The sequence below is a fragment of the Pelobates fuscus genome, chromosome 10 (genome assembly GCF_036172605.1).
Source record: "Pelobates fuscus isolate aPelFus1 chromosome 10, aPelFus1.pri, whole genome shotgun sequence".
Taxonomy (NCBI): Eukaryota; Metazoa; Chordata; class Amphibia; order Anura; family Pelobatidae; genus Pelobates; species Pelobates fuscus.
The window spans coordinates 138,953,046-139,025,134 of NC_086326.1; the positions used below are offsets into that span (position 1 = coordinate 138,953,046).

General features: G+C 40.2%; 6 protein-coding genes across 6 annotated transcripts in view; 5 read left to right on the forward strand and 1 right to left on the reverse strand.

Moving 5' to 3' along the window:
• Positions 1 to 2,904: 2,904 nt before the first annotated feature.
• Positions 2,905 to 8,030, reverse strand: LOC134575425 (late cornified envelope-like proline-rich protein 1). Its single transcript, XM_063434725.1, has 4 exons — positions 7,871 to 8,030; positions 6,403 to 6,459; positions 5,884 to 5,934; positions 2,905 to 3,171 (listed from the first exon to the last, which is right to left on the reverse strand). The coding sequence occupies exons 1-4, from the start codon at positions 7,953 to 7,955 to the stop codon at positions 3,116 to 3,118; spliced, it is 249 nt and encodes an 82-aa protein (XP_063290795.1). The 5' UTR covers positions 7,956 to 8,030; the 3' UTR covers positions 2,905 to 3,115.
• Positions 8,031 to 14,186: 6,156 nt separating this feature from the next.
• LOC134575427 (putative small proline-rich protein 5) lies at positions 14,187 to 18,323 on the forward strand. The gene is made up of 4 exons (XM_063434726.1): positions 14,187 to 14,364; positions 16,520 to 16,570; positions 16,795 to 16,845; positions 18,066 to 18,323. The coding sequence occupies exons 1-4, from the start codon at positions 14,280 to 14,282 to the stop codon at positions 18,119 to 18,121; spliced, it is 243 nt and encodes an 80-aa protein (XP_063290796.1). The 5' UTR covers positions 14,187 to 14,279; the 3' UTR covers positions 18,122 to 18,323.
• A 5,017-nt stretch (positions 18,324 to 23,340) lies between these two features.
• On the forward strand, positions 23,341 to 26,582 carry LOC134575428 (putative small proline-rich protein 5). The gene is made up of 4 exons (XM_063434727.1): positions 23,341 to 23,629; positions 24,693 to 24,743; positions 25,086 to 25,136; positions 26,348 to 26,582. Exons 1-4 carry the CDS (start codon positions 23,545 to 23,547, stop codon positions 26,401 to 26,403), a joined length of 243 nt encoding a protein of 80 aa, XP_063290797.1. The 5' UTR covers positions 23,341 to 23,544; the 3' UTR covers positions 26,404 to 26,582.
• Positions 26,583 to 44,237: 17,655 nt separating this feature from the next.
• LOC134575429 (putative small proline-rich protein 5) lies at positions 44,238 to 47,348 on the forward strand. The gene is made up of 4 exons (XM_063434728.1): positions 44,238 to 44,394; positions 45,464 to 45,514; positions 45,855 to 45,905; positions 47,119 to 47,348. The coding sequence occupies exons 1-4, from the start codon at positions 44,310 to 44,312 to the stop codon at positions 47,172 to 47,174; spliced, it is 243 nt and encodes an 80-aa protein (XP_063290798.1). The 5' UTR covers positions 44,238 to 44,309; the 3' UTR covers positions 47,175 to 47,348.
• Positions 47,349 to 56,139: 8,791 nt separating this feature from the next.
• Positions 56,140 to 61,574, forward strand: LOC134575430 (putative small proline-rich protein 5). The gene is made up of 4 exons (XM_063434729.1): positions 56,140 to 56,369; positions 59,653 to 59,703; positions 60,046 to 60,096; positions 61,317 to 61,574. The coding sequence occupies exons 1-4, from the start codon at positions 56,285 to 56,287 to the stop codon at positions 61,370 to 61,372; spliced, it is 243 nt and encodes an 80-aa protein (XP_063290799.1). The 5' UTR covers positions 56,140 to 56,284; the 3' UTR covers positions 61,373 to 61,574.
• Positions 61,575 to 69,167: 7,593 nt separating this feature from the next.
• LOC134575431 (putative small proline-rich protein 5) overlaps positions 69,168 to 72,089 on the forward strand; it is a 3,021-nt gene continuing 99 nt past the window's right edge. Inside the window, exons 1-4 of the mRNA XM_063434730.1 lie at positions 69,168 to 69,323; positions 70,394 to 70,444; positions 70,787 to 70,837; positions 72,050 to 72,089. The exon at positions 72,050 to 72,089 is cut by the window's right edge and continues 99 nt beyond it. Of these exons, the coding sequence (XP_063290800.1) occupies positions 69,239 to 69,323; positions 70,394 to 70,444; positions 70,787 to 70,837; positions 72,050 to 72,089 (227 nt within the window). The 5' untranslated portion in view covers positions 69,168 to 69,238. The remainder of the gene's footprint in view (positions 69,324 to 70,393; positions 70,445 to 70,786; positions 70,838 to 72,049) is intronic.

Sequence of the window (72,089 nt, forward strand, 5' to 3'; positions counted from 1 at the left end):
GAGCTGCCTGAGTCCAAGGATGAAATGCTGCCCCCCCCCCCTCCCCCCACCAACTCTCCCACCGAATCACCATCCCCTCTACAACCGAGTATAGTAAGCAGGGCATGTAGTATGTGTATGTGCTGTTGATGCAGTGTATCTCTTGACTGCTGACCCAACCAATCCCAACCAGCAACCCGTTGCCCCCAATAATACACGTGACACCTCGTTCTTGTGGATAAGGGCAACAGCCACAGCTTCATTTAAATTAACAATTTAACTCAGTCCAAATCTGCCAGCTGTTGGGTGTTTGCCCAACAGGCAGTTCTCACACACATTTGGTACCATGAGCCTCGACAGCCAGCTCCTCGCCATCAGCTCCATGCCGGCTGTCGTCTCCCCAATGTTCCTTTCTTTCTCTGCGCTGTCCAGGGAAACCGCCAAGCTGTGACAACACAAAAACAACAACACGAGACACAAGCCACAACACCAGTAACAGGGAGGGAGGGTGGGAAACAGTCAGGAGCCCTCAACTGATCCTATCGACTAGTAAGTCCCCTCCCTGTCCCCTTCTTTAAGAACCCCGAACATTAGCAACATTGTATCTTCCCTGATCCTGCCCACAATCTTGGGCAGCAGTCATGTTTCCCCTTCCTTATTGTTCCAGGGGGAATCTTTTTGTGTGCTGGGAATGCAGTGTGTCTGTGTCTATTTATGTGTATGGACTGGAGATTCAGTTTGTCTGTATGTGTGCAGGGGATTTTTTTTTATATACACCCCTATGTACTTATTAACCCTGAATAGGGAACACATTAAGGGTTAATAAATATATAGGGGTGTATATAAAACAAATACCCCTCTCTGTTTCATTAGATATATCTTTGCAAGAAGCTCAAGGAAGCAAGGTGAAGGGTCAGTGTTAGGACCTGCTTAGGGGGGTCTCCCGTGACGTTGGCAGGCACTCCCTCCAGTGGCCATTGGAGGTAACTAAATGAACTCAATTTGTCTAAATATACATAGGGATTTAGGAGAGAGCGCAGTTAACTTTTTCTTTGGCTTTTACTGCATGTATTGGGGCTGATGTGTACTGTGGTCGTTGCTGCCGCCCAGGAGTGATGGGAGTGAGCGCAGGACTTATCTTTTTGTATTTGTATTCACTTTTTGTATCACACAGCTAAGGATAAGAAATATAATAGATTGTGGCCATTTTGTCACAGAGGTGCCCATTCAGTTCTGTGTAAAAAAAAATGTTTAATAAGGATTTAGGAGAGGGCACAGGTAACTTTTTCTTTGGTTTATTCTAATATATATGCTATCAATCATCTTTACATGTGTCTATTTTTTAGCATTTTGAAATGTTTGTTTTCTAACAATTGCAGATAATGAAGTGGCTGTTTTACAATTTGGTGGGCTCCTATTTGCATTATGGATGTGTTTAGGGGCAAGATGTATGAGAAAGACTTCTGAAGTCAAAGGGAGTGCTGTACTTCTTTTGCATTATTTATAAAGGGCATTCAAAAGATCAACTTAATTTTGTAAGATAATTATTGAACGCTTATGAAGGAGCATTCAGGAAGCTTAAGTTGGATAACTGTATTTGATGCGGGCAGGAAAGGCGGTTTAAAGTGATATAAGAGAAAATACAATTCTATATTTGCTGTAGGGATTTATGGCGAAGTTATGTGACAGATAGACATTGTATACATCTACAAATCACTTAACGAAGAACAATGTCCTTTCTTTTACTGACGCAAAGTGCTTGCACTTGGTGATTCACATGATAGTGTATAAAGACAGATCCCTCCATCAATCACAATAATTTCATTAGTCCTGGGTATATATTATGCATTATAACTTTTTGAGTAGAAATATAATAGGTTGTGGCCATTTTGTCAGAGAGGTGCTCATTCAGTTCTGTGTACATTTTTTGAGGCGACATTTTTTTCGAATTTGTCCAAATCCTTCATCGTTTTATTGCATCGCTTTTGGTGAGCTTTGAGTTATGAGCAAAGTCCATCTTTTTCCAAGTTAGTTTGTCAATGTCAGATTAGTTCACTCATGTTGCCCAAAAATCATCTTAATAAGCTCCCATTATAATAAACACCTGCTGATTCAATGTTGCAGCTGCATTTGTGATTTCATTTCTTCAAATTTAATCTTATTTTTCATGTGGATATCTGTTAGGTTGTCCACTTTGGCACGTAACGGTCACTGTCTTCCACACCCATTGCTTTATTTGGAATAAGACAAGTGGGGGTTATCACTTTTAGTGCACACTACGTCTAAATTTTAAGACGCCATCTTGTCTTAGATGAATGTGACAACAAGATAACGCCTTGCCTACGTCAACCTTACTTTTAGTCCAAATAAAGATTATAGATGTCGAGGTTATGACAACAGACTGATAAGAGTTTTTTCCTTTAATTTTCACATATGAACTGCTTTTTTAAGCTGTATAATTAATACATAAATGACCAATAGTAATTATAAATGCTATACTATAATTAATGACCAATGCTGGACAGAGACTTACTGACCAACTCGGAAGGTGACGTATACTAAAAGATTACCTGTACAATCAGGAAGCATATATTCATTTAATTCTATATACTCTGTTTTATTAATGTATTACTACATTTTTATATGTCTATATTCATTTAAATATATTAATTTATATTTAATAAAATATTTTTTTTTAAAAGACAAAGGGTTATTGCTTCCAATTCCCTATTTTTTTGTATTCTCAATTATTTTTATAATTTAAATAGAGAAGCTCTTACCAATTATATAATATTTTTTGCTCAAGATATCTTTGCTAAATTCTGTGCTTTAAGGCATTATAGTGGTAAATAGGGGTACTAGCGGTTACACTATAGCCCCCACCTCCTTCTTATCCCATAATTAAAACAATGAACCATAAATGTGTTTTCAATTGACGTCATTTTATTTATTCATTAGATGCGTGTCTCATTATGCATTGTCACAAATGCCATTTAATGGATAATTTACGATAAACAGATATAATTTTTTTATAATGACATGAGTTTACAAATTTCCATAACTAATTAATTGGCTAATCCAATATTTTATTGAGAAGTTCCATTGGATCTGAAAGAGGGTTTAGAACGCTTGGTCATCACTTCTTCACGCATTGCTGTTCTTGTGGGCACTGGGGGGTTGGCTTGCATGGTTCTTTAAGAAAGAAATATGGAGAAGAAAAACATGAATATTTTACTTTGTACATTTACATAAAAATCCAATTTTTTAACAACTAAAGCTAAAACCTACTTCCATTCGTTTGTACCGAGGCAAAGTTCTCCCCTTAACACTATCCTTCTCCATTTATGTCACTTCCCCTTGCTGGGGGGAAGTATATAAGGGAGGGTCTGAGCCGCACGGAGGAGCAGTGATAGCCACCTGTCACCAGCATGCTGACATCAGACATCCAATATGCACAGAATTGACATTAGCCATCCGGAACTATCTGGCTAATGATATCACAATGATGCTTGCTCCGTCAGCAAAGGGATTCAACTTTTCATTTGCACATACAGACTCCAGGCACCATGACCACTTCAAATGACTGAGTAATCTCAAGTAATCTCTTGAGTAATCTCAAGTAATACACTGAAAGAATCGTTTAATTGGTGAGCACCCGTATAACAATGCCCATTAACCCCTTAAGGACACATGACATGTCTGACACGTCATAATTCCCTTTTATTCCAGAAGTTTGGTCCTTAAGGGGTTAAAGAGACACTATAGGCACCCAGATCACTACATCTCATTGAAGTGGTCTAGGTGCAGCGTCCCTGTCCCCTTAGTCTGCAACGTAAAATAGTTTTGGAATAACTTCAATGTTTACACTGCAGGGCTAAGGCAGCCCCTACAGCCACTAGAGGGACTTCCTGCATTCTTACAGAGTAACACTACATAGAGGGACACTACAGCATTATACTATATCGTTACAAATACAGGTTTGTATTCCTAATGCTATAGTCTGTCTTTATAAGAGCAGATGTAACAAGGTATGTATTGACCTCCATATCCTAAATGACCTTAACAAACACTTTATAGTTAAAGATATAGACAAATACAGTATATAGATAAGTACTGTGTGTATATACTAAAAAATAAAAAAAAACAGAGCACATTTATCCTGTTGTTGTACATTTCTATGAATTTTTGGCAAACATCTCTATAGAACTAAACCACATAGTATAAGTAAATTTACAGAAACATCAAACCTTTTATTCCCCTTATTTGATTTGGGAATCACTGATATTGGTTACAGCAACAGGATTATTAACTAAAGTGAGAATTGTAGGGCATTCAAAGCTAATTCAAACTGAATAATATTTTAGACCAAAATAGCTAAACTGGAAGTATAGCTGCCTTGGAGAATGTTTCCGTTTCAGCTATTTTGACCTGAAAGGGACACTCCACTGCCCAAATACAAAATAAATAAAAATCACCATTTAGTAGATATACCACAAATGAAATATGCATTTTTTGAAGTTTAATATAAAAACAGCTTGCAAAACCTGCAGACCTCTAGTCTGCAGCCTTTGCAAGCCCTTCTCTTCTATCCCCGCCCAGACTTTCCGTGACTGTCCAATCACAGACTTCCCAATGCAAGTCAATGCAAGGCAGGTGCTTTGGGCAATTGCTGCCTCTTGAGTTCAGTACAAATAAGCTAACCTAACAAGGAAGTAACAGGATATGTTGTCTGCTTGAATGGCCAGGGGGTGTAACCAATATAATGACTTAAATGTAGGCAGACAATGTAATAGAGCAGCAGGAAATGCTAGCAGAATGCTTGGTTGTATAGGGAGAGGTATTAGCAGTAGAAAGAGGGAAGTGCTCATGACATTGTACAGAACACTGGCGAGACCTCACTTGGAGTATTGTACGCAGTACTGGAGACCGTATCTCCAGAAGGATATTGATACCTTAGAGAGAGTTCAGAGAAAGGCTACTAAACTGGTTCATGGATTGCAGGATAAAACTTACCAGGAAAGGTTAAAGGATCTTAACATGTATAGCTTGGAGGAAAGACGAGACAGGGGGGATATGATAGAAACATTTAAATACATAAAGGGAATGAACACAGTAAAGGAGGAGACTATATTTAAAAGAAGAAAAACTACCACAACAAGAAGACATAGTCTTAAATTAGAGGGGCAAAGGTTTAAAAATAATATCAGGAAGTATTACTTTACTGAGAGGGTAGTGGGTGCATGGAATAGCCTTCCAGCTGAAGTGGTAGAGGTTAACACAGTGAGGGAGTTTAAGCATGCCTGGGATAGGCATAAGGCTATCCTAGATATAAGATAAGGCCAGAGACTAATGAACGTATTTAGAAAACTGGGCAGACTAGATGGGCTGAATGGTTCTTATCTGCATCTCACATTCTATGTTTCTATGTTTCTATAATTGATAAAAGTATAAATTTCTATTGAAATCTGAACTATTTTCAAAATGAAAAAAGAGGACACACTCTTCACACATAAAGTTTTTCAGCTAGCCAAAGTGCTTCAGGGGTCTAGAGTTCCCCTTTAATAGTTTGTGTCCCTCTCTTTGCAAATAACTTCACTTGTATTTCTATCACTAAAGTGAGAATTATCAGAATTCTAAGGCAAAGTCGAAGTGAATTTCAAATTTAAGGCTAAAGTTGCCAAAGTAAAACATACCTGAATTTTTTTCAGTTTGAATATTTTGCCCTAAAAGTCTGAAGTTCCCGACAATTCTCAGGTTAGTGAAAAACCCGGTCAGTATGTGCTATATTTCTTGAATGCACTTTATGTCGAGTCTATATCACAATTTGTTTTATATTTTATTGCAAATAAATACATTTTCTATTAAACATATATTGTAAAATAAATGATTGCATGTTTTTCCTACCTTGTGGTTTGGGGCATTTCTGCACTGGTTCTGGGCAAACTGGCTTACAAACTGAAACAAAACAGGCATGCAAATTAGATATATTAAATTAAAAATACACTAAAACGTGAGATAAAGATTTCCTTTAATTGTCTGTCATACAATTACTGTACTGAGATAAAATCTTTGATAAAATCACATTGCTCTCCACATCACTCTGTAACAGCTATAAGCCCTCCCCTTTGCTCTATGACATCACAGGTTACATGTACACAGCCCTCAGCCCATACAAAGATATGACCTCCTCCACTATTGTCCAATTATTGTCGTTGAGAAAACTTACATAAAAAATGCAATGTTTTACATCGTACGGTTAAAAGGACAGGATCACTGCATCCACACCACTTCATTGAGATGAAATGGCCTGGGTGACTTTAGTGCCCCTATAAGGGGCTTCAGAAAGTAGATGGTTATTGCAATAATACATATGATAAGGTTATATTGAGTTACAATATAATTATAATAATTACAATACTTTACCTTGAGGAGGTGGGCATTGGGTTTGGGGCACTGGTTTGGGGCACACAGGTTTGCAAGCTGGAAAAAAACAAACCATAATCTGTGTTCATCACTTGTTCTTCAATGTATTAGAACAGGGGTGCCCAAAAGGTAGAGCCCCACATGTTTTAAAACTACATCTTCCATGCTGCTTTGTCACTCTAGAGGCATTATAAAACCATGCAAAGCATCATGGTAGTTGTAGTTCTACAATATCTGGGGATCTACCTTTTGGGCACCCATGTATTAATTAGAGCATTATGACATTAAAATATATATGTATAGGAAGTCATTCTTTCTTATAATTGCAAATATTTGGAACAAATTTAAAAACTTAAGGAATAAATTTATTTTGTACATTTCATGGATTTATTCAATGTAAAATATACTAATAATAATGATTGTACAATTAAGTAATTCTTTAGCAACATATAATGCCGTGAAAATACCTACAAATAGTTGGTCATTGCAATATGTAATACACAATGCATGTTTAGAAATACTTGTGGTGGTTTGTGATCAATGATAACCATGGAAAACAAATTCTAATATGAAGAATCAATATCCAAATATTTAAATTATATTAAGAAAGCAAAATTGGTTTTTTTACACTTTGTAGGCATCGGGAATCCCTCTCATGATGTCACTTTTGACATTAGCTAGTTGACACCCTCAGGTAGTGTCACGGGGACTCCTATTTCATGGGGACTCATCCAAAAACAGATGTTCCACTATGTTCAGTGGTAAAAAAGAAGTGCACCATTTATATGGATGATTGGCAGGATGCTAAGATGGCCATGCTCAGTTCCAAGATTTAAATAAATGCAAGTGTTCTACATTTAAAGGATTGTTAACTAAAGTGAGAATTCAAAGGGAATTCTAAGAGAATTTCAAATTCAAGGCCAGATTAGCCGAATTGGGAGCATAGGTGATTTAGAGAATTAGCAAACAAACAGCTATATTTACCTCAAATTAAAAATTAACTTTGAATTCTCACCTAGGGTGAATAACTGTGTTAATTTACTTTTCACACATTACTAAATATATGGGGTAAGTAAACATAATATGATATAATGTATAAATGATAAATTGTAGTCGGGGACAATAAGCCGAGTCATGTACCACCACGTATAGTGGTGGTATAAGTCGGTTGTGGTGTGCCGAAACCGACGTTGGGGTGGGCCTGTAAAAGAGGGCCCACTAATTGAATGCTTAATAAAGGGAGTGGTGGGTGGGCTGAACAGGAGGAAAGGGGTGGCCTGTGAATTTATAGGCTGGGTAACCCCTCCCACAATGAGAGGCTCCACCTTTCTATATATTACAGAAAGTAAAAAATCCAGACAAATGAGGCTCATCCAATAATTGAAATGCACTATTAAAATATTAATGTGTAATAAGCCAACATCAAAAGAAATGTATCTAACAAATGCAAGAATTGGGTGATACTTACGCTCTTGGCATTGCTGGGGGGGAGGGCACGGCTCTGGGCATGGTTCTGGGCATTTTTGATGTTGTCCTCCCTTGACTCCAGACATGATTCTTAAACAGAGATCAGTAGATTGCAAGTCAGGAAAATGTGAAGGTAAAATAGTCAACTGTGCAGATCTCTCTGAGCGGGTCCTTTTATACACTGGAATGACGTGCACATACCTGTTGTGAAATAAAGCAATTATAGCTAGTAAACTAATTAGTCAGAGATCCTTAAAGAATTGTGAAATTCAGATTCTAGAAATTACTTACAAACATCTTAACATATTTGACATACCTTCCTTGATGTTTTTAAGCCCCCTCATATATGGCAATTCATCTCATTATTATCGAATTATAGGGCTTAAACCTATAAATCAAGATTGGAATGTTTAACAAAAAAAGTATTTCACTTTGTGAATGTTATTTTCTATAACAACAAACACAATAGTGTCACTGAATAAAACCAAATATGGATTATTACAGTTTTCGGGTTCCCTTTTATTTTTTATTTAAAGAGCGTTCACAAATTCTACTATGTTTTATGATATATTTTAGGTTTGTTTTATCTTCACATTAAAAGATATATTCAAAGAAAGATTGTTTTATGAAGAATATATTGCTATAACTGACTGCTGAAAGCTATGCATTTGTTTTAAACCATCTTTATTTTAAGAACCAAAGAAACACGTTTCTTCTCATCTATATGTACAATATGTATAGTTGGAATTTGATTTAGAATGGAAATCTGCAAAATTGTGAGTAGTTGCTGTAGCTAACTCCATTCCCTGGTGTTCGGTTGTCTGTACCCCTTTGTTTGTTCCCCGAATGGAAGGTGTATGGTCCCCCATTTTGTACCCTTTCGAATGCCAACCTCCCCTGGCTATTAACCACAAATTAGTGATTAATTTGAGTGCTTTTCCTGGGTGACCGCCATTCGTATAACCGAACATATGTGGTCCAGTGCATGGCAGCCATTTTGTCCCCCGAACGCAGACAGTGGTACCTGGTCTTAGAACGCCTGGTACTATTTTTGGCCTCGCGTCTCTGCGAATCCGGGTAAGGATGGTATCGCTGCCTGTTCCACTTCCCGACCAACTAGATGTATGCCGTTCAGGAGATAGGATCTACTGAATAGGGGGAGCATTCACTCCCTAACATCCCGTGGGAGCATTCATCGGTGTTCGGGTGAGAATGTTCGAAAGATGACTTGTTGTTGCCTTTTTTTCTAAGGAACTATTTTGGGGCATCACCTCAGGGCCGACAGGTCAAAACATCATTCAAATGGCGTTCCTGAATCACAGGAGGGATCTGAGCGCTATTTCAACAAAGTGGGCGCTCAGACCCAAGCTATTCAGTGATATGACTTTCATAGGGTTCCTATGTTATTAAAATGCATTTTTATGATAAATTGTAATATTGTGTATGTTTTCCTGTATCTGAAATATAATTAAGTTATAGTCTTTTCACTCAATTATCTTTCAGAAACAGAGGCACCTGGGATGAAAACTCATGACCCATGGGTTGGGTCAGTGCATAAAAGCTGTGTGTGGTCAAAATAAAATCAGTTGTACTCCCAGAACTGTGTGTCGTCCAGTTACTGGGGAGAAGGTGGGCTATTCACTTGGCTATTTCTTGTTCCTAACTATGCTACAGTTACCATTCTTAACAATATGAATGTGCAAGCAAAGATTGAGGGGCTTTGCAAAATGTCCATCAGAATTGTGAACTTTGAGAAATGTTAACATTTCAGAGCTGTTCTGCATGACAAACTATCATTCTAATGTCTTCTATATTTTGATGAGTCATCAGTCAAGCTCTGAGATACACCTAAAGCTATGGCAATAGTCAAGTTTTTTTTTTTGTGTGCATTTCTTAAACGTCACATGAGTGTGAAGGTGTCTAGGTCTATTGTGTTGCTGTCCATGTGAGATATTGCATCAAATTGTTTCCTTCTCTATAAAACTTGCTTGTCAGGTACCCTGACTAATACTAAGTGAGTAAACTTTAATGTATTCAACACTTCAATAATTGTCATTTCGACATATGATAACTCATTTCTTCTTTCCAATATATTGAAAATTTTCTTCAGTTCAAAGAGTTTGTTTAACACGAAAAAGGTTGGACAGATTATACAAATATCTGTATAAATTGTATTGTAACACAAAAGAGATGATCCGTTTTACAAGAAACAATCAATTGTTCACGGTAGATATGGCATAAGTTAACTGACCCAACAAATACAATAACATTTGCTAAAACAAGTGCAATATTATCATGACTTATCTACAAGATGAGTATTAACTCCACATCTGCCTATGCATAACACTCAGAACGACAGGCGGATGCGTATTAGGGACTTTAACTTGTGGCTTGGTGAATGGTGTCGGGAGCAAGGATTAGGCTTTATTTCTAATGGTAGCTCCGTTTGGAATGGAAATAAACTGTACAAAAAAGATGGTTTGCATCTTTCTCAAAAGGGAACAAATGTTCTCAGTGAGCAGTTCAGAGGTTTTGCTAGGATGTTTTAAACTAGGAGGGGGGGGGGGGGCAAAAGGGTGATAAAACATAAATCCAATTGTCCCCCAAAACAAGGACAGAAGGTGCCTGTAGCAAGTGTGTTAAAAAATGATAAGCTTAGAGTCATGTCTACAAATGCTCGCAGTTTAGGGAATAAGATCCATGAACTTGTGGCAATAATGGCAACTGATGTAGAATTAGTGGCAGTGTAGATTTAGTCGCTGTTACTGAGACATGGTATAATGAGAAAAATGACTGGGACATAGCAATACCAGGGTACTCTTTATATAGAAAAGACAGGGAAGGCAGGAAAGGGGGGGGGGGAGGGGGTGGCCCTGTATGTGAAGGATAGCATAAAATCTAGCCTAATAAAAGTTAGTGAGGCGAACATTGAGTCCGTTTGGGTTACGTTAGAATTTGGTAATCACACAGTAACTCGTGTAGGTGTGATTTATAGGCCCCCAGGACAAATTGAAGAGGTATCTAATCTACTAGTTGAGGAAATAGCTAAAATGACAATGAAGGGGGAAGTTATCATCATGGGTGACTTTAATCTTCCTCATGTGAATTGGAAAACAAAAATAGCTGCTTGTGCCAGGAGCACACATATTCTAAACTCCCTACTGGGATTGTCTCTAAAACAAGTCATTGAGGAGCCAACTCGAAGAGGCCATACTAGATTTAGTGTTAACAAATGGAGATTTGGTATCCGATATTACTGTAGGTGAAAGTTTAGGATCCAGTGGTCATCAGTCAGTGTGGTTTAATATAAGAACAGTGACTGAGTCACACCACACAAAAACAAAAGTTTTAGACTTTAGAAAAACAGACTTTTCTAAAATTAGAATATGTGTAAAGGAGTCATTATCAGACTGGAGCAATTTAAATGGAGTCCAAGAGAAATGGGATTATTTAAAAGTTGCACTACTGAAGGCAACAGAAAATTGCATTAGGCTTGTCAGTAAAAGCAAAAAATTCAAGAAACCACTGTGGTACTCCGCATATGTGGCCAAAATAGTAAAAAACAAAAAGTTAGCATTTAGTAATTATAAAAAAAACCAGAGTGAGGAAGACAGAATGATCTATAAGATTAGGCAGAAAGAGGCTAAGCAAGTTATAAGAGCTTCCAAATCACACACAGAAGAGAAAATAGCACAGTCAGTAAAAAAGGGGGACAAAACTTTTTTTAGATACATAAATGAGAAAAGAAAAGTAAAACAAGAATTAGTTAGATTAAAAACAAAAGAAGGAAGGTATGTAGAAGAGGATAAAGGTCTAGCTGACTGCTTCAATGAATATTTTTGTTCGGTATTTACAGATGAAAATGAAGGAAAGGGACCTCAGTTAAGAAAAAGGATAAATTAGTAATTTATTACACGTGAGTTTACAGAGGAAGAGGTTCTATTTCAACTCTCAAAAGTAAAGACAAATAAGTCAATGGGACCTGATGGAATACACCCAAAGCTATTAAAAGAGCTTAGTGGTGTACTAGCAAAACCATTAACACATTTATTTAACCAATCATTGATAACAGGAGTAGTCCCAGAAGATTGGAAGTTGGGGAATGTTGTGCCCATTCACAAGAAAGGTAATAGGGAGGAGTCGCGAGTAAGCCTTACTTCAGTAGTGGGGAAAGTGATGGAAACCATGTTAAAGGATAGGATTGTTGAACATCTAAAAACACATGGATTTCAAGATCAGAGACAACATGGATTTACTTCAGGGAGATCATGCCAAACTAATCGTATTGATTTTTTTGATTGGGTAACTAAAATTATAGATCAGGGTGGTGCAGTAGACATTGCTTACCTAGATTTCAGCAAGGCTTTTCACACTGTTGCACATAGAAGGCTTATCAATACACTGCAATATTTAAGTTTGGATTCCAATATTGTTGAATGGGTAAGGCAGTGGCTGAGTGACAGGCAACAGAGGGTTGTAGTCAATGGAGTATATTCGAAGCTTGGGCTTGTCACCAGTGGGGTAACTCAGGGATCTGTACTTGGACCCATTCTCTTTAATATTTGTATTAGTGATATTGCAGAAGGTCTTGATGGTAAGGTATGTCTTTTTGCTGATGATACTAAGATATGTAACAGGGATGATGTTCCAGGAGGGATAAGCCAAATGGCTAATGATTTAGGTAAACTAGAAAAATGGTCAGAGTTGTGGCAACTGACATTTAATGTGGATAAGTGCAAGATGATGCATCTGAGGAAAGGGATTTAGGGGTGATTATTTCTGATGACTTAAAGGTAGGCAGACAATGTAATAGAGCAGCAGGAAATGCTAGCAGAATGCTTGGTTGTATAGGGAGAGGTATTAGCAGTAAATAGAGGGAAGTGCTCATGCCATTGTACAGAACACTGGTGAGACCTCACTTGGAGTATTGTACGCAGTACTGGAGACCGTATCTTCAGAAGGATATTGATACTTTAGAGAGAGTTCAGAGAAGGGCTACTAAACTGGTTCATGGATTGCAGGATAAAACTTACCAGGAAAGGTTAAAGGATCTTAACATGTATAGCTTGGAGGAAAGACGAGAAAGGGAGGATATGATAGAAACATTTAAATACATAAAGGGAATCAACACAGTAAAGGAGGAGACTATATTTAAAAGAAGAAAAACTACCACAACAAGAGGACATAGTCTTAAATTAGAGGGACAAAGGTTTAAAAATAATATCAGGAAGTATTACTTTACTGAGAGGGTAGTGGATGCATGGAATAGCCTTCCAGCTGAAGTGGTAGAGGTTAACACAGTGAGGGAGTTTAAGCATGCGTGGGATAGGCATAAGGCTATCCTAACTATAAGATAAGGCCAGGGACTAATGAAAGTATGTAGAAAATTGGGCAGACTAGATGGGCCGAATGGTTCTTATCTGCCGTCACATTCTATGTTTCTATGTTTCTATCTTTTAGATAAGTCATGATAATATAGATATTTTAAGCAATCACTGACCTTCCTATTCATTGTAAGAATGTCCTGAGGTCACTCCTCTACCACATTTGCATTGTATGTGGTGAGTGCTGGACAACCATGGCCCCCTTCTTGTTTATGCTTTTACATACCCCTATATGGTTGTTTTTTTTTTTTTATTTGCTTAATAAAACCATCAAGACTTGGAAGGTTCAAGAGATAATACGTTCTTCATTTTCCCCTGGATTCTACATTACTTTTTCATTATAAAGATGCTTAACATTTCATGAAATTCACAAAGTTATTCACTAATGTGAGAATTGTGAGGAAATCTAAGTGAATATGAAGTAAACTTAAAATGTGTAGAGCAAAACATCTGAACTGAAATATGGCGAATTTTTCATAATTCAGTTATTTTGAATTAAAATTTTAAATTCACTTTGAATTCATGTCAACAATTCATATTTAATGAATAACTATGTCAGTGATCTGGCAGTTTATAATCTTAACTAATTTAGGAATAGTTTTTTTTTTTAACTAAAAACAATAGGAATATAAAAGGACAGCAAATGAACAAAACAGAAAATACCTTTGGAGTGTTTAAATACTACAATGATTAAACAGGCGTTTTCTCTCTAAGTTTATTATCTATTCTTACCATAATTATGTGCTACAATAAGAAAATACAGGAAGAATATTTCAGAAACTATTAGCATCGACTCATCGTTTTAAGGTAGTCAAAGGTATATGCAAATACACAAGCTGAATTTCTCAACGATACCGGGGTCTCTGAGTAATGGAAGTGACTCTATCTATAATTGCTGTGTTTCACAACAGATATTGACATCTCAATGCTCTGTATAAAAGGACCAAGTTAGAAAGACCAACATCATTGACTATTTTAACCTCACATTTTCCTGACATATAACTTGCTGATCTCTACCTGAGAATCATGTCTGGAGTTAAGGGAGGACAACAGAAGAAATGCCAAGAACCATGCCCAGAGCCATGCCCTCCACCCCAGCAATGCCACAAGCGTAAGTTGCTCCTCTTATTGTACGTTCAGATAAATTGAATGTATATTTGGAGAAAAGACAATTATAGCGCCTTGTCATTTTTCTTTCCTCTGGTTTTCTTTGCCTTTTCTCCCCTGTATTCCAATGCTTATACTCCCTCCCTTGACACTTGTTATAATTGATATGAAATAACTTTTCTTGCTTGTGGTGAATCTCAATATCTGGGTGCAGCCATTTTGTTCTCCTTTGCCATGATGCCTGCTGCCCTACTGTGAGATTGAGTTTACTGATGAATTGTGGGTGAATTTGATTGGCTAATTGAAACAGAAGCTTGCTTTAAGCCCTGCCAATTGTCAACTTTTGTCAACTCGATTGCTATAAATAAGGAAACGTAGTCCCTATTTTTAATTATGCATTTTATGAATACCCGAGCACTCAAGAAAAACTTAAAGAGCGATTCAGACCCAGGGGGCCATAGAGCAACAGCTTAGCTGTATGTTATTTTTTTTTTTGTAATAAAGATGTTTTAAAGGGGAGTTTTCCTTGGCATGATCCCATTTTCTATCTTAATATTATATTCATATTTTTATCCTGATTTTGAAAAGCCGGTTTCCAATTCAAGATAAATAACTGCCCCATGATTCTTTAATAATCGGATTTTAATGATTAGCTATGGAGTGGAGTGATGTCAGCAGCTCAGATCTTAATGAAAATATATCTAACACGGAAGTTACTTTGTGAAAAGAGGGAATGCGGCTAATAGGTTTATGGAAATAGAATGCATCCATATGTGCTTTAAAATATGCATACTTCCCAACATTTCAAAAGGACAAACACTTTCATTTTTGGGGTGTGAGTGGGGTGTGACTAGTGGTGGCCTGTTCTAAGACATTTTAGGTGATTTTCTAATAATAATTTATAGAATTAAAATCTAATTTAGAACAAAAAGAATGTACCTTATTTACACAGACTGATTTCAAAACACATTACTTGTAGTTTAAAGACACATTACTGGGAGTATTATTGCTGTGGGGCTCTGTTATACATTCAGACACATTACTGGGAGTATTATTGCTGTGGAGCTCTGTTATACACACAGACACATTACTGGGAGTATTATTACTGTGGAGATCTGCTATACACTCAGACACATTACTGGGAGTATTGCTGTGGGGCTCTGTTATACTCCCAGACACATTACTGGGAGTATTATTGCTGTGGAGCTCTGTTATACATTCAGACACGTTACTGGGAGTATTATTGCTGTGGGGCACTGTTATATACTCAGACACATTACTGGGAGTATTATTGCTGTGGGGCACTGGTATACACTCAGACACATTACTGGGAGTATTATTGCTGTGGGGCACTGTTATACACACAGACACATTACTGGGAGTATTATTGCTGTGGAGCTCTGTTATACACTCAGGCACATTACTGTGAGTATTATTACTGTGGAGATCTGCTATACACTCAGACACATTACTGGGAGTATTATTGCTGTGGGGCACTGTTATACACTCAGACATATTACTGGGAGTATTATTGCTGTGGAGCTCTGTTATACACACAGACACATTACTGGGAGTATTATTACTGTGGAGATCTGCTATACACTCAGACACATTACTGGGAGTATTATTGCTGTGGGGCACTGTTATACACTCAGACATATTACTGGGAGTATTATTGCTGTGGAGATCTGCTATACACTCAGACATATTACTAGGAGTATTATTGCTGTGGAGCTCTGTTCTACACTCAGACACATTACTGGGAGTATTATTGCTGTGGAGCTCTGTTATACACTCAGACACATTACTGGGAGTATTATTGCTGTGGAGCTCTGTTATACACTCAGACACATTACTGGGAGTATTATTGCTGTGGAGATCTGCTATACACTCAGACATATTACTAGGAGTATTATTGCTGTGGAGCTCTGTTATACACACAGACACATTACTGGGAGTACTATTGCTGTGGAGATCTGCTATACACTCAGACACACCAACAATATCGAGCTCCTGGGAAAGTGAAACATTAGGATAGAAAAGATGGATTTGGGCCCAAAATAGGGACTGTCCCTAATAAAAAGGGACACTTGGGAGGTATGGAATATGACGTTGTTCCAATATACGGTAGAATAACACAAATTACTGTTTTATTTCAGCTTCCAAGCCACTGTGTCCTGAACCTGTGCAAAAATGTCCACCTCCTCAAGGTAAAGACTAATCCATAATTACAGAGCTAGCCAGTACATGAAAATGTCATGATGTGGTGAATGTATTTTTTGAGTGACCATATTGGTGCCATTGCTCAGTGACAATAAGTACATTTAACAAGAACAAATCAAATTGTGACAGTGCAAAGTAGACAGGATTTCATTAAGTTTAAGAATTACTTTGTCTTCTCTTTTTATTGAAGATTGTTTCTCTTTTGTTTCAGCTTGTAAGCCAGTGTGCCCTGAGCCAGTGCAAAAATGCCCACCTATTCAAGGTAAAGCAAAATCCAGCCATTAAAACATAGACGCTTTGCATGTGCCGTTTATAGTAACACTTTGTGTGCCAGTGTTGTACCCAACACATTGCTGGAGGTACATGGACTCATGGAAGTTTAAATTAATTTCTGTGCCTTGCCTCCACTGAATGATTCTCTCCACCTGCAGATTACTGATTCCAGATGTGCAACTCCTAGACCGTGGTTAGGCAACCTTCAGAGTCCAGATGTTGTGGACTACATCTCCCTTGATGCTTTGCCAGCATTACGGCTGTAAGAGCATTATGGGTGATGTAGTGCACAACATCTGGAGTGCTGAAGGTTGTCTACCATTGTCCTAGAACAGCGATAAGCAACCTTCGGCACTCCACATGTTGTGGACTCCATCACCCATAATGCTCTTACACCCATATTGCTGGCAAAGCATCATAGGAGGTGTAGTCCAAAACATCTGGAGTGCCAAAGGTTGCCTATGCCTGTCCTAGAACAAGGGTCTGTAGTGATTACGTCTGTCATTACAAAATGATACAGCTATTCAGCTGTACCTATGACTGGAATTTCTTTTAATCATTTAATCAAACAAATATTTAACGTAAATGAATGCTCTAACACTTCACCAGTCACCGTGCAACATCAATATCATTCTTCTCATAGAGGACCATTGAATCCTGGACTTGCAAATAGTTTTTGATGCTTAGAGTGTCTGTTTAATTCTACAAAACTTGTCCGTGGGGTGAATTACTCAACGTCCGTGTATCTTGCTGTTCCAAGTCCTTCCTTTGCCCCTCCATTGGTCAAACACCCCAGGTTGTCTATAACATTTGTGCATTTTGAAAGGTGTTTATTCGCTAAACAAGTGTAGATTGGACTAGCCATATTAGTCCAGTAGACAAAAATCGGAGAAAGAGAGGAAAACTCTCGAAAGCTTGTCTTTAAAATATTATGTTAGTCCAATAAAAAAGGTACCATTGCACACTGCAATACTCGAGTATTTTGGCATCTTCGCTAAACAACCAATAGTTGTGAATTAAATCAGAACCTGCAAAATTCAACCAATATAGCCAAGACTACAGTTAAGTTGCATAATATTTCTGAATAAGCTATTTTTGCCTTACTTTTGCAATTTGGTTTCAATTCACTACAATTAATGTTTAGTGAATAAGCCCCTAAATGTTTTAGCCATGTAGTAACAGCAATGTCTTTCATTTTTTTCCTTAAAGAACCTTGCAAGCCAATCCAACAGTGCCCCCAGGACAAGCAATGTGTGAAGAAATGATTGAAGCGTTTCAAATCATCGTTATCATTCAAAATAACTATTTCTCCAAAAAATACACATGTATACATTAATTGTTTCATTATCAATTATATACAAAACTGTGCAACTGCATCTATAGCAATATGCATTGTTACCAAAATGTTCTACTGTGTATAATATTGTATGCCCCCAAATAAAGACATGACTTCAAAAAATCATCAAATTTGTCGCTTTCAACATTTTCTGATTCATAAAACTCACATTCAGATTGAAATTCTAAACTGTTAGCAGAAAGGCTATACTACCTATGTTTATTTAATAACAATTGTTTAATAGATGGTAATCAAAATAAGAGAACAAATAATATTTTATGTACGGTCTCTGCCTGGTAAAATTCATAATTTAAGACAGGAATCTCCATGTGAATTGTCAGCTGGGATTGTAACGATCATGGAGCATGTAAGTGTGGGTAATCCTGGATTGGAACTTGGAGGGTTGACACATGGAGTAATATTGTTAGATGCACTGGACAATAACATAAGGGAAGCCATCTTAGCTTTTACTCCTGAGCCTACATGTATTAGTGATATATTGCTAAGACTGATAATTTGTGGAGTAAACATGACAGGCGCACAGTCAGATTTGCCGGAACATGCGCTAACCTTACCCAATCCCCCATTAAAACACGGACACAGGTTATACGGTTGGAAATAATTAGTCCACAGCTTTATTAAATTATTAATAAAATAATTAAGGAAAAACAAATGGGGTCATTGCCAACATATCTTATTAAAGTTAACATATACATAACATACCCCTAGTTAACATATACATAACATACCCCTAGCAATGACCCCACAATAATAACAATAGATAACAATCTAAATAACATGTTAATACAGAAACTGGCCGCCCAATATGACCACATTTCCACCAGGTTTAATTGTAGGGGTGTACCGAGACACCGCTACCCACCATATTGATTGAAGGGGTGTACCAAGACATCGCTATCCACCATATCCATTGTAGGGGTGTACCAAGACACCGCTACCCACCAGTTCCAGTGTAGGGTATACCAAGACACCACCACACCCCCAGATTCGGAGCCACCGACGGGCTTGAACCTACCAACCACGTGCAACACTGCCCAATCCACACTAAACCTCAGGATGCCTACTTTCTCCTCCATCTACCCTCCGATTTAACCAGGCCATTCCCCGCCACAGCTCAGGACTTGACACCTAAAGCACCATACCGGAATAAGGCCTGTTGAATGCCTTCCTGAAGGCCCAATTTAAACAGATCACACCTTACATCCGAAAACGTACCCCATCCCCCCTGGAATACCCAGGGAGCTTGCCTCCCAGTTTGTTGTGTCTCACTGTTACACCGCCCCCACATATGATAAATACCGCCATCAATTTTTTATTAATTTGTCCTTGACACCAAGCCACCGCGGCCGGGTACCTAGTATGTCTCCAATGTAACCGAGGAGCCATCTCGGACCGCACCACCACCACACCTGTGGCCAGCTCCCATTGCCGGTCCACCTCCCTCTGCCTCCACCTGATCAATTCCTTTTCCGGGACCATGCTGATATCCTTCCCGCCCTTGCGGATTGCCAGAATGTCCTGGACAGTACCCCTTGTTACCTTCCGGAAAACTTTCTCCACTAATGCCTTGCCACCAAAACCCCCGAAAACCAAAACCACTCCAGCTCCACCAATTCCAAAGGAAAGCCCAGTTGCACTTGACCCGAACCGCGGCTCCATTCTGCGCCCCTTAGATGTAAGAGTGGCCCACCAACCATGTCACCAAACCTGAAACGAAAGTAATTAGCAACAATGCATAGCCCCAAACACAAACCCATACATCCATAGCCATTAAATCAAATAGACCGGCCGTAAACAGGACTTAAACCATACTGACTCCCACCTGCCTAAACGTTTCCCCAGGTCCTCACTTAAAACCAGGTGGGACACCTCTGTCGCCACCATTATGCGGGTAGCAAGGGCCCCAAAGTGCCCGGGACCCAAACCCAACATTGTCAAACCCCTCCGAACAAACCCCTGCGGGAATTGAATCGTGACAGCGACGATCCGTCCCATTTTACCAGTAAGCCACCCGAGATGTCCGGGCGAAGTTCAAAGTAGCATGATGCGCTTGATGCCGAGCGTACCCCTAACCCTGGCAAGGAATATAGCACTACATTCACTAAAACGTTCTGCACCACACACACACACACTACATTCACTAAACACACACAGCTCTACACACACTACATTCACTAAACACACTGCACTACACACACACACACTACATTCCTTAAACACACTCTGCACTACACACACTACATTCACTGAACACACTCTGCACTACACACACTCACACTACATTCACTAAACACACATTGAACTACACACACACACACTACCTTCACTAAACACACTAAACACACTCTGCACTACACACACACACTACATTCACTAAACACACTCTGCTCATCACACACACACACACACTACATTCACTAAACTCGCACTGCACTACACACACTCACTACATTCACTAAACACACACTGCATTACACACACACACTACATTCTTTAAACACACTCTGCACTACACACACTACATTCACTAAACACACTGCACTACACACACTAAATTCACTATACACACGTTGCACTCACTACAAACACACTACATTTACTAAACACACTTTGCACTCACTACAAACACTGCATTCACTATACACACTCTGCATTCACCACAATCACACTACATTCACCATACACATTTTGCATTCATCACAATCACACTACATTCACCATACACATTTTGCATTCACTACAATCACACTACACAAATTGTACACATTCTGCACTCACTACAATCACTATACATACTTTGCACTCGCTGCAAACACACTACATTCACTATACACATATTGCATTCACCACAATCACACTACATGCACTATACACACTTTGCACTCACTGTACATCCACTACATCCACTACAAAAATACACACTGCATTCACTGTACACACACTGCATCCACTACAAAAACACACACTCTCCATTCACTGTACACACACTACATCCACTACAAAAACTCACACTCTCCATTCACTGTACACACACTACATCCACTACACAAACACACACTCTGCATTCACTATACACACCTACATTCACTACACACACACACTCTGCATCTAATGCATGCATACAAACATTACATACTTTACACAAAACGTGCAATCTGCATCCACTATACACACTGCATCTATGACACACATCTCACATCCACTATACACACTGCATCCCTGACACTCATTCTACATCCACTATACACACACACACACTTCATCCTTGTGGGCGGACTCAGGGCTGGCCCAGGGGGCCCAGATCTTGAGCTGTGTCAGGGGCCCTAAAATTTCTGATGGCGGCCCTGCATGGCGTGCCTGCACCCGATATTAAACAACCTGCACAGTAATTCGAAACGTCGCCATCGGCGTACCTCCTGAAATAACTCAAAAGATGCCAACTTCGAATAAGAGGACTTACCTTTCGTGCCTCCCGCCACCGCTCCGCGGTACAAGATTAGACCTGTTAATTAAGGTTCGTAAAGCACTAGCTATTTGGTCCATACGGTGATCCATTTCTTGGAAACGGTTGTCACATTGGCCTACCTGAGAATTTACACCTGCCGTATCCATATGGCCCTGTTGTAATGTCAGGAACGTTCGGGGATCTTACATGCAGAATGCAAATACTAATAATGTATACCAGACCTTAGGATGGCCGGACTAACACTACACACACAAAGAATAGTCAAATAGCGAGCCGAGGTCAGGGGTACCATAAATTAGGATCAACGAAAATGCAATAGCCGAGGTCAAAGGAACACAGAAGGAGGGATAGTCAAACGAAGCCAAAGTCAGAATACAAGAATACCAATATGGAATGCGCACTCTTGGGTCAAACAAGAACCACAACAGGGCAATGAGTCCCTCCTTGGTTTCTCTTTAAATACCGTGTTCAATTAGGTAGGTAACCATGCCCCTAAAGTGTTCTCGTTCGAACACCTTGGCGGGCCGTGGCATTCTTAGCGTCATGACGTCGGGGCTCATTAGCCGCGTCATAAAAGGAGGCGGGGTTATCGCGGCTGGCGTGAGCATTGCTGGGGACAAGCTGAGAGTTGGTAGGAGTGTCCCCAATACCCTACAATGTGACACCAGTTTGTGACATGCCCCCTGACTGATACACAAGGTAACCTGACAGCACAGTACAGTATAAACCATAAAGATCACACCTTAATATTGCACTCACTTGGTTTTAGTAAAAAATAAAGCCCATCAATAATATAACCAGAGCTGTCAGGACTCTTTTCCAATTTATTTCTTCTAATAAAATATCCAATAAAATAAAAAAATAAAATGAATAAAAACAAATATAAAAATAAATATCTAATAATCCACAATGTCTTTGGCTTGTGCACAAATACGCATTTCGCCTCCAAAATGCATTTCACCCTGAAACAAGGGCTTTTTCAGTTGATATTGTGTTGGTTTGTTTATTGCCGTTCTTTTAAAAGCCCCACAGTACCTCTCTTACGGTCCGCCCTCCCATCATTGGAGAGGGCAGACCCATCATCAATCCCATCATTGGATTGGGCACATCTGCATTGTGTGTTCCAGTGCATTCTTCCTGTTTGTTTCCTCCCCCAGTGGAGCGCACCGTACCCTCGAACAATCGCTGCTGGAATGCGGCAACAAATGTGTGAATTGTGAAGAACTGAAAGTTAATATGAAACAAATGTTAAATTGTAGAACACAACATCTGAACTGAAATATGAAGAATTTTTCCAATTAAGATATTTTGGATTCAAATTTTAGATTCACTTTCAACTCACATCAACAATTCATATTTTAATGAATAACTATGTCAGGGATTTTACAGTTTATGATTTTAACTAACTCAGGAATAGTTATAGTTTTTTTTTTTACTAAAAACAATAAAAATATAAAAGGATCTATAACAATGACAGAAAATTAACGAAACCGAAAATACCTTTGGAGTGTGTAAATATTGCAATGATTAAACAGGCGTTTTCTCTCTGTAATTTTATTATCTATTCTTACCATAATTATGTGCTACACAAAAAAATTCCAGGAAGAATATTTCAGAAACTATTAGCATCGACTCATCATTTTAAGGTAGACAAAGGTATATGCAAATACACAAGCTGAATTTCTCAACGATACTGGGGTCTCTGAGTAATGGAGGTGACTCTATCTATAATTGCTGTGTTTCACAACAGATATTGACATCTCAATGCTCTGTATAAAAGGACCAAGTTAGGAAGACCAACATCATTGACTATTTTAACCTCACATTTTCCTGACATATAACTTGCTGATCTCTACCTGAGAATCATGTCTGGAGTTAAGGGAGGACAACAGAAGAAAGGCCAAGAACCATGCCCAGAGCCATGCCCTCCACCCCAGCAATGCCACAAGCGTAAGTTGCTCCTCTTACTGTACGTTCAGATAAATTGAATGTATATTTGGAGAAAAGACAATTATAGCGCCTTGTCATTTTTCTTTCCTCTGGTTTTCTTTGCCTTATCCCCCCTGTATTCCAATGCTTATAATCCCTCCCTTGCCACTTGTCATAATTTATATATATAAACCTTTCTTGCTTGTGGTGGATCTGGGTGCAGCCATTTTGTTCTCCTTTGCCATGATGCCTGCTGCCCTACTGTGAGATTGAGTTTACTGATGGATTGTGGGTAAATTTGATTGGCTAATTGAAACAGAAGCTTGCTTTAAGCCTTGCCAATTGTCAACTTTTGTCAAGTTGACTTTTCTAGATAAGGAAACATAGTCCCTAGTTTTAATTATGTATTTTATAAAAATCCGAGCACTCAAGAAAAAATAAAGAGAGATTCAGACCCAGGGGGCATATAGCAGCAGCTTAGTTATATGTTATTTTTTTTTAGTGATAAAGATGCTTTAAAGTTTTCCTTGGCATGATCCCATATTCTATCTTAATATTATATTTATATTTTCATCTTCATTTTGAAAAGCCAGTTTCCAATTCAAGATAATTTACTGCCTGGGAGCAAGCCCCATGATTCTTTAATAATCTTATTTTCTCCAAGTTGTGACACATTGGTGGAATTTCACAGGAGCAATTGCACCATTAATCAAACATTTCTAAATTGGAGACAAATAATAAGAGGACAGTGATTGGCTATGGGGTGGAGTGATGTCATCAGCTCAGATCTTAATGAAAATATATCTAACAAGGAAGTTACTTTGTGAAAAGAGGAAATGTGGCTAAATGAATAGGTTTATGGAGATAGAATGCATCCATATGTGCTTTAAAATATGGAGATCTGCTATACACTCAGACACATCAACAATATCGAGCTCCTAGGAAAGTGAAACATTAGGATAGAAAAGATGGATTTGGGCCCAAAATAGCGACTGTCCCTACTAAAAAGGGACACTTGGGAGGTATGTAATATGACGTTGTTCCAATATACGGTAGAATAACACAAATTACTGTTTTATTTCAGCTTCCAAGCCACTGTGTCCTGAACCTGTGCAAAAATGTCCACCTCCTCAAGGTAAAGACTAATCCATAATTACAGAGCTAGCCAGTACATGAAAATGTCATGATGTGGTGAATGTATTTTTTGAGTGACCCCCTTGGTGCCATTGCTCAGTGACAATACTGGTCAGAGAATTCAGGCTGCCTCAACTTGGAGACACTGTTAGAGTCATCTTCTCTAATCAGACAGAAATACCTTTATGTTTATTCTTCTGATATTTTATTTGGTTCACACAATATAAGTACATTTAGCAAGAACAAATCAAATTGTGACAGTGCAAAGTAGACGGGATTTCATTAAGTTTAAGAATTACTTTGTCTTCTCTTTTTATTGAAGATTGTTTCTCTTTTGTTTCAGCTTGTAAGCCAGTGTGCCCTGAGCCAGTGCAAAAATGCCCACCTATTCAAGGTAAAGCAAAATCCAGCCATTAAAACATATACGCTTTAAATGTGCCATGTGTAGTAACACTTTGTGTGCCAGAGTTGTACCCAACGCATTGCAGGAGATATAAGGACTCATGGGAGTTTAAATTAATTTGTGTGCCTTGCCTCCACTTAATGCTTCTCACCACATGCAGAGTACTGATTCCAGATGTGCAACTTCTAGACCATGTTTAGGCAATCTTCCGCACTCTAGATGTTGCGTACTACATCTCCCTTGATGCTTTTCCAGAATTACGGCTGTAAGAGCATTATGGGTGATGTAGTGCACAACATCTGGAGTGCTGAAGGTTGTCTACCATTGACCTAGAACAGTAATAGGAAACCTCTGTCACTCCACACATTGTGGACTACATCCCCATTAATGCTCTTACACTCATATTGCTGGCAAGGCATCATGTCCAAAACATCTGGAGAGCTGAACGTTGTCTATGCCTGTCCTAGAACAAGGGTCTGTAGTGATTACGTCTGTCATTACAAAATGATACAGCTATTCAGCTGTACCTATGACTGGAATTTCTTTTAATCATTCAATCAAACAAATATTTAACATAAATTAACGCTCTAAGACTTCACCAGTCACTGTGCAACATCAATCTCATTCTTCTCATAGAGGACCATTGAATCCAGGACTTGCAAATAGTTTTTGATGCTTAGAGTGTCTGTTTAATTCTACACAACTTGTCTGTGGAGGTGAATTACTCAACGTCCGTGTATCTTGCTGTTCCTAGTCCTTCCTCTGCCCCTCCATTGGTCAAACACCCCAGGTTGTCTATAACATTTGTGCATTTTGAAAGGTGTTTATTCGCTAAACAAGTGTAGATTGGACTAGCCGTATTAGTCCAGTAGACAAAAATCGGAGAAAGAGAGGAAAACTCTCGAAAGCTTGTCTTTAAAATATTATGTTAGTCCAATAAAAAAGGTACCATTGCATACTGCAATACTCGGGTATTTTGGCATCTTCGCTAAACAACCAATAGTTGTGAATTAAATCAGAACCTGCAAAATTCAACCAATATAGCCAAGACTACAGATGAGTTGCAGAATATTTCCGAATAAGCTATTTTTGCCTTACTTTTGCAATTTGGTTTCAATTCACGACAATTAATGTTTAGTGAATAAGCCCCTAAATGTTTTAGCCATGTAGTAACAGCAATGTCTTTCATTTTTTCCTTAAAGAACCTTGCAAGCCAATCCAACAGTGCCCCCAGGACAAGCAATGCGTGAAGAAATGATTGAAGCGTTTCAAACCATCTTTATCATTCAAAAGAACTATTTCTCCAAAAAATACACATGTATAAATTAATTGTTTAATTATCAATTATATACAAAACTGTGTAACTGCATCTATAGCAATATGCATTGTTACCAAAATGTTCTACTGTGTATAATATTGTATGCCCCCAAATAAAGACATGACTTGAAAAAATCATCACATTTGTCGCTTTCAACATTTTCGGATTCATAAAACTCACATTCAGATTGAAATTCTAAACTGTTAGCAGAAAGGCTATAATACCTTTGTTTATTTAATAACAATTGTTTATTAGATGATAATCAAAATAATTGTACCAAGAATATTTGATGTAAGGTCTCTGCCTAGTAAAATCTCCATGTGAATTGTCAGCGAGGATTGTAACAATCATGGAGCATGTAAGTGTGGGTAATCCTGGATTGGAACTTGGAGGGTTGACACATGGAGTAATGTTGTTAGATGCACTGGACAATAACATAAGGGAAGCCATCTTAGCTGTAACTCCTGAGCCTACATGTATTAGTGATATATTGCTAAGGGCTGATCATTTGTGGAGGAAACAGAAAAGAGAAGCAAGCTGTACAATTGATGTGGCTAAAATATTCAGGATACCAGGGAAAAGCAAAAAAACTTTTTTTTAAAATTTATTTTTAGAACTTTTGTACTTAAAAAAACTTTTTTGAGTTTGTTTTGCACTCTTTGGCTAACACTTTCTCATTTTCTAGTTTAGCCAATCATAATCACATTGTATGTGTTTATGTGCATACATCTTAGCATTCACACGTCAACACTACATACAAACAGACCTCTGCAATCAAATGTTAACGTTATATATAAACACACACCTGAATTCAAAAACCAACTCTACATACAAACCCCTACATTCACACACACACATACTGCATACAAAACTTGTTTACATTCAAACACACAAAAACTGCTCAGTGCTAAATACAACCCTGCAAGTATGGGCAAATTATAGATCTCCAACTGTCAGATCATTGTCGGAGGAGTACGACAGTTGAGAGTCTAACTTTTGGCCACCCTTGCAATGCAGGGAACCAAATGAATTCTTGAATCAGGGACCTCTCTCTGTTAGTTCTGGTGTTAGTATGGTAAGAGCAAATAGATATATTATAATATATAAGTACGGCTTTCCAATGGAATTACAGAGAGCTATATAATTTGTTAAATAACCCGAATGAGGAACAAATAAAAGAGTATCTAAAGAACATATGTAACGGAATGCAGTATATTAGTCCACGATATCCGTTGGTATCCTCAGGAAATCCACAGTCAGAACAGAAAGCACGGCAATATTCCCCATCCTCCCAATAACCGGACGAAACACAGTTTGGGAGTCAACTAACTCAGTTTATTCGCAAGCTGGCATATTTAAGCAGTTCCCCATGCAAGGGGTTTCCACACAGATAATCCAGGGGATTTCTCCCAACATGCATTGTGACTTTCCCAACAGGCACCGCTGCACGAGAAGGATACTCCCACTAAAATGGACGATAAAGTGGATTATCCCCTCGTGCAGCAAAACCGACAATTGACTTTAAAATATATACTTTACACAATATTCGGTACTTTGCGCTGGCGGAACGTTCGGCAGATAGCTGGGGTCGGAGCGCATACTTTGTGAGAATACCGCTCCGATCCCAGCTGAATTGACCGAACGCCGCACAGAATACATTCAAACATTGAGTTCGGTTTAAAAGTACCGAACCATTGTGGGGAACATAATGTACCGAACGCGGAACTCCCGAACGCTCTGGAAGTCCAGCGGTGTTCGGATCATTGAGTAGCCGTTTTCAGTTCCAGGCTCTCGACGACCGAACACCGCTGCAGAGACAAAGGATCCAAGATGGCCGACCGCCGCATGGTCGGTAGCCGAACGGCGGCCACCTAGGAGAGCCCTTAATTACCGATTGCAACATTGTTGCAATCGGTTAATTGGTGCCACACGACTTGTGAATGTGTGGTCTACCTGGGGAGCCCGCATTCGTACGGCGAACGGCCGGGATAGCCGTGTTTTCGTCGAACGAATGCTTTGTATGTTGGCAGCGTACGGCTGCCAGCATGCGAACGGCCATAACACAGCACTTATACAGGTAAGGACTTACAGTATACATTCAGCCTATGGACAACCTGCAATACATATAGTTCAGAAGTGGCTAGGTTTGCCACAATGCTCCCCCAGAACCAAGCCGGCATACACAGTCTGATCCCAACGGATCGGCTTGGGGATGTCCGGGGGAGTACTCACAGATCACTTCTCTAGTTCAGTCTGTCTGGATAACCCGTCAGCGTTACCGTTTTGTTTTCCTGGCCGGTAGTGGATGGTAAAGTCAAAGGGCTGCAGTGCCAAACTCCAGCGCAGCAGCCTGGCGTTGTCTCCAGATACACGGTTTAGCCACACCAACGGGTTGTGATCTGTGAGTAAGGAAAAAGGTTGTCCATACAAATACGGCTGTAACTTTTTAAGGGCCCACACCACGGCCAGGCATTCTTTCTCAATGGCGGCGTAGCTCACTTCACGGGGCAACAACTTGCGGCTTAAGTAGGCTACGGGATGTTACCGCCATCGGCTCCCACTTGACTCAGCACTGCCCCCAATCCAAACATTGAAGCGTCTGTGTGAACAAGAAATCTTTTAGTTGGATCAGGAGCAGTTAACACAGGAGCATTAGTTAGGGCGGTCTTGAGCTGTTGGAATGCCTGCTCACACTCTGGGGCCCAGACAACCAGTCGAGGAAGGTTCTTTTTGGTCAGGTCCGTCAGGGGTTTGGCCAGGGTGCTGTAGTCGGGTACAAATTTCCTATAATACCCTGCAGTCCCTAGAAACGCTAGCACCTGGGTTTTGGTCCTTGGGGTAGGCCACTTAGCTACGGCCTCAATTTTGGCTGGCTCGGGTCTCTGCTGCCCACACCCTACTCGGTGTCCTAGATACTGCACCTCGGCCATACCTACGTGGCACTTACTTGGTTTTAACGTTAACCCGGCTTCCCCAATACGGTCTAAGATCGCCCCTATATGTTGTAGGTGATCTTCCCAGGTCTGGCTGAAGATGGCTATGTCATCCAGGTAGGCACAGGCATAGTCCTGGAAGCCGTCCAGTAGCCGATCTACCATCCGCTGAAAAGTAGCCGGAGCGTTTTTCATTCCGAAGGGCATGACCTTGAACTGGTACAGGCCAAACGGAGTGACAAACGCCGACTTGGGGATGGCATCATCGGCTAAAGGGATCTGCCAGTATCCCTTACATAAGTCAATGGTAGTGAGATACTGACCCCGTGCCATCTTATCTAGCAACTCGTCTATCCGAGGCATCGGGTAGGCATCAGACACTGTCTTGTCATTCAGCCTCCGGTAGTCAACGCAAAATCGGGTCCTGCCGTCCTTTTTAGGCACCAGGACTACCGGCGATGCCCAGGGGCTATCTGAGGGTTCGATAACCCCTAGCTGCAGCATTTCATCCAGCTCGGCCTTCATATGGGTCCGGACTGATTCCGGAACTCTATATGGCGCCTGTCGCATAGGTAGCTGTCCCGGGGTTTCAACTCGGTGGGTGGCCAGCGGAGTGTACCCAGGTAAATTGGAGAAGGTAGCCCCTTTAGCTACGATCAGCGCCTGTACCTGGGCACGCTCGTGAGGGCTTAGCCGCTCCCCCAGTTGAACTCCCCGGGAGGGCTCTACCGGTTCTTCCGGTTCTAGTAGATCAGGTAGTGGCAAGTTCTCCTGATCTTCTACGGCGGAGGCACAGATTGCCGTCACATCCTCTATCCGCTCATGGTAGGGTTTGAGCATGTTTACGTGAAGCATGCGTCTCTTCCCCACCCCTGAGCAGGGGCCGATCACATAGGTAGTGTCGCATCGCTGCTCCACTACCTGGTATGGGCCTTGCCAGATGGCCTGCAGCTTGTCTGTGCGAACAGGTTTTAAAATTAAAACCTTCTGTCCCACTTGAAAGCTGCGGTCCCTGGCTCCTCTATCGTACCATCGTCGCTGACATTGCTGTGCCGCCTGGAGGTTGGTGTGCACTGTAGCGGAGAGCCGATCTTGCACAGCTATTCTCCACTAGAGATCCCAGTGAGGCTCAGGAACAAGGTGATGTTAAGTCCACAGGCAAGGTTTCCAGCAGGTAGAGTAATACAGCAATATCCCCATCGCAATCCCAATAACTGGACGACACACAGTTTCAGGAGTAGAATTTCCAGAATTACGGCTGTAAGAGCATTATGGGTGATGTAGTGCACAACATCTGGAGTGCTGAAGGTTGTCTACCATTGACCTAGAACAGTAATAGGAAACCTCTGGCACTCCACACATTGTGGACTACATCCCCATTAATGCTCTTACACTCATATTGCTGGCAAGGCATCATGTCCAAAACATCTGGAGAGCTGAACGTTGTCTATGCCTGTCCTAGAACAAGGGTCTGTAGTGATTACGTCTGTCATTACAAAATGATACAGCTATTCAGCTGTACCTATGACTGGAATTTCTTTTAATCATTCAATCAAACAAATATTTAACATAAATTAACGCTCTAAGACTTCACCAGTCACTGTGCAACATCAATCTCATTCTTCTCATAGAGGACCATTGAATCCAGGACTTGCAAATAGTTTTTGATGCTTAGAGTGTCTGTTTAATTCTACACAACTTGTCTGTGGAGGTGAATTACTCAACGTCCGTGTATCTTGCTGTTCCTAGTCCTTCCTCTGCCCCTCCATTGGTCAAACACCCCAGGTTGTCTATAACATTTGTGCATTTTGAAAGGTGTTTATTCGCTAAACAAGTGTAGATTGGACTAGCCATATTAGTCCAGTAGACAAAAATCGGAGAAAGAGAGGAAAACTCTCGAAAGCTTGTCTTTAAAATATTATGTTAGTCCAATAAAAAAGGTACCATTGCATACTGCAATACTCGAGTATTTTGGCATCTTCGCTAAACAACCAATAGTTGTGAATTAAATCAGAACCTGCAAAATTCAACCAATATAGCCAAGACCACAGTTAAGTTGCATAATATTTCCGAATAAGCTATTTTTGCCTTACTTTTGCAATTTGGTTTCAATTCACTACAATTAATGTTTAGTGAATAAGCCCCTAAATGTTTTAGCCATGTAGTAACAGCAATGTCTTTCATTTTTTTCCTTAAAGAACCTTGCAAGCCAATCCAACAGTGCCCCCAGGACAAGCAATGCGTGAAGAAATGATTGAAGCGTTTCAAATCATCTTTATCATTCAAAAGAACTATTTCTCCAAAAAATACACATGTATACATTAATTGTTTAATTATCAATTATATACAAAACTGTGTAACTGCATCTATAGCAATATGCATTGTTACCAAAATGTTCTATTGTGTATAATATTGTATGCCCCCAAATAAAGACATGACTTCAAAAAATCATCAAATTTGTCGCTTTCAACATTTTCTGATTCATAAAACTCACATTCAGATTGAAATTCTAAACTGTTAGCAGAAAGGCTATAATACCTTTGTTTATTTAATAACAATTGTTTAATAGATGGTAATCAAAATAAGAGAACAAATAATATTTTATGTACCGTCTCTGCCTGGTAAAATTCATCATTTAAGACAGGAATCTCCATGTGAATTGTCAGCTGGGATTGTAACAATCATGGAGCATGTAAGTGTGGGTAATCCTGGATTGGAACTTGGAGGGTTGACACATGGAGTAATATTGTTAGATGCACTGGAGAATAACATAAGGGAAGCCATCTTAGCTTTTACTCCTGAGCCTACATGTATTAGTGATATATTCCTAAGACTGATAATTTGTGGAGTAAACATGACAGGCGCACAGTCGGATTTGCCGGAACATGCGCTAACCTTACCCAATCCCCCATTAAAACACGGACACAGGTTATACGGTTGGAAATAATTAGTCCACAGCTTTATTAAATTATTAATAAAATAATTAAGGAATAACAAATGGGGTCATTGCCAACATATCTTATTAAAGTTAATTAAATTAACATATACATAACATACCCCTAGTTAACATATACATAACATACCCCTAGCAATGACCCCACAATAATAACAATAGATAACAATCTAAATAACATGTTAATACAGAAACTGGCCGCCCAATATGACCACATTTCCACCAGGTTTAATTGTAGGGGTGTACCGAGACACCGCTACCCACCATATTGATTGAAGGGGTGTACCAAGACATCGCTATCCACCATATCCATTGTAGGGGTGTACCAAGACACCGCTACCCACCAGTTCCAGTGTAGGATATACCAAGACACCACCTGTTAAAGTCGTGACTTAAATATGAATATTAATTAATATATAATAATTAAGCAACAAATAACAACTTTAATATTTTTTAGAGTTCGGTATTATGGTCGAATATATAATAGGAAATACACAAAACATTGTAGTATTAAATGTATATTTAATATACTTATAATAACAATTAAACAAATGCTAGCAGAATGTCAATTTACCACAATAATTACACAATACAAAACTACAAACAAAAGGCTATAACAGTTGCTAGCTGTTATAATAGATTACTTACACGGCTCCAGCCTGTTTGGCTGGAGCCATACAGTCAGCTACATTTTCAATCAATGCAAGCAAAAGAAAAGAGAGAGAGTTCCTCCTACTATTTGGTTTTATCCAGTAAGTAGGCTGGCCTGTGATGTCACTTCCAGAAGCACATGAGTTAGCACACTGACCCCTAGTGGTGCCTCTAAAGCATTAAGCTCATTATGCTTTTTTATGACAAAAAGTCATTAATTAATAAATACCATTACAAACCACCCTTTGACTTATGTCATAAAACAAACATTATAAACCCGTACATCTTGAATCTACCCTATTTTAACAGTACCTGCCCTACAATAACCACTGAGCACATGCATTAGCAGTTGGGAAACCTTGGCCTTGAATAGGCAAATACCCACCCTTGTAATAATAGACAACTCAAACCATGTTTTATTAGATTAACCAATGATATTGTGTTCATGTGAGGATGTGTTTTGGAGCTTAATATAGTATTAGACACCACAAACTCATAACACCTATGAATCATGGCACAGACCGACTCGATTTCTGTAGCCTCTGGCTGGTCTGTGTGCCTGGAATTTTCACAAACATTAGTCCTGGAAACTGGATACTCTATTCTTCGACAGTCTCATAGAACATACGCATAGAGACAGGGATGAATGAAATAATTTGAGCAAACAAGGACGTAGGATTTTTGTATTTACAGTTCATGTGTGCAGGGACTTCTGTGTGTTTGTGGTCAATTGTCACAGTATCCTGCTCTGGCTGTATTATTTTACCTACTCCCATCACTCGCAGCTTCAGTATTTCTTCTCATAACAGTTCATGTGATCAAGGACTTTTGTGTGTTTGTGGTCACATTGTTTTGTTTTTTCTTTCTTTATACCATTAACCACCTTGACGTAACAGTTTCCTGCCCCTGATGCATTTTGTTCCGACTCTCACCACTCTTAGCTGCAATATTTTTTCTCCTTACAGCAACAGTTGAGCATAGTGTCCAGTGCTTCTTCTTAAAATATCCTTGCTTGAAAGTTCTTGAATGAAAACACAGGCAATGACGAACACAAACATAAATGGCAAATAACTGTGCCAATCATCACAAGTACCATTTGATTGTGGTGTCTTAACCATATTTTTCCCTATGGCGTTTGGATAAATACCTACACACCTCTCTTCACATCCAGCACACTCCTGATTCAGAGATAAACACAATATCACTGCTGTATCTACCAATTTAACCCAAACACTCGTTATTACTGCTGCATTTACCAATTTAACCCAAACACTCGTTATTACTGCTGCATTTACCAATTTAATCTAAACACTCGTTATTACTGCTGCATTTACCAATTTAATCTAAACATTAACCAAAACAATTACATTCCTATTTACCACCCTTCTATTTAAACATGTATAGATAACCCAAAATGCCTACTTTCTCTTATCCCTCTTATCACTCTTCCGTTTTTTGTTAACTGCAACCACTCATGCACTTTAAACAGACACAAATCAAGCACCTACTGGACAATGGGGTTAGAGACCTCCCACCCCAGTTCGGTTTACACAAATACCCCCTGGTCCCTATGGGTCAATACCCCCTTTCCCAGGCAAGCATACATACATACATACATACAACAATCAATATATGTATTTCCCAGTCACTAAAAGTCCAATACTCAGTACCCCCTAGCCTAAATTCCCCACCCGCTACTGTAACTAAGTTTACAGCCCACGTTATGGCAGTTCACCCGCTAGGCAGATATGCTCAGTACCCCCTAGTTTAAGTTCCCCACCCGCTACTGTAACTAAGTTTACAGCCCACGTTATGGCAGTTCACCCGCTAGGCAGATATGCTCAGTACCCCCTAGTTTAAGTTCCCCACCCGCTACTGTAACTAAGTTTACAGCCCACGTTATGGCAGTTCACCCGCTAGGCAGATATGCTCAGTACCCCCTAGCCTAAGTTCCCCACCCGCTACTGTAACTAAGTTTACAGCCCACGTTATGGCAGTTCACCCGCTAGGCAGATACACAATAAACCCACGTATTACTTATTTTATATTTCCTGGTCTCTCAGGGATATACAATAGCTAATCCCCTTCCCAGGGTAATATAAAACTGACACAAAATGCTACTTTTAAGCAATACAGAATTTCAAATGGACTTATGAGTAATACATAAAGTTTTCAAGTGCAATACAATCACTAGAAATAAGAGAATAGTATGCACAAAAGCATAGCATAGACATGTTAAATAGACAATAAAATAAAACATTCAATAGCTCATCAAAGGTCAACATTTAAACACTGGTCTCCATCTGATATTCTATCTGTGTTCCAATGTCCACCTCTGGTTTCTGCTACATCTGAAAAAGTTAGAAAACAGATCAGGATTACTTTCCTAGTCACTTATAGCATGTACTGCAAATATTTTACTTAGAATATATATATATATATATATATATATATATATATATATATATATATATATATATACACACACACACAGACATGTAAACACATTCCTTCAGCTTTTCATTTTATAAACAATTTTTTCAACAAGATTACTTTCTTAATTTTTTTTTTTTTACAAGGCTCTTAAAAAACAATAAGCTAATAGCTGCTTTCTGCATCTTCTCTGCAATTCAGGATACACATTTCTAGCCTACCTAAACATGTTTAATAACTCTCCACCCTTTGGTTAAATTATAGAGGAGTGAACCACAACACCTCTTCCGCCTCTGAAAGGATATAGGTCAATATGTCTCAAAGTTCAACACTTCTGACAGCTATGAGTGACTCCCTATTAATTTCTAGCCTTTCCACGGACATGCTTGCACCTCGCGGCTAAGGGCCTGCACAACTAACCATCCTGTGATGGCAGTGGCTTTCCGCATGGGGGTGACCGCCCCCGCAAAATTATAGAGGAGCAAACATACAGCAGCCTCTTTTCCGGCTCGATTAAAGGTTCTGGGCCAATATGTCTGCAATTTAACCAGTACACTCACGCATCACTTATTGTATATTTCCTGGTCTCTCAGGAATTTCTATTAAATAGCGTATCCCCTTCCCAGGGCAATATACAACAAAAACTAGTCACCAAGGGTCTCTATGGTCATGATAGGCCGCCCTACCACTAGTGTAATACGCCCTTTTTAAAATATATTTCCTGGTCTCTCGGAGATTTAGCCTATCTCTTTCCCAGAGCAATATATATAAACAATTACAAATAAGTTACAAAACGCTACTTATAAGTAATACAGGGTTTCAAAATATAATAATACAGGATAGAACTGCACAACAACTATTGGGTATGCTCCCCCTTATCCGGACACGTTTAAATACCCCCTAGCTCAGGTTCCCCACCCGCTACTGTAACTAAAATCACAGCCCACGTTATGGAGGTTCACCCACTAGGCAGATACACCCTAATTCAAAGCATGGAAATATTGAAATCAGTTATAGATGGCTTCTAAAATAATATAAATCTTAATCTGAGCCCATACACTTACTTTGTTAAAAATGCTAACTTGTTAAAATATTCAGACTAAATAGGACAAAGGAATTATTTTACCATTTTTTTTCAGTTCATTTGTTACCAGTTCCTGAAATTCCATCATATGTCCAGTAATTCCTTAGTCCTGGATAATAAAGCTGAAAAACACTCCACAAAGGCAATTACATTTACAAAACAATGCAGTTTATTTTTTCTCATACAGGCAAGACTACCCACCCCCAACAAGGACATTCTCCCCCAGCTGTAGCTGTTAAAAAGGTGGTCTCTCCTTCATGAGTCAAAATCATATATATATTTATACTAATATTCTGTGTATACGCACACATAAATCTATTATTCACTGAATCTGCTTTACTAAACGTATCTTTTTCTTAACTACTACATTTAATAAATTTTGTCCAAATCTCTTTTCAACTAGACAAATCCATGAATGCCAAACAAATGTAAATTAGTACACAAACATGGTCAAATTTAGCAATAAAACCTGGTGAACTAGTTTAGTGAAAAGTCTTTTCCTATGCAAATGGTAGCAAACAATGAAACTAGGTCTCAACTCATTCACACCATGTGGTCAATGGTGGATTAAAATCACATGGTCAGACAAAAAGTAAAGTATATTTTTTCTATATAAAAATGACCAAAGATTGGTAACAAGCAACACAATAATTCATCACTATGTTCTACAGCAAGAGATACATTAAAAACAAATATCTAATCCCTATTTGCTATCTGTATTCATTCCATTAAAACCAGATCATCAATTTATTCACTTCTATACAGACAGACAATTGACTATATTTATTAAACAAAATGCATAACTTTTGTATTTTCCCTAATATTCCAGCATAATCCCATATCTTCGTCGCCAAGTGTTAAAGTCGTGACTTAAATATGAATATTAATTAATATATAATAATTAAGCAACAAATAACAACTTTAATATTTTTTAGAGTTCGGTATTATGGTCGAATATATAATAGGAAATACACAAAACATTGTAGTATTAAATGTATATTTAATATAATTATAATAACAATTAAACAAATGCTAGCAGAATGTCAATTTACCACAATAATTACACAATACAAAACTACAAACAAAAGGCTATAACAGTTGCTAGCTGTTATAATAGATTACTTACACGGCTCCAGCCTGTTTGGCTGGAGCCATACAGTCAGCTACATTTTCAATCAATGCAAGCAAAAGAAAAGAGAGAGAGTTCCTCCTACTATTTGGTTTTATCCAGTAAGTAGGCTGGCCTGTGATGTCACTTCCAGAAGCACATGAGTTAGCACACTGACCCCTAGTGGTGCCTCTAAAGCATTAAGCTCATTATGCTTTTTTATGACAAAAAGTCATTAATTAATAAATACCATTACACCACCACACCCCCAGATTCGGAGCCACCGACGGGCTTGAACCTACCAACCACGTGCAACACTGCCCAATCCACACTAAACCTCAGGATGCCCACTTTCTCCTCCATCTACCCTCTGATTTAACCAGGCCATTCCCCGCCACAGCTCAGGACTTGACACCTAAAGCACCATACCGGAATAAGGCCTGTTGAATGCCTTCCTGAAGGCCCAATTTAAACAGATCACACCTTACATCCGAAAACGTACCCCATCCCCCCTGGAATACCCAGGGAGCTTGCCTCCCAGTTTGTTGTGTCTCTCTGTTACACCGCCCCCACATCTGATAAATACCGCCATCAATTTTTTATTAATTTGTCCTTGACACCAAGCCACCGCGGCCGGGTACCTAGTAAGTCTCCAATGTAACCGAGGAGCCATCTCGGACCACACCACCACTACACCTGTGGCCAGCTCCCATTGCCGGTCCACCTCCCTCTGCCTCCCCCCGATCAATTCCTTTTCCGGGACCATGCTGATATCCTTCCCGCCCTTGCGGATTACCAGAATGTCCTGGACAGTACCCCTTGTTACCTTCCGGAAAACTTTCTCCACTAATGCCTTGCCACCAAAAACCCCGAAAACCAAAACCACTCCAGCTCCACCAATTCCAAAGGAAAGCCCAGTTGCACTTGACCCGAACCGCGGCTCCATTCTGCGCCCCTTAGATGTAAGAGTGGCCCACCAACCATGTCACCAAACCTGAAACGAAAGTAATTAGCAACAATGCATAGCCCCAAACACAAACCCATACGTCCATAGCCATTAAATCAAATAGACCAGCCGTAAACAGGACTTAAACCATACTGACTCCCACCTGCCTAAACGTTTCCCCAGGTCCTCACTTAAAACCAGGTGGGACGCCATTATGCGGGTAGCAAGGGTCCCAAAGTGCCCGGGACCCAAACCCAAAATTGTCAAACCCCTCCGAACAAACCCCTGCGGGAATTGAATCGTGACAGCGACGATCCGTCCCATTTTACCAGTAAGCCACCCGAGATGTCCGGGCGAAGTTCAAAGTAGCATGATGCGCTTGATGCCGAGCGTACCCCTGACCCTGGCAAGGAATATAGCATTACCAAACCTCCTTTACCAGACACATTCGTTCTTGTACAACCCTACCGAATCGTTACCTTAAATGACTGAGGTTCGACAACCGAGTGTAGAACCCCCCAACACCTGCCTGAAAGGCACTCACCAGCTCCCCAATCCGAATTGCCCCAAGCCCCCGAGAAGGCCACCGCAAACAAACTCACCACAAAAGTAGAGTAACACACCACCAGGTGTTGCTTTACCCAAGGAAACCAGCCACCCGGCACCAGCATATTTCATACCTCTCCGTAAGACCCGCGATGCCTGACGGACGTGACAACATTCCGTCACTTCCTCCCAATTGGTCAGTTTGAACCCTAACGCCAATGCCAGCATGCTCCTGTCCATTGTCGATGGAGCTAACACTGAAAGAACAAGCGGCTTAGGAACCACAGCAAGGTATCCCTTCGCCCCTCCTTTGACTTGGACCCCCCAGTGAAACCAACCGCCTCGTCCCACATATCCCAAACCTTCACATAGGCAGTCCCCGTGCCCGGTGCCATAGGATTCCGTATTGATCCTCCAAGCATGGCGTCTCGAGCTGCCACATTTCCTCCAGACCGGCCTGTCCCTCCTCCCACGCCCCCTGGGGCTGCCATTCGCAGCTTGTCCCCTTGTGCGCGAGCCATGTAACCAGCCCCTACCTTCCGCCAAACAGGCATGTGGCGTCAGGGCCGCCATCAGGGCATGACAACCATAAAATTCCTTATGTGCACATATATATAGCGAATTTCACTATATATATGTGCACTGAGGGCCCCCTGCTACATGTAAATTGCAGAGGGGGTCCGAGCAGCACACTCTGTCCTCCTTCCAGCTCCTCTCTTTCTAACTCTCCTGCGGCCGCCAGAGCGTTTCCACGGGTTACCATGGCAACGCTCCGCACAGCACGCAGGCTGGTCTCACGAGAGTTCGTTAGAGAGGAGCTGGAAAGGAAGACAGTTTGTGCTGCCCGGCCCCCCTATGCAATATACCACGCTGGCTCCATCCATCATGCCAGTGGACCACCAGGGAATGCAATCTCCCCCCTCCCTGGCAAGGTAAGTGTAACGGCATAAAAGGGTTAAACCGCCATTTAGTAGATCTTCCCCTTCCAGAGACACAGGCACAGCTACTGTAGACACCAATCCACCGGAGAAGCATATGAATGCCGTAAACAGCTGAACAGGAACCATACGAATGCTGTAAACAGCCGAATAGGAAAAACCTATACGAATAGGTTTACACTCCTAGCAGTCGAACTGGAACAGCATACAATAAATCCCCCCAAGAACGAGACCAGGCTCCGTTTTGAGGGTCAAACAGGAGCAGACAGAGCTGTGGGTTTATTGTTCTTATATACACATTAGTACCACCCACAGGGTTTTGGAAAACAACCAATAAACACGTACAATACACTCAGACACTCCCACACAAAATCCTCCCCTCTGCCTGTGATACAATTACCTTACACAATGGGTAATGTAATTACCACAAGCAGAGAAATACAGTTTTTTCACATTATTCATAACTTAAAAAGTATGCATCACATTCACAGAAAGAATCAGCATACTCCAAATACAAACAGACGTCAAAATCATACAAATTGGTCCAGTGGTTCAGAAGATAGATCGTAGTCCTTTGTGACCAAATGAAGCATGGCTTTTCTGCCCAAAACAAGTTCCACAGAGTCTTCTATCCTGGAGATAATTGGGAAATAATCAAATTATCTCCAAGGACAGAGGCAAAACTCCATTGAACACATGGCAGCAGAAGACAATAAAATACATAAAAATTTATAACTGTACAGCCATTGCATAAAACAGGTACATTCAACATATCCCCAGATAGCTCCCCCCTACTTTACACAAACACTGCATCCTTACAAGCACACACACTATATTCACTAAACACACTCTGCACTACACACAAACACACACTACATTTACTAAACACACTCTGCACTACACACAAACACACACTACATTCACTAAACACACTCTGCACTACACACACACACACACACACTACATTTACTATACACACTCTGCACTACACCCCCACACTACATTCACTAAAACGTTCTGCACTACACACACACACACTACATTCACTAAACACACACAGCTCTACACACACTACATTCACTAAACACACTGCACTACACACACACACTACATTCCTTAAACACACTCTGCACTACACACACTACATTCACTGAACACACTCTGCACTACACACACTCACACTACATTCACTAAACACACATTGAACTACACACACACACTACCTTCACTAAACACACTAAACACACTCTGCACTACACACACACACTACATTCACTAAACACACTCTGCTCATAACACACACACACTCTACATTCACTAAACACACACTGCATTACACACACACACTACATTCTTTAACCCCTTAAGGACCAAACTTCTGGAATAAAAGGGAATCATGACATGTCAGACATGTCATGTGTCCTTAAGGGGTTAAACACACTCTGCACTACACACACTACATTCACTAAACACACTGCACTACACACACTACACACACGTTGCACTCACTACAAACACACTACATTTACTAAACACACTTTGCACTCACTACAAACACTGCATTCACTATACACACTCTGCATTCACCACAATCACACTACATTCACATACACATTTTGCATTCATCACAATCACACTACATTCACCATACACATTTTGCATTCACTACAATCACACTACACAAATTGTACACATTATGCACTCACTACAATCACTATACATACTTTGCACTCGCTGCAAACACACTACATTCACTATACACATATTGCATTCACCACAATCACACTACATGCACTATACACACTTTGCACTCACTGTACATCCACTACATCCACTACAAAAATACACACTGCATTCACTGTACACACACTACATCCACTACAAAAACACACACTCTCCATTCACTGTACACACACTACATCCACTACAAAAACTCACACTCTCCATTCACTGTACACACACTACATCCACTACACAAACACACACTCTGCATTCACTATACACACCTACATTCACTACACACACACTCTGCATCTAATGCATGCATACAAACATTACATACTTTACACAAAACGTGCAATATGCATCCACTATACACACTGCATCTATGACACACATCTCACATCCACTATACACACTGCATCCCTGACACTCATTCTACATCCACTATACACACACACACACTTCATCCTTGTGGGCGGACTCAGGGCTGGCCCAGGGGGCCCAGATCTTGAGCTGTGTCAGGGGCCCTAAAATTTCTGATGGCGGCCCTGCATGGCGTGCCTGCACCCGATATTAAACAACCTGCACAGTAATTCGAAACGTCGCCATCGGCGTACCTCCTGAAATAACTCAAAAGATGCCAACTTCGAATAAGAGGACTTACCTTTCGTGCCTCCCGCCACCGCTCCGCGGTACAAGATTAGACCTGTTAATTAAGGTTCGTAAAGCACTAGCTATTTGGTCCATACGGTGATCCATTTCTTGGAAACGGTTGTCACATGGGCCTACCTGAGAATTTACACCTGCCGTATCCATATGGCCCTGTTGTAATGTCAGGAACGTTCGGGGATCTTACATGCAGAATGCAAATACTAATAATGTATCACGGACCTTAGGATGGCCGAACTAACACTACACACACAAAGAATAGTCAAATAGCGAGCCGAGGTCAGGGGTACCATAAATTAGGATCAACGATAATGCAATAGCCGAGGTCAAAGGAACACAGAAGGAGGGATAGTCAAACGAAGCCAAAGTCAGAATACAAGAATACCAATATGGAATACGCACTCTTGGGTCAAACAAGAACCACAACAGGGCAATGAGTCCCTCCTTGGTTTCTCTTTAAATACCGTGTTCAATTAGGTAGGTAACCATGCCCCCAAAGTGTTCTCGTTCGAACACCTTGGCGGGCCGTGGCATTCTTAGCGTCATGACGTCGGGGCTCATTAGCCGCGTCATAAAAGGAGGCGGGGTTATCGCGGCTGGCGTGAGCATTGCTGGGGACAAGCTGAGAGTTGGTAGGAGTGTCCCCAATACCCTACAATGTGACACCAGTTTGTGACATGCCCCCTGACTGATACACAAGGTAACCTGACAGCACAGTACAGTATAAACCATAAAGATCACACCTTAATATTGCACTCACTTGGTTTTAGTAAAAATAAAGCCCATCAATAATATAACCAGAGCTGTCAGGACTTTTTTCCAATTTATTTCTTCTAATAAAATATCCAATAAAATAAAAAAATAAAATGAATAAAACAAATATAAAAATAAATATCTAATAATCCACAATGTCTTTGGCTTGTGCACAAATACGCATTTCGCCTCCAAAATGCATTTCACCCTGAAACAAGGGCTTTTTCAGTTGATATTGTGTTGGTTTGTTTATTGCCGTTCTTTTAAAAGCCCCACAGTACCTCTCTTACGGTCCGCCCTCCCATCATTGGAGAGGGCAGACCCATCATCAATCCCATCATTGGATTGGGCACATCTGCATTGTGTGTTCCAGTGCATTCTTCCTGTTTGTTTCCTCCCCCAGTGGAGCGCACCGTACCCTCGAACAATCGCTGCTGGAATGCGGCAACAAATGTGTGAATTGTGAAGAACTGAAAGTTAATATGAAACAAATGTTAAATTGTAGAACACAACATCTGAACTGAAATATGAAGAATTTTTCCAATTAAGATATTTTGGATTCAAATTTTAGATTCACTTTCAACTCACATCAACAATTCATATTTTAATGAATAACTATGTCAGGGATTTTACAGTTTATGATTTTAACTAGCTCAGGAATAGTTATAGTTTTTTTTTTACTAAAAACAATAAAAATATAAAAGGATCTATAACAATGACAGCAAATTAACGAAACCGAAAATACCTTTGGAGTGTGTAAATATTGCAATGATTAAACAGGCGTTTTCTCTCTGTAATTTTATTATCTATTCTTACCATAATTATGTGCTACACAAAAAAATTCCAGGAAGAATATTTCAGAAACTATTAGCATCGACTCATCGTTTTAAGGTAGACAAAGGTATATGCAAATACACAAGCTGAATTTCTCAACGATACTGGGGTCTCTGAGTAATGGAGGTGACTCTATCTATAATTGCTGTGTTTCACAACAGATATTGACATCTCAATGCTCTGTATAAAAGGACCAAGTTAGGAAGACCAACATCATTGACTATTTTAACCTCACATTTTCCTGACATATAACTTGCTGATCTCTACCTGAGAATCATGTCTGGAGTTAAGGGAGGACAACAGAAGAAATGCCAAGAACCATGCCCAGAGCCATGCCCTCCACCCCAGCAATGCCACAAGCGTAAGTTGCTCCTCTTACTGTACGTTCAGATAAATTGAATGTATATTTGGAGAAAAGACAATTATAGCGCCTTGTCATTTTTCTTTCCTCTGGTTTTCTTTGCCTTATCCCACCTGTATTCCAATGCTTATAATCCCTCCCTTGCCACTTGTCATAATTTATATATATAAACCTTTCTTGCTTGTGGTGGATCTGGGTGCAGCCATTTTGTTCTCCTTTGCCATGATGCCTGCTGCCCTACTGTGAGATTGAGTTTACTGATGGATTGTGGGTGAATTTGATTGGCTAATTGAAACAGAAGCTTGCTTTAAGCCTTGCCAATTGTCAACTTTGGTCAAGTTGACTTTTCTAGATAAGGAAACATAGTCCCTAGTTTTAATTATGTATTTTATAAAAATCCGAGCACTCAAGAAAAAATAAAGAGAGATTCAGACCCAGGGGGCATATAGCAGCAGCTTAGTTATATGTTATTTTTTTTTTAGTGATAAAGATGCTTTAAAGTGGAGTTTTCCTTGGCATGATCCCATATTCTATCTTAATATTATATTTATATTTTCATCTTCATTTTGAAAAGCCAGTTTCCAATTCAAGATAATTTACTGCCTGGGAGCAAGCCCCATGATTCTTTAATAATCTTATTTTCTCCAAGTTGTGACACATTGGTGGAATTTCACAGGAGCAATTGCACCATTAAACAAACATTTCTAAATTGGAGACAAATAATAAGAGGACAGTGATTGGCTATGGGGTGGAGTGATGTCATCAGCTCAGATCTTAATGAAAATATATCTAACAAGGAAGTTACTTTGTGAAAAGGGGGAATGTGGCTAAATGAATAGGTTTATGGAGATAGAATGCATCCATATGTGCTTTAAAATATGGAGATCTGCTATACACTCAGACACATCAACAATATCGAGCTCCTGGGAAAGTGAAACATTAGGATAGAAAAGATGGATTTGGGCCCAAAATAGCGACTGTCCCTACTAAAAAGGGACACTTGGGAGGTATGTAATATGACGTTGTTCCAATATACGGTAGAATAACACAAATTATTGTTTTATTTCAGCTTCCAAGCCAGTGTGTCCTGAACCTGTGCAAAAATGTCCACCTCCTCAAGGTAAAGACTAATCCATAATTACAGAGCTAGCCAGTACATGAAAATGTCATGATGTGGTGAATGTATTTTTTGAGTGACCCCCTTGGTGCCATTGCTCAGTGACAATACTGGTCAGAGAATTCAGGCTGACTCAACTTGGAGACACTGTTAGAGTCATCTTCTCTAATCAGACAGAAATACCTTTATGTTTATTCTTCTGATATTTTATTTGGCTCACACAATAAGTACATTTAACAAGAACAAATCAAATTGTGACAGTGCAAAGCAGAAAGGACTTTGTTAAGTTAAAGAATTACTTTGTCTTCTCTTTTTATTGAAGGTTGTTTCTCTTTTGTTTCAGCTTGTAAGCCAGTGTGCCCTGAACCAGTGCAAAAATGCCCACCTATTCAAGGTAAAGCAAAATCCAGCCATTAAAACATATACGCTTTAAATGTGCCATGTGTAGTAACACTTTGTGTGCCAGAGTTGTACCCAACGCATTGCAGGAGATATAAGGACTCATGGGAGTTTAAATTAATTTGTGTGCCTTGCCTCCACTTAATGCTTCTCACCACATGCAGAGTACTGATTCCAGATGTGCAACTTCTAGACCATGTTTAGGCAATCTTCCGCACTCTAGATGTTGCGTACTACATCTCCCTTGATGCTTTTCCAGAATTACGGCTGTAAGAGCATTATGGGTGATGTAGTGCACAACATCTGGAGTGCTGAAGGTTGTCTACCATTGACCTAGAACAGTAATAGGAAACCTCTGTCACTCCACACATTGTGGACTACATCCCCATTAATGCTCTTACACTCATATTGCTGGCAAGGCATCATGTCCAAAACATCTGGAGAGCTGAACGTTGTCTATGCCTGTCCTAGAACAAGGGTCTGTAGTGATTACGTCTGTCATTACAAAATGATACAGCTATTCAGCTGTACCTATGACTGGAATTTCTTTTAATCATTCAATCAAACAAATATTTAACATAAATTAACGCTCTAAGACTTCACCAGTCACTGTGCAACATCAATCTCATTCTTCTCATAGAGGACCATTGAATCCAGGACTTGCAAATAGTTTTTGATGCTTAGAGTGTCTGTTTAATTCTACACAACTTGTCTGTGGAGGTGAATTACTCAACGTCCGTGTATCTTGCTGTTCCTAGTCCTTCCTCTGCCCCTCCATTGGTCAAACACCCCAGGTTGTCTATAGCATTTGTGCATTTTGAAAGGTGTTTTTTCGCTAAACAAGTGTAGATTGGACTAGCCGTATTAGTCCAGTAGACAAAAAATCTGAGAAAGAGAGGAAAACTCTCGAAAGCTTGTCTTTAAAATATTATGTTAGTCCAATAAAAAAGGTACCATTGCATACGGCAATACTCGAGTATTTTGGCATCTTCGCTAAACAACCAATAGTTGTGAATTAAATCAGAACCTGCAAAATTCAACCAATATAGCCAAGACTACAGTTAAGTTGCATAATATTTCCGAATAAGCTATTTTTGCCTTACTTTTGCAATTTGGTTTCAATTCACTACAATTAATGTTTAGTAAATAAGCCCCTAAATGTTTTAGCCATGTAGTAACAGCAATGTCTTTCATTTTTTTCCTTAAAGAACCTTGCAAGCCAATCCAACAGTGCCCCCAGGACAAGCAATGCGTGAAGAAATGATCTTTATCATTCAAAAGAAATATTTCTCCAAAAAATACACATGTATACATTAATTGTTTAATTATCAATTATATACAAAATAGTATAACTGCATCTATAGCAATATGCATTGTTACCAAAATGTTCTACTGTGTATAATATTGTATGCCCCCAAATAAAGACATGACTTCAAAAAATCATCAAATTTGTCGCTTTCAACATTTTCGGATTCATAAAACTCACATTCAGATTGAAGTTCTAAACTGTTAGCAGAAAGGCTATACTACCTATGTTTATTTAATAACAATTGTTTATTAGATGATAATCAAAATAATAGTACCAAGAATATTTGATGTAAGGTCTCTGCCTAGTAAAATCTCCATGTGAATTGTCAGCGAGGATTGTAACAATCATGGAGCATGTAAGTGTGGGTAATCCTGGATTGGAACTTGGAGGGTTGACACATGGAGTAATGTTGTTAGATGCACTGGACAATAACATAAGGGAAGCCATCTTAGCTGTAACTCCTGAGCCTACATGTATTAGTGATATATTGCTAAGGGCTGATCATTTGTGGAGGAAACAGAAAAGAGAAGCAAGCTGTACAATTGATGTGGCTAAAATATTCAGGATACCAGGGCAAAGCAAAAAAACTTTTTTTTTAAATTTATTTTTAGAACTTTTGTACTTAAAAAAACTTTTTTGAGTTTGTTTTGCACTCTTTGGCTAACACTTTCTCATTTTCTAGTTTAGCCAATCATAATCACATTGTATGTGTTTATGTGCATACATCTTAGCATTCACACGTCAACACTACATACAAACAGACCTCTGCAATCAAATGTTAACGTAATATATAAACACACACCTGAATTCAAAAACCAACTCTACATACAAACCCCTACATTCACACACACACATACTGCATACAAAACTTGTTTACATTCAAACACACAAAAACTGCTCAGTGCTAAATACAACCCTGCAAGTATGGGCAAATTATAGATCTCCAACTGTCAGATCATTGTCGGAGGAGTACGACAGTTGAGAATCTAACTTTTGGCCACCCTTGCAATGCAGGGAACCAAATGAATTCTTGAATCAGGGACCTCTCTCTGTTAGTTCTGGTGTTAGTATGGTAAGAGCAAATAGATATATTATAATATATAAGTACGGCTTTCCAATGGAATTACAGAGAGCTATATAATTTGTTAAATAACCCGAATGAGGAACAAATAAAAGAGTATCTAAAGAACATAGACATACCTAAAATAACTAACATTCAAATGGACAGTTTGTAGCGGAGCGTTAGTTCCACATAGACGTTGTCCGCTGATAATCCAAGAGTAGCTCTGGCTCCTCGAATATCCCATCACCTTTTCCAATAACTAGACAACACACATTATCAGGAGCAGAACTGATGTTTAATCCCAAATACCCTGCTGTTATGCAACTCTACCATGCAAGGGAGACACCCACAGACAAATGTACATTAACCAATCACATACAGGTTACAGCCCACACATCTCCTTACCTCAGCCTGAGAGTTAATACAATTAGCAGAACAGTTTCAACAAACGTTTCCCTGTTTTCCAGATGTATCCCAAAGACATGACATACACCCCTAAATGATACATCCCCTGATAGCCCTGATCTGGTTGAGCAACATACTCAAAAATCACCCAGATCGGAGCAGGGGTTCGGGAATTTCCTAGTGATTGCTTGACCGACCGCACACGAGGCAATAGCCGAAAGCAGTTCCATGTATTCTGGCCTTGCGGTCGGTCTCTGTTCAGGGGATAAAAATACTTGACAGAATAGGCTTTGCCTCAATTCGTATGAATCCCCTTGTTCGTGGGCATCTTTCTACTGAACGCCAGGCCGTTTGTGTGTTTGCTCACGAACGGGTGGAGGTATGGAGGTCTCTGTGGTGTCCGATTTGGGTTCCAGACACTTGATGACCAAACACCGCTGGGCATTCGTATGGCAAGATGGCCACCGCCACGTGTTCCTATGTCAAATGGCGCCCACCCAGGGAATACACAGTATATTTTTATAGTTTGCAATTAGGCTGGTGTGAAGAAAAATGGGGAGGTAACTTAGAGCCACACTTCTCTCCGGGGTGGTCTCTTTTTTTGGTAGTTTGTTCGTATGTCGAACGGAGGTATTCAACTTTGTATCTATTGCTTTCCTACCGACCAACTAGTCGAATGCTTAGAAAAAACATTGCATACAAGTAACAAAACCATAGGGAATAATGTTGCAATAAGAACAGTAATGGATAGCTAAATGTAATCCGCTGCACAGATTAATGCACTTTTAACAAAAAAGTGATTCTTAAAGCAATAGACAAATTGGTTAGTTACAAAACACCTGGACCAGACCAATAGATTTAATAAAGTAGATAAAAATTAGATAGCTGAACATTAACAAATGCATACAATGACGTGGTGAGCAACGAAAGAGGTCTGAAAGAATTATACTACCACTGCTTACATTTTTTTTTAATTCAGAAGACGTCAGGAGCTATCATCCCATTTCTTTAATTAATGTGGATTTTAAAATTATTTTCTGCATTAATTGCGGATAGATTGAAACCGATATTGCATATAACACACCCAGATCAAATAGGTTTTTTTCTCCCGGAGTCAAGCCTGTTTTATCTCTAGACGTTTTATAGATATGATGGAATCCAGGAAAAAGAAAAATATACCCCTTCTGATCCTGTCGCTATATGCAGAAAAAGCATTTGACAAGGTTGAATGGGGATATATATGTTTAACACATTGGAAGCATATGGAATGGGAGATAGGAGTCTTAAGGCAATTTAATCAATATATTTTAATCCATCTTCCAGAGTAGTGGGGGTAGATATGTGTTCTGATTGGTTCGACTTGAATAACGGTACCCATCAGGGATGCCCACTCTCGCGAATCCTCTGTATATTAACATTGGAAATGATGGCAATCAGAATAAGATCTCATTTAAATATAAAGGGTTTTACAACAGAAACAGGAGAACTAAAGCTGTGTTTATACGCAGATGATATTATAATAACAACGACTGACCCCGTCGTATCTGCTCACCACCTCATGAATGAAATTGAACAATATAGCATGGTTTCAAACTATTAATGAATATAGAAAAGACTGTTGTGCTTATCTCTAGAGTTAATAAGGTCTTTAAAAAAATATTCTTAGACAATTTAATTTTACAGCAGTTAAAAACAGATTTATTTATTTAGGTATATCACTATAACTAAAGATACAAATAGAACAATGGAAGTTAATGTCATGAAAACTTTAAAAATAAAATTAGTCACCAGAACAACTACAGCTTATTGTATTTGTTCTGGTGAGTAGAATTATTCCCTTCAGGCTTTTTGCAGAAACACACAGTTTTTTTCAGAGAAAATGCAGTGTTTACCTTACAGCCTAGGGATACCTCGACTGGCCACTCTTCAGATAGCTACTGAAGGTGCTTCCTGGGGCAGTGCTGCACAGAGTGAAAACAAAGTTTTTGTTTTTATGATATATGTAAGCTGGATCTTTATACAATAAACCGAGTCTAAGTTTGAGTTGCCAAGAGCAAAGCTGGGATTGGCTCTTCCTTGAGGTCTCACAAGATATGGCTACTCATTGTCCTCTGTAGAGTAATTACTTATAAGAGTATTGCCAGGTTGATAGACTAGATGGCTAAAATGGTCCTATAGTAACCAGATACTATCTCAGTATATCCTGCATACACTACCAAAGAGGAGTCCTAGCATCTAGTAGAGCAGTCAGTGATGCAGCTTATGTAAAATAAACAATACAGACAATAGCGTTGAGTGACCTGTTGCACCCAGTGGTGTATCCTGGTTTTGTGCTGCCCTAGGCAGGACAAAACTCCATCACCCCCCTCACTCAACCCCTCCACCCACCTTCTAAATACACACACACACACACACTGACAGATACGCATCCATTAGCTAACAGAAACACACACACTCACTAACAGACACACTCACACACACTAACAGACACACAGTCAGACACACACACACACTAACCGACATACTCACACTCACTAACAGACACACACTCACTCACTAACAGACACACTCACACACACTAACAGACACACTAACAGACACACTCACTAACAGACACACTCACACACACTAAGAGACACACACTAACAGACACACTCACACTCACTAACAGACACACTCACACTCACTAACAGACACACTCACACACACTAACAGACACACTCACACTCACTAACAGACACACTCACACACACTAACAGACACACTCACACACACACACATACACACACACTCACTCACATTAACTCATTTTTTTTTATTTACCCCCCAGCCTCCTTACATTTGGGAATGCTGGGGGGGGGGGGGTTTCTCACTCTCCCTGGGCTCTAGTGGGGCTGCCGGTCGGGCTGCTGGGCTGGTTGCTGGGCGGGCGGCTGGCGAGGGAGCACTTCCTCTGAGCTGTCTGCTCAGCTCCCTCTAGCGCCGCAGAGTGAGGCTGGGAGGCAGAGACGGAATATGACATCATATTCCGACTCCCAGCCTCACACTGCGGCGCGCGAGGGAGCTGAGCAGACAGCTCAGAGGAAGTGCTTACTCGCCAGCACCACCCGACCGCCCAGCAGCCCGACCACCCAGCATGTCTGTTAGCCGCAAGGCTAACAAGGCATTTGCCCTGGGCGTTTGGGGGCGGCTTTTTTTGCCGCCCCCTGGAAAATGCCGCCCAAGGCAAATGCCTTGTTTGCCTCGCGGCTAATACGTCCCTGGTTGCACCTGTAACAGACTCTAGGGCCATATCGTCACAAACTGGTGGCAAGAGGTGGGATAACCTGTACCCTAGCATCCCAAGAAAAGTAAGGAAAGACCAAGCAAGATTGCATTTTAAAGTGAGGAATAGGTCACTGCTGAGGAGAAGGTACTCCTGCATCGCAGAGCCATGGACCTATTCAATAGGCATATAAAGATCCTGGAGAAGTATTCGATCAAATAGGCAGAGACAGTGCACCGATTAGAAGGCCGGGAGGCCTATTTGGGAGGAATGTTCATACAATGTCTTTTAATGTAAGCTGTGATCTATGTCACCTGGATCTTTATACAATAAACCGAGTCTGAATTCTTTGGAGTTGCCAAGAAAGAAGCTGGGGTTGTCTCTTCCTTGAGGTCTCACAAGATATGTCTATTCATTGTCCTCTATAGAGTAATTACTAATATAACTGGACAGAAGGGAATTAACCTGAGGCACCGGCCCAGAAGGTAGATCCCCATATGTTTTAAAACTACAGCTTCCATGATGCTTTGTCATTCCAAAGCATTGTAAAGGCATGCAAAGCATCACAGGAGTTGTAGTTCAACAACATCTGGGCCTCTACCTTTCGGCACCCCTGATCTAGAAAATGTCACAGAACTCATGACAGTTGAGTTGTATGCTAGTATACTATTATCATGTCTCTGGAAATATTAGGCTACTTGGTGGGTAGAGACAGAACAGCCATTCACTATTCCTCGTATTAACTCTTCATCTTGTAGATAAGTCATTATTATATTCAAAGCAACTACTGACCTTCCCATTTGTTGTAAGGATGTCCTGGGGTCACTCCTCTACCACATCTGCATTGTACGTAGTGGGGGCTTGACGACCATGGCTCCCACTTTGATTATGTTTTTAAAGACCCTTGTATGTTTTTTTTTTTTATTTCATTTGCTTACTATAACCATTAAAACTCATTCACTTAACATCTTAAGGCTGGCAGGCATTCTATAACGTTCATAAGGGTCCGGTCATAGTCACAAACAGTAGCCAAAATAAGTGTTTATATTTGTTTACTGCATTTCTCACACACAAGCAAATGCTAACTTGGGCCAGTGTTTTTTAACCCCATTTGCAATACCTTGGGTTGTCTACTTTTGCAAATTGTATGCCATCATGGAGGTAATTTTCTTTCCTGGGCTATGATACCGTCTCAAAGCAACATAACCAATCTGGCAAATTTCTATGTGCATGCACTCAATCATGGAACTTGCAATATTTGACCCTGTAACTTTCCAAAACACCATAAGACCTGTACATGGATGGTACTGCTGTACTCGTTAGACATCACTGAATATAAATATGTGTATTTTATTGCATTAAAAGCTAACAGTATTATGACATTCCTAGTTAAAATGCCATGCAGAACTAAAAAAAATAACATTCCTTAATATCTCACATTTTATCCATATTAAATTGTTTTATACATGAATATTTGATGTGAAATTAAATGATATATAATATGTGTAGATGCACTTCATATGAAAGAGGTGAATTATTGTTGAACAGACATATAGTCAAATTCCAGGTTCCAGGTTTTTTGATCAGAACGTGTACACTTTCCTTAATGGGTTAATATACAATCCATTCTTTATTTTTCTAGGAATTCTACATTACTTTTCCATTATAAAGATGCTTAACAATTCATTACATTCACACGGTTATTCACTAATGTGTAAGAAATAAGGTACAAATATGGTGCATAGTTGAAGGTTGAGGGTTTCTAATAAAAGCTCAAAAACACCTGGGTGGAATCCCCAAAAAACACATCCAAAGACCAGTAAATCATACATATATTAGGTGGAGCATTAGAGTTTAAATTGTAACATAAATCTGTAAAAAGCAGAGAAAATGCAAAAAATAGTGCAATATTTTCTATACAAATGTTACATTGGCCAATAGTAGTAAGAATAACACTCACAACCGCAAAGCCAATAACTAACATGTGACTCAAATGCTAGGTGTCCCAATATTTCTTCTCTTTGATTTCATGTCACTACAAAGGAGAGAGAAGTGTCATAGCACATGTCAGGAACGTTCGGGGATCCTAAACGCAGAATGCAAATACTAGTAATGTATACCGGACCTTACGATGGCTGGACTAACACTACACACACAAAGAATAGTCAAATAGCGAGCCGAGGTCAGGGGTACCATAAATCAGGATCAACGATAATGCAATAGCTGAGATCAAAGGAACACAGAAGGAGGAATAGTCAAACGAAGCCAAAGTCAGAATACAAGAATACCAATACGGAATACGCGCTCTTGGGTCAAACAAAAACCACAACAGGGCAATGAGTCTCTCTATGGTTTCTCTTCAAATACCGTGTTCAGTTAGGTAGGTAACCACGCTCCCAAAATGTTCTCGTTCGAACACCTTGGCGGGCCGTGGCATTCTTAGCGTTATCACATTGGCGCTCATTAGCCACATCATTAGCCACGGCTGGCGTGAGAAGCATCGAGGACAAGCTGAGAGTTGGAAGGAGTGTCCCCAATACCCTGCAATGTGACGCCAGCCTGTGACATGCCCCTGACAAATACACAAGGTAACCTGACAATAACCCCTCCTCGAGGACCGACCACCAGGCGGGAAGAGCCAGGGTGCTTAGGAAACCGAGAGTGGAATAAACGGACCAAGCGAGGAGCATGAATGTCAGAACCAGCCACCCAGGACCTGTCTTCAGGACTGTATCCCTTCCAGTCCACCAAGTACTGGAGAGGACCCCTAGAAATCTGTGAGTCCAGGATAGCACTGACCTCAAATTCCTCCTGGTCCTCCACCTGAACCGGAGAAGGGGGTACCACAGGACTACTGAACTTGTTACACGTCAAGGGTTTCAATAAGGATACGTGGAAGACATTGGGGATGTGAAAGGAATGAGGCAATTCAATACAATATGCCACAGGGTTGACCTGTCTAGCCACATTATATGGACCAATGAATCTCGGTGCAAATTTCATAGACGGGACTTTAAGGCAGATATGTTTAGGACTCAACCAGGCCTTATTACCCTGGTAATATACAGGGGTATCGAGTCTATGCCTATCTGCATGCTTTTTATCAAGAGACAATTTATGAGCCAGCAATTGTTGAACTTAGCGTTATCACATTGGCGCTCATTAGCCGCATCGTAAAAGGAGGTGGGGTTATCGTAGCTGGTGTTAGCATTGCTGGGGACAAGCTGAGAGTTGGTAGGAGTGTCCCCAATATCCTACAATGTGACGCCAGCCTGTGACATGCCCCCGAATGATACACAATGTAACCTGACAGCACAGTACAGTATAAACCATACAGATCACACCTTAATATTACACTCACTTGGTTTTAGTAAATATAGTGAAAATCAATAATACAGCCAGGGCTGTCAGGACTCTTTTCCAATTCATTTCTTCTAATAAAATATCCAATGAAGTAAAAAAAAGAAAAGGAATAAAAACAAATATAAAAATAAATATCTAGTAATCCACAATGTCTTTGGCTTGTGCACAAATATGCGTTTCGCCCCCCAAATGCATTTTACCCTGAAACGAGGGCTTTCTCAGTTGGAAATGAGTTGGTCTGTTTTTTGCCGTTCTTTTAAAGGCCTGCCAGTACCTCTCTCACGGTCCGCCCTCCCATCATCAATCCCGTCATTGGATTGAACACATCTACATTGTGTGTTCCAGTGCATTCTTCCTGTTTGTATCCTCCCCCAGTGGAACGCACCGTACCCTCGAACAATTCCAATTCAGATATTTTGGATTAAAATTTTAAATTTGCTATCTATTCACATCAACAATTGATATTTTAATGAATAACTATGTCAGTGATTTTACAGTTTATAATTTTAACTAAATCAGGAATAGTTATTGTTTATTTATTAAAAACAATAGGAATATAAAAGGATCTATAACAATGACAGCAAATTAACAAAACCGAAAATACCTTTGGAGTGTGTAAATACTACAATGATTAAACAGGCGTTTTCTCTGTGTAATTTTATTATCTATTCTTACCATAATTATGTGCTACACAAAAAAAATTCAGGAAGAATATTTCAGAAACTATTAGCATCGACTCATCGTTTTAAGGTAGACAAAGGTATATGCAAATACACAAGCTGAATTTCTCAACGATACTGGGGTCTCTGAGTAATGGAGGTGACTCTATCTATAATTGCTGTGTTTCACAACAGATATTGACATCTCAATGCTCTGTATAAAAGGACCAAGTTAGGAAGACCAACATCATTGACTATTTTAACCTCACATTTTCCTGACATATAACTTGCTGATCTCTACCTGAGAATCATGTCTGGAGTTAAGGGAGGACAACAGAAGAAAGGCCAAGAACCATGCCCAGAGCCATGCCCTCCACCCCAGCAATGCTACACGCGTAAGTTGCTCCTCTTATTGTACGTTCAGATAAATTGAATGTATATTTGGAGAAAAGACAATTATAGCGCCTTGTCATTTTTCTTTCCTCTGGTTTTCTTTGCCTTTTCTCCCCTGTATTCTAATGCTTATACTCTCTCCCTTGACACTTGTCATAATTGATATGAAATAAATTTTCTTCCATGGATCTCAATATCTGGGTGCAGCTATTTTGTTCTCCTTTGCCATGATGCCTGCTGCCCTTCTGTGGGATTGAGTTTACTGATGGATTGTGGGTGAATTTGATTGGCTAATTGAAACAGAAGCTTGCTTTAAGCCCTGACAATTGTCAACTTTTGTCAAGTTGACTTCTATAGATAAGGAAACGTAGTCCCTATTTTTAACTATGCATTTTATGAATACCCGAGCACTCAAGAAAAACTTAACCCCTTAAGGACACATGACGTGTGTGACACGTCATGATTCCCTTTTATTCCAGAAGTTTGGTCCTTAAGGGGTTAAAGAGCGATTCAGACCCAGGGTGCCATACAGCAACAGCTTAGCTGTATGTTATTTTTTTTTTTGTAATAAAGATGTTTTAAAGGGGAGTTTTCCTTGGCATGATCCCATTTTCTATCTTAATATTATATTCATATTTTTATCCTGATTTTGAAAAGCTGGTTTCCAATTCAAGATAAATTACTGCCTGGGAGTAAGCCCCATGATTCTTTAATAATCGGATTTTAATGATTAGCTATGGAGTGGAGTGATGTCAGCAGCACAGATCTTAATGAAAATATATCTAACAAGGAAGTTACTTTGTGAAAAGAGGGAATGCGGCTAATAGGTTTATGGAAATAGAATGCATCCATATGTGCTTTAAAATATGCATACTTTTCAAAAAGGACAAACACTTTCATTTTTGGGGTGTGAGTGGGGTGTGACTAGTGGCGGCCTGTTCTAAGACATTTTAGGTGATTTTCTAATAATAATTTATAGAATTAAAATCTAATTTATAACAAAAAGAATGTACCTTATTTACACAGACTGATTTCAAAACACATTACTTGTAGTTTAAAGACACATTACTGGGAGTATTATTGCTGTGGGGCTCTGTTATACATTCAGACACATTACTGGGAGTATTATTGCTGTGGAGCTCTGTTATACACTCAGACACATTACTGGGAGTATTGCTGTGGGGCTCTGTTATACTCCCAGACACATTACTGGGAGTATTATTGCTGTGGGGCTCTGTTATACATTCAGACACGTTACTGGGAGTATTATTGATGTGGGGCTCTGTTATACATTCAGACACGTTACTGGGAGTATTATTGCTGTGGGGCACTGTTATACACTCAGACACATTACTGGGAGTATTATTGCTGTGGGGCACTGTTATACACTCAGACACATTACTGGGAGTATTATTGCTGTGGGGCACTGTTATACACTCAGGCACATTACTGGGAGTATTATTGCTGTGGAGCTCTGTTATACATTCAGACACGTTACTGGGAGTATTATTGCTGTGGGGCACTGTTATACACTCAGACACATTACTGGGAGTATTGCTGTGGGGCTCTGTTATACTCCCAGACACATTACTGGGAGTATTATTGCTGTGGGGCTCTGTTATACATTCAGACACGTTACTGGGAGTATTATTGATGTGGGGCTCTGTTATACATTCAGACACGTTACTGGGAGTATTATTGCTGTGGGGCACTGTTATACACTCAGACACATTACTGGGAGTATTATTGCTGTGGGGCACTGTTATACACTCAGACACATTACTGGGAGTATTATTGCTGTGGGGCACTGTTATACACTCAGGCACATTACTGGGAGTATTATTGCTGTGGAGCTCTGTTATACATTCAGACACGTTACTGGGAGTATTATTGCTGTGGGGCACTGTTATACACTCAGACACATTACTGGGAGTATTATTGCTGTGGGGCACTGTTATACACACAGACACATTACTGGGAGTATTATTGCTGTGGAGCTCTGTTATACACTCAGACACATTACTGGGAGTATTATTACTGTGGAGATCTGCTATACACTCAGACACATTACTGGGAGTATTATTGCTGTGGGGCACTGTTATACACACAGACACATTACTGGGAGTATTATTGATGTGGAGCTCTGTTATACACTCAGGCACATTACTGGGAGTATTATTGCTGTGGAGCTCTGTTATACATTCAGACACGTTACTGGGAGTATTATTGCTGTGGGGCACTGTTATACACTCAGACACATTACTGGGAGTATTATTGCTGTGGAGCTCTGTTATACACACAGACACATTACTGGGAGTATTATTGATGTGGAGCTCTGTTATACACTCAGGCACATTACTGGGAGTATTATTGCTGTGGAGCTCTGTTATACATTCAGACACGTTACTGGGAGTATTCTTGCTGTGGGGCACTGTTATACACTCACACACATTACTGGGAGTATTATTGCTGTGGGGCACTGTTATACACTCAGACACATTACTGGGAGTATTATTGCTGTGGGGCACTGTTATACACACAGACACATTACTGGGAGTATTATTGCTGTGGAGCTCTGTTATACACTCAGACACATTACTGGGAGTATTATTACTGTGGAGATCTGCTATACACTCAGACACATTACTGGGAGTATTATTGCTGTGGGGCACTGTTATACACTCAGACATATTACTGGGAGTATTATTGCTGTGGAGCTCTGTTATACACACAGACACATTACTGGGAGTATTATTACTGTGGAGATCTGCTATACACTCAGACACATTACTGGAAGTATTATTGCTGTGGGGCACTGTTATACACTCAGACATATTACTGGGAGTATTATTGCTGTGGAGATCTGCTATACACTCAGACACATTACTGGGAGTATTATTGCTGTGGAGCTCTGCTATACACTCAGACACGTTACCGGGAGTATTATTGCTGTGGAGCTCTGTTATACACCCAGACACATTACTGGGAGTATTATTGCTGTGGAGCTCTGTTATACACTCAGACACATTACTAGGAGTATTATTGCTGTGGAGCTCTGTTATACACACAGACACATTACTGGGAGTATTATTGCTGTGGAGATCTGCTATACACTCAGACACACCAACAACATCGAGCTCCTGGGAAAGTGAAACATTAGGATAGAAAAGATGGATTTGGGCCCAAAATAGGGCCTGCCCTAATAAAAAGGGACACTTGGGAGGTATGGAATATTACGTTGTTCCAATATACGGTAGAATAACACAAATTATTGTTTTATTTCAGCTTCCAAGCCAGTGTGTCCTGAACCTGTGCAAAAATGTCCACCTCCTCAAGGTAAAGACTAATCCATAATTACAGAGCTAGCCAGTACATGAATATGTCATGATGTGGTGAATGTATTGTTTGAGTGATCGTATTGGTGCCATTGCTCAGTGACAATACTGGTCAGAGAATTCGGGCTGCCTCAACTTGGAGACACTGTTAGAGTCATCTTCTCTAATCAGACAGAAATACCTTTATGTTTATTCTTCTGATATTTTATTTGGTTCACACAATATAAGTACATTTAGCAAGAACAAATCAAATTGTGACAGTGCAAAGTAGACGGGATTTCATTAAGTTTAAGAATTACTTTGTCTTCTCTTTTTATTGAAGATTGTTTCTCTTTTGTTTCAGCTTGTAAGCCAGTGTGCCCTGAGCCAGTGCAAAAATGCCCACCTATTCAAGGTAAAGCAAAATCCAGCCATTAAAACATAGATGCTTTACATGTGCCGTTTATAGTAACACTCTGTGTGCCAGAGCTGTACCCAACACATTGCAGGAGGTACATGGACTCATGGAAGTTGAAATTAATTTCTGTGCCTTGCCTCCACTGAATGATTCTCTCCACATGCAGATTACTGATTCCAGATGTGCAACTCCTAGACCGTGGTTAGGCAACCTTCAGAGTCCAGATGTTGTTGACTACATCTCCCTTGATGCTTTGCCAGCATTACGGCTGTAAGAGCATTATGGGTGATGTAGTGCACAACATCTGGAGTGCTGAAGGTTGTCTACCATTGTCCTAGAACAGCGATAAGCAACCTTCGGCACTCCACATGTTGTGGACTCCATCCCCCATAATGCTCTTACACCCATATTGCTGGCAAAGCATCATGGGGGGTGTAGTCCAAAACATCTGGAGTGCCAAAGGTTGCCTATGCCTGTCCTAGAACAAGGGTCTGTAGTGATTACGTCTGTCATTACAAAATGATACAGCTATTCAGCTGTACCTATGACTGGAATTTCTTTTAATCATTTAATCCAACAAATATTGAACGTAAATGAACGCTCTAACACTTCACCAGTCACCGTGCAACATCAATCTCATTCTTCTAATAGAGGACCATTGAATCCAGGACTTGCAAATAGTTTTTGATGCTTAGAGTGTCTGTTTAATTCTACACAACTTGTCTGTGGAGGTGAATTACTCAACGTCCGTGTATCTTGCTATTCCAAGTCCTTCCTTTGTCCCTCCATTGGTCACACACCCCAGGTTGTCTATAACATTTGTGCATTTTGAAAGGTGTTTATTCTTTAAACAAGTGTAGATTGGACTAGCCATATTAGTCCAGTAGACAAAAATCTGAGAAAGAGAGGAAAACTCTCGAAAGCTTGTCTTTAAAATATTATGTTAGTCCAATAAAAAAGGTACCATTGCATACTGCAATACTTGGGTATTTTGGCATCTTCGCTAAACAACCAATAGTTGTGAATTAAATCAGAACCTGCAAAATTCAACCAATATAGCCAAGACTACAGTTGAGTTGCATAATATTTCCCAATAAGCTATTTTTGCCTTACTTTTGCAATTTGGTTTCAATTCACTACAATTAATGTTTAGTGAATAAGCCCCGTAATGTTTTAGCCATGTAGTAACAGCAATGTCTTTCATTTTTTCCTTAAAGAACCTTGCAAGCCAATCCAACAGTGCCCCCAGGACAAGCAATGTGTGAAGAAATGATTGAAGCGTTTCAAATCATCGTTATCATTCAAAAGAACTATTTCTCCAAAAAATACACATGTATAAATTAATTGTTTCATTATCAATTATATACAAAACTGTATAACTGCCTCTATAGCAATATGCATTGTTACCAAAATGTTCTACTGTGTATAATATTGTATGCCCCCAAATAAAGACATGACTTCAAAAAATCATCAAATTTGTCGCTTTCAACATTTTCTGATTCATAAAACTCACATTCAGATTGAAATTCTAAACTGTTAGCAGAAAGGCTATAATACTTTTGTTTATTTAATAACAATTGTTTAATAGATGATAATCAAAATAAGACAACAAATAATATTTTATGTACGGTCTCTGCCTGGTAAAATTCATCATTTAAGACAGGAATCTCCATGTGAATTGTCAGCTGGGATTGTAACAATCATGGAGCATGTAAGTGTGGGTAATCCTGGATTGGAACTTGGAGGGTTGACACATGGAGTAATATTGTTAGATGCACTGGACAATAACATAAGGGAAGCCATCTTAGCTTTTACTCCTGAGCCTACATGTATTAGTGATATATTGCTAAGACTGATAATTTGTGGAGTAAACATGACAGGCGCACAGTCGGATTTGCCGGAACATGCGCTAACCTTACCCAATCCCCCATTAAAACACGGACACAGGTTATACGGTTGGAAATAATTAGTCCACAGCTTTATTAAATTATTAATAAAATAATTAAGGAATAACAAATGGGGTCAATAACATATCTTATTAAAGTTAACATATACATAACATACCCCTAGTTAACATATACATAACATACCCCTAGCAATGACCCCACAATAATAACAATAGATAACAATCTAAATAACATGTTAATACAGAAACTGGCCGCCCAATATGACCACATTTCCACCAGGTTTAATTGTAGGGGTGTACCGAGACACCGCTACCCACCATATTGATTGAAGGGGTGTACCAAGACATCGCTATCCACCATATCCATTGTAGGGGTGTACCAAGACACCGCTACCCACCAGTTCCAGTGTAGGGTATACCAAGACACCACCACACCCCCAGATTCGGAGCCACCGACGGGCTTGAACCTACCAACCACGTGCAACACTGCCCAATCCACACTAAACCTCAGGATGCCCACTTTCTCCTCCATCTACCCTCCGATTTAACCAGGCCATTCCCCGCCACAGCTCAGGACTTGACACCTAAAGCACCATACCGGAATAAGGCCTGTTGAATGCCTTCCTGAAGGCCCAATTTAAACAGATCACACCTTACATCCAAAAATGTACCCCATCCCCCCTGGAATACCCATGGAGCTTGCCTCCCAGTTTGTTGTGTCTCACTGTTACACCGCCCCCACATCTGATAAATACCGCCATCAATTTTTTATTAATTTGTCCTTGACACCAAGCCACCGCGGCCGGGTACCTAGTATGTCTCCAATGTAACCGAGGAGCCATCTCGGACCGCACCACCACCACACCTGTGGCCAGCTCCCATTGCCGGTCCACCTCCCTCTGCCTCCACCTGATCAATTCCTTTTCCGGGACCATGCTGATATCCTTCCCGCCCTTGCGGATTACCAGAATGTCCTGGACAGTACCCCTTGTTACCTTCCGGAAAACTTTCTCCACTAATGCCTTGCCACCAAAACCCCCGAAAACCAAAACCACTCCAGCTCCACCAATTCCAAAGGAAAGCCCAGTTGCACTTGACCCGAACCGCGGCTCCATTCTGCGCCCCTTAGATGTAAGAGTGGCCCACCAACCATGTCACCAAACCTGAAACGAAAGTAATTAGCAACAATGCATAGCCCCAAACACAAACCCATACGTCCATAGCCATTAAATCAAATAGACCGGCCGTAAACAGGACTTAAACCATACTGACTCCCACCTGCCTAAACGTTTCCCCAGGTCCTCACTTAAAACCAGGTGGGACACCTCTGTCGCCGCCATTATGCGGGTAGCAAGGGCCCCAAAGTGCCCGGGACCCAAACCCAACATTGTCAAACCCCTCCGAACAAACCCCTGCGGGAATTGAATCGTGACAGCGACGATCCGTCCCATTTTACCAGTAAGCCACCCGAGATGTCCGGGCGAAGTTCAAAGTAGCATGATGCGCTTGATGCCGAGCGTACCCCTGACCCTGGCAAGGAATATAGCATTACCAAACCTCCTTTACCAGACACATTCGTTCTTGTACAACCCTACCGAATCGTTACCTTAAATGACTGAGGTTCGACAACCGAGTGTAGAACCCCCCAACACCTGCCTGAAAGGCACTCACCAGCTCCCCAATCCGAATTGCCCCAAGCCCCCGAGAAGGCCACCGCAAACAAACTCACCACAAAAGTAGAGTAACACACCACCAGGTGTTGCTTTACCCAAGGAAACCAGCCACCCGGCACCAACATATTTCATACCTCTCCGTAAGACCCGCGATGCCTGACGGACGTGACAACATTCCGTCACTTCCTCCCAATTGGCCAGTTTGAATCCTAACGCCAATGCCAGCATGCTCCTGTCCATTGTCGATGGAGCTAACACTGAAAGAACAAGCGGCTTAGGAACCACAGCAAGGTATCCCTTCGCCCCTCCTTTGACTTGGACCCCCCAGTGAATCCAACCGCCTCGTCCCACATATCCCAAACCTTCACATAGGCAGTCCCCGTGCCCGGTGCCATAGGATTCCGTATCGATCCTCCAAGCATGGCGTCTCGAGCTGCCACATTTCCTCCAGACCGGCCTGTCCCTCCTCCCACGCCCCCTGGGGCCGCCATTCGCAGCTTGTCCCCTTGTGCGCGAGCCATGTAACCTTCCGCCAAACAGGCACGTGGCGTCAGGGCCGCCATCAGGGCATGACAACCATAAAATTCCTTATGTGCACATATATATAGCGAATTTCACTATATATATGTGCACTGAGGGCCCCCTGCTACATGTAAATTGCAGAGGGGGTCCGAGCAGCACACTCTGTCCTCCTTCCAGCTCCTCTCTTTCTAACTCTCCTGCGGCCGCCAGAGCGTTTCCACGGGTTACCATGGCAACGCTCCGCACAGCACGCAGGCTGGTCTCACGAGAGTTCGTTAGAGAGGAGCTGGAAAGGAAGACAGTGTGTGCTGCCCGGCCCCCCTATGCAATATACCACGCTGGCTCCATCCATCATGCCAGTGGACCACCAGGGAATGCAATCTCCCCCCTCCCTGGCAAGGTAAGTGCAACGGCATAAAAGGGTTAAACCGCCATTTAGTAGATCTTCCCCTTCCAGAGACACAGGCACAGCTACTGTAGACACCAATCCACCAAACCGGAGAAGCATATGAATGCCGTAAACAGCTGAACAGGAACCATACGAATGCTGTAAACAGCCGAATAGGAAAAACCTATACGAATAGGTTTACACTCCTAGCAGTCGAACTGGAACAGCATACAATAAATCCCCCCAAGAACGAGACCAGGCTCCGTTTTGAGGGTCAAACAGGAGCAGACAGAGCTGTGGGTTTATTGTTCTTATATACACATTAGTACCACCCACAGGGTTTTGGAAAACAACCAATAAACACGTACAATACACTCAGACACTCCCACACAAAATCCTCCCCTCTGCCTGTGATACAATTACCTTACACAATGGGTAATGTAATTACCACAAGCAGAGAAATACATTTTTTTCACATTATTCATAACTTAAAAAGTATGCATCACATTCACAGAAAGAATCAGCATACTCCAAATACAAACAGACGTCAAAATCATACAAATTGGTCCAGTGGTTCAGAAGATAGATCGTAGTCCTTTGTGACCAAATGAAGCATGGCTTTTCTGCCCAAAACAAGTTCCATAGAGTCTTCTATCCTGGAGATAATTGGGAAATAATCAAATTATCTCCAAGGACAGAGGCAAAACTCCATTGAACACATGGCAGCAAAAGACAATAAAATACATAAAAATGTATAACTGTACAGCCATTGCATAAAACAGGTACATTCAACATATCCCCAGATAGCCCCCCCCCTACTTTACACAAACACTGCATCCTTACAAGCACACACACTATATTCACTAAACACACTCTGCACTACACACAAACACACACTACATTTACTAAACACACTCTGCACTACACACACTACATTCACTAAACACACTCTGCACTACACACACACACACTACATTTACTATACACACTCTGCACTACACCCCCACACTACATTCACTAAAACGTTCTGCACTACACACACACAAACTACAATCACTAAACACACACAGCTCTACACACACTACATTCACTAAACACACTGCACTACACACACACACACACACACACTACATTCCTTAAACACACTCTGCACTACACACACTAAATTCACTGAACACACTCTGCACTACACACACTCACACTACATTCACTGAACACACTCTGCACTACACACACTCACACTACATTCACTAAACACACTCTGCACTACACACACACACACTACATTTACTATACACACTCTGCACTACACCCCCACACTACATTCACTAAAACGTTCTGCACTACACACACATACACTACATTCACTAAACACACACAGCTCTACACACACTACATTCACTAAACACACTGCACTACACACACACACACACACTACATTCACTAAACACACACAGCTCTACACACACTACATTCACTAAACACACTGCACTACACACACACACACACTACATTCCTTAAACACACTCTGCACTACACACACTACATTCACTGAACACACTCTGCACTACACACACTCACACTACATTCACTAAACACACATTGCACTACACACACACACACACACTACCTTCACTAAACACACTAAACACACGCTGCACTACACACACACACTACATTCACTAAACACACTCTGCTCTACACACACACACACACACACACACACACACTACATTCACTAAACTCACACTGCACTACCCACACTCACTACATTCACTAAACACACACTGCATTACACACACACACTACATTCTTTAAACACACTCTGCACTACACACACTACATTCACTAAGCACACTGCACTACACACACTACATTCACTATACACAAGTTGCACTCACTACAAACACACTACATTTACTAAACACACTTTGCACTCACTACAAACACTGCATTCACTATACACACTCTGCATTCACCACAATCACACTACATTCACCATACACATTTTGCATTCATCACAATCACACTACATTCACCATACACATTTTGCATTCACTACAATCACACTACACAAATTGTACACATTCTGCACTCACTACAATCACTATACATACTTTGCACTCACTGCAAACACACTACATTCACTATACACATATTGCATTCACCACAATCACACTACATGCACTATACACACTTTGCACTCACTGTACATCCACTACATCCACTACAAAAATACACACTGCATTCACTGTACACACACTACATCCACTACAAAAACACACACTCTCCATTCACTGTACACACACTACATCCACTACAAAAACTCACACTTTCCATTCACTGTACACACACTACATCCACTACACAAACACACACTCTGCATTCACTATACACACCTACATTCACTACACACACACTCTGCATCTAATGCATGCATACAAACATTACATACTTTACACAAAACGTGCAATCTGCATCCACTATACACACTGCATCTATGACACACATCTCACATCCACTATACACACTGCATCCCTGACACTCATTCTACATCCACTATACACACACACACACACTTCATCCTTGTGGGCGGACTCAGGGCTGGCCCAGGGGGCCCAGATCTTGAGCTGTGTCAGGGGCCCTAAAATTTCTGATGGCGGCCATGCATGGCGTGCCTGCACCCGATATTAAACAACCTGCACAGTAATTCGAAACGCCGCCATCGGCGTACCTCCTGAAATAACTCAAAAGATGCCAACTTCGAATAAGAGGACTTACCTTTCGTGCCTCCCGCCACCGCTCCGCGGTACAAGATTAGACCTGTTAATTAAGGTTCGTAAAGCACTAGCTATTTGGTCCATACGGTGATCCATTTCTTGGAAACGGTTGTCACATGGGCCTACCTGAGAATTTACACCTGCCGTATCCATATGGCCCTGTTGTAATGTCAGGAACGTTCGGGGATCTTACATGCAGAATGCAAATACTAATAATGTATACCGGACCTTAGGATGGCCGGACTAACACTACACACACAAAGAATAGTCAAATAGCGAGCCGAGGTCAGGGGTACCATAAATTAGGATCAACGATAATGCAATAGCCGAGGTCAAAGGAACACAGAAGGAGGGATAGTCAAACGAAGCCAAAGTCAGAATACAAGAATACCAATATGGAATACGCACTCTTGGGTCAAACAAGAACCACAACAGGGCAATGAGTCCCTCCTTGGTTTCTCTTTAAATACCGTGTTCAATTAGGTAGGTAACCATGCCCCCAAAGTGTTCTCGTTCGAACACCTTGGCGGGCCGTGGCATTCTTAGCGTCATGACGTCGGGGCTCATTAGCCGCGTCATAAAAGGAGGCGGGGTTATCGCGGCTGGCGTGAGCATTGCTGGGGACAAGCTGAGAGTTGGTAGGAGTGTCCCCAATACCCTACAATGTGACACCAGTTTGTGACATGCCCCCTGACTGATACACAAGGTAACCTGACAGCACAGTACAGTATAAACCATAAAGATCACATCTTAATATTGCACTCACTTGGTTTTAGTAAAAATAAAGCCCATCAATAATATAACCAGAGCTGTCAGGACTCTTTTCCAATTTATTTCTTCTAATAAAATATCCAATAAAATAAAAAATAAAATGAATAAAAACAAATATAAAAATAAATATCTAATAATCCACAATGTCTTTGGCTTGTGCACAAATACGCATTTCGCCTCCAAAATGCATTTCACCCTGAAACAAGGGCTTTTTCGGTTGATATTGTGTTCGTTTGTTTATTGCCGTTCTTTTAAAAGCCCCACAGTACCTCTCTTACGGTCCGCCCTCCCATCAATGGAGAGGGCAGACCCATCATCAATCCCATCATTGGATTGGGCACATCTGCATTGTGTGTTCCAGTGCATTCTTCCTGTTTGTTTCCTCCCCCAGTGGAGCGCACCGTACCCTCGAACAATCGCTGCTGGAATGCGGCAACAAATGTGTGAATTGTGAAGAACTGAAAGTTAATATGAAACAAATGTTAAATTGTAGAACACAACATCTGAACTGAAATATGAAGAATGTTCAAATTAAGATATTTTGGATTCAAATTTTAGATTCACTTTCAATTCACATCAACAATTCATATTTTAATGAATAACTATGTCAGGGATTTTACAGTTTATGATTTTAACTAACTCAGGAATAGTTATAGTTTTTTTTTTTTACTAAAAACAATAAAAATATAAAAGGATCTATAACAATGACAGCAAATTAACGAAACCGAAAATACCTTTGGAGTGTGTAAATATTGCAATGATTAAACAGGCGTTTTCTCTCTGTAATTTTATTATCTATTCTTACCATAATTATGTGCTACACAAAAAAATTCCAGGAAGAATATTTCAGAAACTATTAGCATCGACTCATCGTTTTAAGGTAGACAAAGGTATATGCAAATACACAAGCTGAATTTTTCAACGATACTGGGGTCTCTGAGTAATGGAGGTGACTCTATCTATAATTGCTGTGTTTCACAACAGATATTGACATCTCAATGCTCTGTATAAAAGGACCAAGTTAGGAAGACCAACATCATTGACTATTTTAACCTCACATTTTCCTGACATATAACTTGCTGATCTCTACCTGAGAATCATGTCTGGAGTTAAGGGAGGACAACAGAAGAAATGCCAAGAACCATGCCCAGAGCCATGCCCTCCACCCCAGCAATGCCACAAGCGTAAGTTGCTCCTCTTACTGTACGTTCAGATAAATTGAATGTATATTTGGAGAAAAGACAATTATAGCGCCTTGTCATTTTTCTTTCCTCTGGTTTTCTTTGCCTTATCCCCCCTGTATTCCAATGCTTATAATCCCTCCCTTGCCACTTGTCATAATTTATATATATATAAACCTTTCTTGCTTGTGGTGGATCTGGGTGCAGCCATTTTGTTCTCCTTTGCCATGATGCCTGCTGCCCTACTGTGAGATTGAGTTTACTGATGGATTGTGGGTAAATTTGATTGGCTAATTGAAACAGAAGCTTGCTTTAAGCCTTGCCAATTGTCAACTTTTGTCAAGTTGACTTTTCTAGATAAGGAAACATAGTCCCTAGTTTTAATTATGTATTTTATAAAAATCCGAGCACTCAAGAAAAAATAAAGAGAGATTCAGACCCAGGGGGCATATAGCAGCAGCTTAGTTATATGTTATTTTTTTTAGTGATAAAGATGCTTTAAAGGGGAGTTTTCCTTGGCATGATCCCATATTCTATCTTAATATTATATTTATATTTTCATCTTCATTTTGAAAAGCCAGTTTCCAATTCAAGATAATTTACTGCCTGGGAGTAAGCCCCATGATTCTTTAATAATCTTATTTTCTCCAAGTTGTGACACATTGGTGGAATTTCACAGGAGCAATTGCACCATTAAACAAACATTTCTAAATTGGAGACAAATAATAAGAGGACAGTGATTGGCTATGGGGAGGAGTGATGTCATCAGCTCAGATCTTAATGAAAATATATCTAACAAGAAAGTTACTTTGTGAAAAGAGGGAATCTGGCTAAATGAATAGGTTTATGGAGATAGAATGCATCCATATGTGCTTTAAAATATGGAGATCTGCTATACACTCAGACACATCAACAATATCGAGCTCCTGGGAAAGTGAAACATTAGGATAGAAAAGATGGATTTGGGCCCAAAATAGCGACTGTCCCTAAAAAAAAGGGACACTTGGGAGGTATGGAATATTACGTTGTCCCAATATACAGTAGAATAACACAAAATAACTGTTTTATTTCAGCTTCCAAGCCAGTGTGTCCTGAACCTGTGCAAAAATGTCCACCTCCTCAAGGTAAAGACTAATCCATAATTACAGAGCTAGCCAGTACATGAAAATGTCATGATGTGGTGAATGTATTTTTTGAGTGACCATATTGGTGCCCTTGCTCAGTGACAATACTGGTCAGAGAATTCGGGCTGCCTCAACTTGGAGACACTGTTAGAGTCATCTTCTCTAATCAGACAGAAATACCTTTATGTTTATTATTCTGATATTTTATTTGGTTCACACAATATAAGTACATTTAACAAGAACAAATCAAATTGTGACAGTGCAAAGCAGAAGGGACTTTGTTAAGTTAAAGAATTACTTTGTCTTCTCTTTTTATTGAAGATTGTTTCTCTTTTGTTTCAGCTTGTAAGCCAGTGTGCCCTGAACCAGTGCAAAAATGCCCACCTATTCAAGGTAAAGCAAAATCCAGCCATTAAAACATATACACTTTAAATGTGCCATTTATAGTAACACTTTGTGTGCCAGAGTTGTACCCAACGCATTGCAGGAGATATAAGGACTTATGGAAGTTTAAATTAATGTGTGTGCCTTGCCTCCACTTAATGCTTCTCACCACATGCAGAGTACTGATTCCAGATGTGCAACTTCTAGACCATGTTTAGGCAATCTTCCGCACTCTAGATGTTGCGTACTACATCTCCCTTGATGCTTTTCCAGAATTACGGCTGTAAGAGCATTATGGGTGATGTAGTGCACAACATCTGGAGTGCTGAAGGTTGTCTACCATTGACCTAGAACAGTGATAGGAAACCTCTGGCACTCCACACATTGTGGACTACATCCCCATTAATGCTCTTACACTCATATTGCTGGCAAGGCATCATGTCCAAAACATCTGGAGTGCCAAAGGTTGCCTATGCCTGTCCTAGAACAAGGGTCTGTAGTGATTACGTCTGTCATTACAAAATGATACAGCTATTCAGCTGTACCTATGACTGGAATTTCTTTTAATCATTCAATCAAACAAATATTTAACATAAATTAACACTCTAACACTTCACCAGTCACCATGCAACATCAATCTCATTCTTCTCATAGAGGACCATTGAATCCAGGACTTGCAAATAGTTTTTGATGCTTAGAGTGTCTGTTTAATTCTACAAAACTTGTCCGTGGAGGTGAATTACTCAACGTCCGTGTATCTTGCTGTTCCTAGTCCTTCCTCTGCCCCTCCATTGGTCAAACACCCCAGGTTGTCTATAGCATTTGTGCATTTTGAAAGGTGTTTTTTCGCTAAACAAGTGTAGATTGGACTAGCCATATTAGTCCAGTAGACAAAAATCGGAGAAAGAGAGGAAAACTCTCGAAAGCTTGTCTTTAAAATATTATGTTAGTCCAATAAAAAAGGTACCATTGCATACTGCAATACTCGAGTATTTTGGCATCTTCGCTAAACAACCAATAGTTGTGAATTAAATCAGAACCTGCAAAATTCAACCAATATAGCCAAGACTACAGTTAAGTTGCAGAATATTTCCGAATAAGCTATTTTTGCCTTACTTTTGCAATTTGGTTTCAATTCACTACAATTAATGTTTAGTGAAAAAGCCCCTAAATGTTTTAGCCATGTAGTAACAGCAATGTCTTTCATTTTTTTCCTTAAAGAACCTTGCAAGCCAATCCAACAGTGCCCCCAGGACAAGCA

Excerpts from the sequence above, each read along its gene's own strand:
- LOC134575427 (XM_063434726.1), top strand. The coding sequence starts at position 14,280 with ATGTCTGGAGTTAAGGGAGGACAACAGAAGAAATGCCAAGAACCATGC. Across the intron at positions 14,365-16,519 it reads ACCCCAGCAATGCCACAAGC|CTTCCAAGCCACTGTGTCCT; the intron begins GTAAGTTGCTCC and ends GTTTTATTTCAG. Across the intron at positions 16,846-18,065 it reads AAAATGCCCACCTATTCAAG|AACCTTGCAAGCCAATCCAA; the intron begins GTAAAGCAAAAT and ends TTTTCCTTAAAG.
- LOC134575429 (XM_063434728.1), top strand. The coding sequence starts at position 44,310 with ATGTCTGGAGTTAAGGGAGGACAACAGAAGAAATGCCAAGAACCATGC. Across the intron at positions 44,395-45,463 it reads ACCCCAGCAATGCCACAAGC|CTTCCAAGCCAGTGTGTCCT; the intron begins GTAAGTTGCTCC and ends GTTTTATTTCAG. Across the intron at positions 45,906-47,118 it reads AAAATGCCCACCTATTCAAG|AACCTTGCAAGCCAATCCAA; the intron begins GTAAAGCAAAAT and ends TTTTCCTTAAAG.
- LOC134575425 (XM_063434725.1), bottom strand. The coding sequence starts at position 7,955 with ATGTCTGGAGTCAAGGGAGGACAACATCAAAAATGCCCAGAACCATGC. Across the intron at positions 6,460-7,870 it reads CCCCCAGCAATGCCAAGAGC|CTTGCAAACCTGTGTGCCCC; the intron begins GTAAGTATCACC and ends GTTTTTTTCCAG. Across the intron at positions 5,935-6,402 it reads CCAATGCCCACCTCCTCAAG|TTTGTAAGCCAGTTTGCCCA; the intron begins GTAAAGTATTGT and ends GTTTTGTTTCAG.
- LOC134575428 (XM_063434727.1), top strand. The coding sequence starts at position 23,545 with ATGTCTGGAGTTAAGGGAGGACAACAGAAGAAAGGCCAAGAACCATGC. Across the intron at positions 23,630-24,692 it reads ACCCCAGCAATGCCACAAGC|CTTCCAAGCCACTGTGTCCT; the intron begins GTAAGTTGCTCC and ends GTTTTATTTCAG. Across the intron at positions 24,744-25,085 it reads AAAATGTCCACCTCCTCAAG|CTTGTAAGCCAGTGTGCCCT; the intron begins GTAAAGACTAAT and ends CTTTTGTTTCAG.
- LOC134575430 (XM_063434729.1), top strand. The coding sequence starts at position 56,285 with ATGTCTGGAGTTAAGGGAGGACAACAGAAGAAAGGCCAAGAACCATGC. Across the intron at positions 56,370-59,652 it reads ACCCCAGCAATGCTACACGC|CTTCCAAGCCAGTGTGTCCT; the intron begins GTAAGTTGCTCC and ends GTTTTATTTCAG. Across the intron at positions 59,704-60,045 it reads AAAATGTCCACCTCCTCAAG|CTTGTAAGCCAGTGTGCCCT; the intron begins GTAAAGACTAAT and ends CTTTTGTTTCAG.